Raw genomic sequence first — 68,802 nt, 5'->3', positions numbered from 1 at the left:
GAGGCTATACACAGGGTGTGCCGGTACAGAGTCAATGTGGAGGCTATATACAGGGGTACCGGTACAGAGTCAATGTGGAGGCTATATACAGGGGCTACTGCACAGAGTCAATGTGGAGGCTATATACAGGGTGTACGGTACAGAGTCAATGTGGAGGCTATATACAGGGGGTACGGTACAGAGTCAATGTGGAGGCTATATACAGGGGGCACCGGTACAGAGTCAATGTGGAGGCTATATACAGGGTGGTACGGTACAGAGTCAATGTGGAGGCTATATACAGGGGGTAACGGTACAGAGTCAATATGAGACTATATACAGGTGGTATCGGTACAGAGTCAATGTGAGACTATATACAGGGGTACTGGTACAGAGTCAATGTGGAGGCTATATACATGGGGGTACTGGTACAGAGTCAATGTGGAGGCTATATACAGGGGTACCGGTACAGAGTCAATGTGGAGGCTATATACACAGGGGTACCGGTACAGAGTCAATAATGAGGCTATATACGAGGTATTACGGTACAGAGTCAATGTGGAGGCTATATACAGTGTATGTACCGGTACAGAGTCAATGCTTGACTATATACAGAAACGGTACAGAGTCAATGTGGAGAGCTATATACAGGGTACAGTACAGAGTCAATGTAGAGCTATATACAGTGGGTACGGTACAGAGTCAATATGGAGGCTATATACAGGAGGGGAGAGTCAATGTGGGAGGTACAGGTACTGGAGAGTCAATGTAAGAGGCTATATACAGGGGTTACGGTACAGAGTCAATGTGGAGGCTATACAGGGTGTGCCGGTACAGAGTCAATGTGGAGGCAAATACGAGAGTGCCGGTACAGAGTCAATGTGGAGGCTTATACAGGGTATTCATTTGGAGAGCCAATGTGGAGGCTATATGCAGAAAGGGTGTACCGGTACAGAGTCAATGTGGAGGCTATATACAGAAGTACTGGTACAGAGTCAATGTGGAGAGCTATATACAGAAGTACAGAGTCCAATGTGAGGCTATATACAGGGGGTACCGGTACAGAGTCGTGGGAGACTATATACAGGTGTGCGGTACAGAGTCAATGTGGAGGCAATATACAGGGTTCTCGGCACAGAGTCAATGTGGAGGCTATATAGGGGGTACCGCACAGAGTCAATGTGGAGGCTATATACAGAGGGGGCTATATACAGGGGGCCGGTACAGAGTCAATGTGGAGGCTATATACAGGGGTACCGTACAGAGTCAATGTGATAGGCTATATACAGGGGGGTACCGGCACAGAGTCAATGTGGAGGCACAGAGTCACAGTGAGGGCACGGTACAGAGTCAATGTGGAGGCTATATACAGGGTGTACTGCACAGAGTCAATGTGAGGCTATATACAGGGGGTGCCGGTACAGAGTCAATGAGGCTATATACAGGGGGTACCGGCACAGAGTCAATGTGGAGGCTATACAGGAGGTACCGCACAGAGTCAATGTGGAGGCTATATACAGGGGGTACCGGTACAGAGTCAATGTGGAGGCTATATACAGGGTTTTACGGTACAGAGTCAATGTGGAGGCTATATACAGGGGGTACCGGTACAGAGTCAATGTGGAGGCTATATACAGGGGGTACCGGTACAGAGTCAATGTGGAGGCTATATACAGGGGGTACCGGTACAGAGTCAATGTGGAGGCTATATACAGGGTTTTAAGGTACAGAGTCAATGTGGAGGCTATATACAGGGGGTACCGATACAGAGTCAATGAGGCTATATACAGGGGGTACGGTACAGAGTCAATGTGGAGGCTATATACAGGGGGTACTGGTACAGAGTCAATGTGGAGGCTATATACAGGGTGCCGGTACAGAGTCAATGTGGAGGCTATATACAGGGTGTACCGGTACAGAGTCAATGTGGAGGCTATATACAGGGGTACCGGTACAGAGTCATTGTGGAGGCTATATACAGGGGTACTGGTACAGAGTCAATGTGGAGGCTATATACAGGGGGTAGGTACAGAGTCAATGTGAGAGGCTATATACAGGGGGTACCGGGCAGAGTGGACGCATACAGGGGGTACAGAGTCAATGTGGAGGCTATATACAGGGGGTACTGGTACAGAGTCAATGTGGAGGCTATATACAGGGGGGTACAGAGTCAATGTGGAGGCTATATACAGGGGGTACCGGTACAGAGTCAATGTGGAGGCTATATACAGGGGGTACCGGTACAGAGTCAATGTGGAGGCTATATACAGGGGGTACCGGTACAGAGTCAATGTGGAGGCTATATACAGGGTTTTAAGGTACAGAGTCAATGTGGAGGCTATATACAGGGGGTACCGGTACAGAGTCAATGTGGAGGCTATATACAGGGGGTACCGGTACAGAGTCAATGTGGAGGCTATATACAGGGGTACCGGTACAGAGTCAATGTGGAGGCTATATACAGGGGGTACCGGTACAGAGTCAATGAGGCTATATACAGGAGGTACCGGTACAGAGTCAATGTGGAGGCTATATACAGGGGTACTGGTACAGAGTCAATGTGGAGGCTATATACAGGGGGTACCGGTACAGAGTCAATGTGGAGGCTATATACAGGGGGTACCGGTACAGAGTCAATGTGGAGGCTATATACAGGGGGACTATATACAGGGGTACAGAGTCAATGTGGAGGCTATATACAGGGGGTACTGGTACAGAGTCAATGTGGAGGCTATATACAGGGTGTAAGGTACAGAGTCAATGTGGAGGCTATATACAGGGGTACTGGTACAGAGTCAATGTGGAGGCTATATACAGGGGTACCGGTACAGAGTCAATGTGGAGGCTATATACAGGGGTACCGGTACAGAGTCAATGTGGAGGCTATATACAGGGGTACCGGTACAGAGTCAATGTGGAGGCTATATACAGGGGGTACCGTACAGAGTCAATGTGGAGGCTATATACAGGGGTACCGGTACAGAGTCAATGTGGAGGCTATATACATGGGGGTACCGGTACAGAGTCAATGTGGAGGCTATATACAGGGGGTACTGTGGAGGCTATATACAGAGTCAATGTGGAGGCTATATACAGGGGTACGGTACAGAGTCAATGTGGAGGCTATATACAGGGGTGCCGGTACAGAGTCAATGTGGAGGCTATATACAGGGGGTTGCGGTACAGAGTCAATGTGGAGGCTATATACAGGGGTACCGGTACAGAGTCAATGTGGAGGCTATATACAGGGGTACCGGTACAGAGTCAATGTGGAGGCTATATACAGGGGTACTGGTACAGAGTCAATGTGGAGGCTATACAGGGTTTTAGGTACAGAGTCAATGTGGAGGCTATACAGGGGTACCGGTACAGAGTCAATGTGGAGGCTATATACAGGGGGTACGGTACAGAGTCAATGTGGAGGCTATATACAGGGGTACCGGTACAGAGTCAATGTGGAGGCTATATACAGGGGGTACCGGTACAGAGTCAATGTGGAGGGGTATATACAGAGTCAATGGGTACAGGGGTACCGTACAGAGTCAATGTGGAGGCTATATACAGGGGTACAGACCGGTACAGAGTCAATGTGGAGGCTATATACAGGGGGTACGGTACAGAGTCAATGTGGAGGCTATATACAGGGGTACCGGTACAGAGTCAATGTGGAGGCTATATACAGGGGGTACCGGTACAGAGTCAATGTGGAGACTATATACAGGGGGTACCGGTACAGAGTCAATGTGGAGGCTATATACAGGGGTACCGGTACAGAGTCAATGTAGAGGCTATATACAGGGTGTTAAGGTACAGAGTCAATGTGGAGGCTATATACAGGGTGTGCCGGTACAGAGTCAATGTGGAGGCAATATACAGGGGGTACCGCTACAGAGTCAATGTGGAGGCTATATACAGGGGGTACCGGTACAGAGTCAATGTAGAGGCTATATACAGGGGTACCGGTACAGAGTCAATGTGGAGGCTATATACAGGGGGGTACTGGTACAGAGTCAATGTGGAGGCTATATACAGGGGTACGGTACAGAGTCAATGTGGAGGCTATATACAGGGGGTACCGGTACAGAGTCAATGTGGAGGCTATATACAGGGGTACGCTACAGAGTCAATGTGGAGGCTATATACAGGGGGTACAGAGTCAATGTGGAGGCTATATACAGGGGGTACCGGTACAGAGTCAATGTGGAGGCTATATACAGGGGGTACCGCTACAGAGTCAATGTGGAGGCTATATACAGGGGGTACCGGTACAGAGTCAATGTGGAGGCTATATACAGGGTTTTAAGGTACAGAGTCAATGTGGAGGCTATATACAGGGGGTACCGATACAGAGTCAATGTGGAGGCTATATACAGGGGGTACCGGTACAGAGTCAATGTGGAGGCTATATACAGGGTTTTACCGGTACAGAGTCAATGTGGAGGCTATATACAGGGGGTACCGGTACAGAGTCAATGTGGAGGCTATATACAGGGGGTACCGGTACAGAGTCAATGTGGAGGCTATATACAGGGGTACCGGTACAGAGTCAATGTGGAGGCTATATACAGGGGGTACCTGGTACAGAGTCAATGTGGAGGCTATATACAGGGGTACCCGGTACAGAGTCAATGTGGAGGCTATATACAGGGGGTGCCGGTACAGAGTCAATGTGGAGGCTATATACAGGGGGTACCGGTACAGAGTCAATGTGGAGGCTATATACAGGGGTACCGGTACAGAGTCAATGTGGAGGCTATATACAGGGGGTACTGGTACAGAGTCAATGTGGAGGCTATATACAGGGGGTACCGGTACAGAGTCAATGTGGAGAGCTATATACAGGGTGTGCCGGTACAGAGTCAATGTGGAGGCTATATACAGGGGGTATTGGTACAGAGTCAATGTGGAGGCTATATACAGGGGGTACAGAGTCAATGTGGAGGCTATATACAGGGGTACCGGTACAGAGTCAATGTGGAGGCTATATACAGGGGGTAATTGTGGTACAGAGTCAATGTGGAGGCTATATACAGGGGTACCGGTACAGAGTCAATGTGGAGGCTATATACAGGGGTACCGGTACAGAGTCAATGTGGAGGCTATATACAGGGGGTACCGGTACAGAGTCAATGTGGAGGCTATATACAGGGGGTACCGGTACAGAGTCAATGTGGAGGCTATATACAGGGGTACCGGTACAGAGTCAATGTGGAGGCTATATACAGGGTATTACGGTACAGAGTCAATGTGGAGGCTATATACAGGGGGTACCGGTACAGAGTCAATGTGGAGGCTATATACATGTGGAGGTCTATATACAGGGGTACCGGTACAGAGTCAATGTGGAGGCTATATACAGGGGGTACGGTACAGAGTCAATGTGGAGGCTATATACAGGGTACCGGTACAGAGTCAATGTGGAGGCTATATACAGGGGGTTACGGTACAGAGTCAATGTGGAGGCTATATACAGGGGTACCGGTACAGAGTCAATGTGGAGGCTATATACAGGGGGTACCCGGTACAGAGTCAATGTGGAGGCTATATACAGGGGTTACCGGTACAGAGTCAATGTGGAGGCTATATACAGGGGTACTGGTACAGAGTCAATGTGGAGGCTATATACAGGGGGTACCGGTACAGAGTCAATGTGGAGGCTATATACAGGGGGTACCGGTACAGAGTCAATGTGGAGGCTATATACAGGGGTACCGGTACAGAGTCAATGTGGAGGCTATATACAGGGTATTACGGTACAGAGTCAATGTGGAGGCTATATACAGGGGGTACCGGTACAGAGTCAATGTGGAGGCTATATACAGGGGGTACGGTACAGAGTCAATGTGGAGGCTATATACAGGGGGTACCGGTACAGAGTCAATGTGGAGGCTATATACAGGGGGTACCTGTACAGAGTCAATGTGGAGGCTATATACAGGGGTACCGGTACAGAGTCAATGTGGAGGCTATATACAGGGTGTTACGGTTACAGAGTCAATGTGGAGGCTATATACAGGGGTACCGTACAGAGTCAATGTGGAGGCTATATACAGGGGTACCTGGTACAGAGTCAATGTGGAGGCTATATACAGGGGTTACGGTACAGAGTCAATGTGGAGGCTATATACAGGGGGTACCGGTACAGAGTCAATGTGGAGGCTATATACAGGGGTACCGGTACAGAGTCAATGTGGAGGCTATATACAGGTATTACGGTACAGAGTCAATGTGGAGGCTATATACAGGGGTACTGGTACAGAGTCAATGTGGAGGCTATATACAGGGTACGGTACAGAGTCAATGTGGAGGCTATATACAGGGGGTATACAGGTACGGTACAGAGTCAATGTGGAGGCTATATACAGGGGGTACCGGTACAGAGTCAATGTGGAGGCTATATACAGGGTACCGGTACAGAGTCAATGTGGAGGCTATATACAGGTGTACCGGTACAGAGTCAATGGAGGCTATATACAGGGGTACCGGTACAGAGTCAATGTGGAGGCTATATACAGGGTACCGGTACAGAGTCAATGTGGAGGCTATATACATGGGTACCGGTACAGAGTCAATGTGGAGGCTATATACAGGGGTACTGGTACAGAGTCAATGTGGAGGCTATATACAGGGGGTTACGGTACAGAGTCAATGTGGAGGCTATATACAGGGTACCGGTACAGAGTCAATGTGGAGGCTATATACAGGGTGTACCGGTACAGAGTCAATGTGGAGGCTATATACAGGGTGCCGGTACAGAGTCAATGTGGAGGCTATACAGGGTACGGTACAGAGTCAATGTGGAGGCTATATACAGGGGTACGGTACAGAGTCAATGTGGAGGCTATATACAGGGTACTGGTACAGAGTCAATGTGGAGGCTATATACAGGGGGTTACCGGTACAGAGTCAATGTGGAGGCTATATACAGGGTGTGCCGGTACAGAGTCAATGTGGAGGCAATATACAGGGGTACGGTACAGAGTCAATGTGGAGGCTATATACAGGGGGTACCGGTACAGAGTCAATGTGGAGGCTATATACATGGTATTACGGTACAGAGTCAATGTGGAGGCTATATACAGGGGTACCGGTACAGAGTCAATGTGGAGGCTATATACAGGGTACCGGTACAGAGTCAATGTGGAGGCTATATACAGGGGTATTACGGTACAGAGTCAATGTGGAGGCTATATACAGGGTGTACCGGTACAGAGTCAATGTGGAGGCTATATACAGGGGGGTACCGCTACAGAGTCAATGTGGAGGCTATATACAGGGGTACCGGTACAGAGTCAATGTGGAGGCTATATACAGGGGTGCGGTACAGAGTCATTGTGGAGGCTATATACAGGAGGTACCGGTACAGAGTCAATGTGGAGGCTATATACAGGGTGTTACGGTAAGAGTCAATGTGGAGACTATATACAGGGGTGCCGGTACAGAGTCAATGTGGAGGCTATATACAGGGGGTACTGGTACAGAGTCAATGTGGAGGCTATATACAGGGTGTTACGGTACAGAGTCAATGTGGAGGCTATACACAGGGTACAAGGTGTATTACGGTACAGAGTCAATGTGGAGGCTATAGGGGGGTACCGGTACAGAGTCAATGTGGAGGCTATATACAGGGGTACCAGTACAGAGTCAATGTGGAGGCTATATACAGGGTATTACGGTACAGAGTCAATGTGGAGGCTATATACAGGGGTACCGGTACAGAGTCAATGTGGAGGCTATATACAGGGGTACCGGTACAGAGTCAATGTGGAGGCTATATACAGGGGGTACCGGTACAGAGTCAATGTGGAGGCTATATACAGGGGTACCGGTACAGAGTCAATGTGGAGGCTATATACAGGGGTACCGGTACAGAGTCAATGTGGAGGCTATATACAGGGGGTAAGGTACAGAGTCAATGTGGAGACTATATACAGGGGTACCGGTACAGAGTCAATGTGGAGGCTATATACAGGGGGTCCTGGTTCAGAGTCAATGTAGAGGCAATATACAGGGGGTACCGGTACAGAGTCAATGTGGAGGCTATATACAGGGTGTGCCGGTACAGAGTCAATGTGGAGGCAATATACAGGGGGTACCGGTACAGAGTTAATGTGGAGGCTATATACAGGGTATTACGGTACAGAGTCAATGTGGAGGCTATATACAGGGTGTACCGGTACAGAGTCAATGTGGAGGCTATATACAGGGGGTACTGGTACAGAGTCAATGTAGAGGCTATATACAGGGTGTTACGGTACAGAGTCAATGTGGAGGCTATATACAGGGTGTGCCGGTACAGAGTCAATGTGGAGGCAATATACAGGGGTACCGGTACAGAGTCAATGTGGAGGCTATATACAGGGGTACCGGTACAGAGTCAATGTGGAGGCTATATACATGGGTACTGGTACAGAGTCAATGTGGAGGCTATATACAGGGGTACCGGTACAGAGTCAATGTGGAGGCTATATACAGGGGTACCGGTACAGAGTCAATGTGGAGGCTATATACAGGGGTACCGGTACAGAGTCAATGTGGAGGCTATATACAGGGGTACCGGTACAGAGTCAATGTGGAGGCTATATACAGGGTGTACCGGTACAGAGTCAATGTGGAGGCTATATACAGGGGTACTGGTACAGAGTCAATGTGGAGGCTATATACAGGGGTTACGGTACAGAGTCAATGTGGAGGCTATATACAGGGGGTACCGGTACAGAGTCAATGTGGAGGCTATATACAGGGGTACCGGTACAGAGTCAATGTGGAGGCTATATACAGGGTATTACGGTACAGAGTCAATGTGGAGGCTATATACAGGGTGTACCGGTACAGAGTCAATGTGGAGGCTATATACAGGGGTACCGGTACAGAGTCAATGTGGAGGCTATATACAGGGGGGTACCGGTACAGAGTCAATGTGGAGGCTATATACAGGAGGTACCGGTACAGAGTCAATGTGGAGGCTATATACAGGGTCCGGTTACAGAGTCAATGTAGAGGCTATATACAGGCACGGTACAGAGTCAATGTGGAGGCTATATACAGGGGGTACCGGTACAGAGTCAATGTGGAGGCTATATACAGGGGGTACCGGTACAGAGTCAATGTGGAGGCTATATACAGGGTATTACGGTACAGAGTCAATGTGGAGGCTATATACAGGGGTACCGGTACAGAGTCAATGTGGAGGCTATATACAGGGGTACTGGTACAGAGTCAATGTGGAGGCTATATACAGGGGTACCGATACAGAGTCAATGTGGAGGCTATATACAGGGGGTACCGGTACAGAGTCAATGTGGAGGCTATATACAGGGGGTACCGGTACAGAGTCAATGTGGAGGCTATATACAGGGGGTACCGGTACAGAGTCAATGTGGAGGCTATATACAGGGGTACTGGTACAGAGTCAATGTGGAGGCTATATACAGGGGTTACGGTACAGAGTCAATGTGGAGGCTATATACAGGGTGTACCGGTACAGAGTCAATGTGGAGGCTATATACAGGGGGTACCGGTACAGAGTCAATGTGGAGGCTATATACAGGGGTACCGGTACAGAGTCAATGTGGAGGCTATATACATGGGGTACCGGTACAGAGTCAATGTGGAGGCTATATACAGGAGGTACCGGTACAGAGTCAATGTGGAGGCTATATACAGGGTGTTAAGGTAAAGAGTCAATGTGGAGACTATATACAGGGGGTACCGGTACAGAGTCAATGTGGAGGCTATATACAGGGGGTACTGGTACAGAGTCAATGTAGAGGCTATATACAGGGTGTTACGGTACAGAGTCAATGTGGAGGCTATATACAGGGTGTGCCGGTACAGAGTCAATGTGGAGGCAATATACAGGGGTACCGGTACAGAGTCAATGTGGAGGCTATATACAGGGGGTACCAGTACAGAGTCAATGTGGAGGCTATATACATGGTAGTACGGTACAGAGTCAATGTGGAGGCTATATACAGGGGGTACCGGTACAGAGTCAATGTGGAGGCTATATACAGGGGGTACCGGTACAGAGTCAATGTGGAGGCTATATACAGGGTATTACGGTACAGAGTCAATGTGGAGGCTATATACAGGGTGTACCGGTACAGAGTCAATGTGGAGGCTATATACAGGGGGTACCGGTACAGAGTCAATGTGGAGGCTATATACAGGGGGTACCGGTACAGAGTCAATGTGGAGACTATATACAGGAGGTACCGGTACAGAGTCAATGTGGAGGCTATATACAGGGGGTCCTGGTTCAGAGTCAATGTAGAGGCAATATACAGGGGGTACCGGTACAGAGTCAATGTGGAGGCTATATACAGGGTGTGCCGGTACAGAGTCAATGTGGAGGCAATATACAGGGGGTACCGGTACAGAGTTAATGTGGAGGCTATATACAGGGTATTACGGTACAGAGTCAATGTGGAGGCTATATACAGGGTGTACCGGTACAGAGTCAATGTGGAGGCTATATACAGGGGGTACTGGTACAGAGTCAATGTAGAGGCTATATACAGGGTGTTACGGTACAGAGTCAATGTGGAGGCTATATACAGGGTGTGCCGGTACAGAGTCAATGTGGAGGCAATATACAGGGGGTACCGGTACAGAGTCAATGTGGAGGCTATATACAGGGGGTACCGGTACAGAGTCAATGTGGAGGCTATATACATGGTATTACGGTACAGAGTCAATGTGGAGGCTATATACAGGGGGTACCGGTACAGAGTCAATGTGGAGGCTATATACAGGGGGTACCGGTACAGAGTCAATGTGGAGGCTATATACAGGGGGTACCGGTACAGAGTCAATGTGGAGGCTATATACAGGGGGTACCGGTACAGAGTCAATGTGGAGGCTATATACAGGGGTACCGGTACAGAGTCAATGTGGAGGCTATATACAGGGGGTACCGGTACAGAGTCAATGTGGAGGCTATATACATGGTATTACGGTACAGAGTCAATGTGGAGGCTATATACAGGGGGTACCGGTACAGAGTCAATGTGGAGGCTATATACAGGGGGTACCGGTACAGAGTCAATGTGGAGGCTATATACAGGGTATTACGGTACAGAGTCAATGTGGAGGCTATATACAGGGTGTACCGGTACAGAGTCAATGTGGAGGCTATATACAGGGGTACGGTACAGAGTCAATGTGGAGGCTATATACAGGGGGTACCGGTACAGAGTCAATGTGGAGGCTATATACAGGAGGTACCGGTACAGAGTCAATGTGGAGGCTATATACAGGGGGTCCTGGTTCAGAGTCAATGTAGAGGCAATATACAGGGGGTACCGGTACAGAGTCAATGTGGAGGCTATATACAGGGTGTGCCGGTACAGAGTCAATGTGGAGGCAATATACAGGGGGTACCGGTACAGAGTTAATGTGGAGGCTATATACAGGGTATTACGGTACAGAGTCAATGTGGAGGCTATATACAGGGTGTACCGGTACAGAGTCAATGTGGAGGCTATATACAGGGGGTACTGGTACAGAGTCAATGTGGACGCTATATACAGGGGGTACCGGTACAGAGTCTCTGTGGAGGCTATATACAGGGGGTACCGGTACAGAGTCAATGTGGAGACTATATACAGGGGGTACCGCTACAGAGTCAATGTGGAGGCTATATACAGGGGGTACCGGTACAGAGTCAATGTGGAGGCTATATACAGGGGGTACTGGTACAGAGTCAATGTAGAGGCTATATACAGGGTGTTACGGTACAGAGTCAATGTGGAGGCTATATACAGGGTGTGCCGGTACAGAGTCAATGTGGAGGCAATATACAGGGGGTACCGGTACAGAGTCAATGTGGAGGCTATATACAGGGGTACGGTACAGAGTCAATGTGGAGGCTATATACATGGTATTACGGTACAGAGTCAATGTGGAGGCTATATACAGGGGGTACGGTACAGAGTCAATGTGGAGGCTATATACAGGTGTACCGGTACAGAGTCAATGTGGAGGCTATATACAGGGGTACCGGTACAGAGTCAATGTGGAGGCTATATACAGGGGGTACCGGTACAGAGTCAATGTGGACGCTATATACAGGGGGTACCGGTACAGAGTCAATGTGGAGGCTATATACAGGAGGTACCGGTACAGAGTCAATGTGGAGGCTATATACAGGGGGTACTGGTACAGAGTCAATGTAGAGGCTATATACAGGGGGTTACGGTACAGAGTCAATGTGGAGGCTATATACAGGGTGTGCCGGTACAGAGTCAATGTGGAGGCAATATACAGGGGGTACCGGTACAGAGTCAATGTGGAGGCTATATACAGGGGGTACCGGTACAGAGTCAATGTGGAGGCTATATACGTGGTATTACGGTACAGAGTCAATGTAGAGGCTATATACAGGGGGTACCGGTACAGAGTCAATGTGGAGGCTATATACAGGGGGTACCGGTACAGAGTCAATGTGGAGGCTATATACAGGGTATTACGGTACAGAGTCAATGTAGAGGCTATATACAGGGGGTACCGGTACAGAGTCAATGTGGAGGCTATATATAGGGGGTACCGGTACAGAGTCATTGTGGAGGCTATATACAGGGGGTACCGGTACAGAGTCATTGTGGAGGCTATATACAGGAGGTACCGGTACAGAGTCAATGTGGAGGCTATATACAGGGTGTTAAGGTAAAGAGTCAATGTGGAGACTATATACAGGGGGTACCGGTACAGAGTCAATGTGGAGGCTATATACAGGGTGTGCCGGTACAGAGTCAATGTGGAGGCAATATACAGGGGGTACCGGTACAGAGTCAATGTGGAGGCTATATACAGGGGTACCGGTACAGAGTCAATGTGGAGGCTATATACATGGTATTACGGTACAGAGTCAATGTGGAGGCTATATACAGGGGGTACCGGTACAGAGTCAATGTGGAGGCTATATACAGGGGGTACCGGTACAGAGTCAATGTGGAGGCTATATACAGGGTATTACGGTACAGAGTCAATGTGGAGGCTATATACAGGGTGTACCGGTACAGAGTCAATGTGGAGGCTATATACAGGGGGTACCGGTACAGAGTCAATGTGGAGGCTATATACAGGGGGTACCGGTACAGAGTCAATGTGGAGGCTATATACAGGAGGTACCGGTACAGAGTCAATGTGGAGGCTATATACAGGGGGTACTGGTTCAGAGTCAATGTAGAGGCAATATACAGGGGGTACCGGTACAGAGTCAATGTGGAGGCTATATACAGGGTATTACGGTACAGAGTCAATGTGGAGGCTATATACAGGGTGTATACCGGTACACAGAGTCAATGTGGAGGCTATATACAGGGGTACTGGTACAGAGTCAATGTGGACGCTATATACAGGGGGTACCGGTACAGAGTCTCTGTGGAGGCTATATACAGGGGGGTACCGGTACAGAGTCAATGTGGAGACTATATACAGGGGTACCGCTACAGAGTCAATGTGGAGGCTATATACAGGGGTACCGGTACAGAGTCAATGTGGAGGCTATATACAGGGGGTACTGGTACAGAGTCAATGTAGAGGCTATATACAGGGTGTTACTGTACAGAGTCAATGTGGAGGCTATATACAGGGTGTGCCGGTACAGAGTCAATGTGGAGGCAATATACAGGGGGTACCGGTACAGAGTCAATGTGGAGGCTATATACAGGGGGTACCGGTACAGAGTCAATGTGGAGGCTATATACATGGTATTACGGTACAGAGTCAATGTGGAGGCTATATACAGGGGGTACCGGTACAGAGTCAATGTGGAGGCTATATACAGGGGGTACCGGTACAGAGTCAATGTGGAGGCTAGATACAGGGTGTACCGGTACAGAGTCAATGTGGAGGCTATATACAGGGGGTACTGGTACAGAGTCAATGTGGACGCTATATACAGGGGGTGCCGCTACAGAGTCAATGTGGAGGCTATATACAGGGGGTACAGAGTCAATGTGGAGGCTATATACAGGGGGTACCGGTACAGAGTCAATGTGGAGGCTATATACAGGGTGTTACGGTACAGAGTCAATGTGGAGGCTATATACAGGGTGTGCCGGTACAGAGTCAATGTGGAGGCAATATACAGGGGGTACCGGTACAGAGTCAATGTGGAGGCTATATACAGGGGGTACCGGTACAGAGTCAATGTGGAGGCTATATACATGGTATTACGGTACAGAGTCAATGTGGAGGCTATATACAGGGGGTACCGGTACAGAGTCAATGTGGAGGCTATATACAGGGTATTACGGTACAGAGTCAATGTGGAGGCTATATACAGGGTGTACCGGTACAGAGTCAATGTGGAGGCTATATACAGGGGGTACCGGTACAGAGTCAATGTGGAGGCTATATACAGGGGGTACCGGTACAGAGTCAATGTGGAGGCTATATACAGGAGGTACCGGTACAGAGTCAATGTGGAGGCTATATACAGGGGGTACTGGTAGAGAGTCAATGTAGAGGCTATATACAGGGGGTTACGGTGCAGAGTCAATGTGGAGGCTATATACAGGGTCCAGAGCTTGGAGGGTACTATGCTGATGAACACTGAGCTGTGGACTTAGGGAGGGGTTAGGGAGTAGGGAGAGGTTAGGGAGTAGGGAGAGGTTAGGGAGTAGGGAGAGGTTAGGGAGTAGGGAGGGGTTAGGGAGTAGGGAGAGGTTAGGGTGTAGGGAGAGGTTAGGGAGTAGGGAGAGGTTAGGGACGAGGGAGGGGTTAGGGTGTAGGGAGGGGTTAGGGAGTAGGGAGGGAGTAGGGAGGGGTTAGGGAGTAGGGAGGGGTTAGGGGTAGCAGGAGGGGTTAGGGAGTAGGGAGAGGTTAGGGAGTAGGGAGGGGTTAGGGAGTAGGGAGGGGTTAGGGAGTAGGGAGGGGTTAGGGAGTAGGGAGAGGTTAGGGAGTAGGGAGAGGTTAGGGTGTAGGGAGAGGTTAGGGAGTAGGGAGAGGTTAGGGTGTAGGGAGGAGTTAGGGAGTAGGGAGAGGTTAGGGAGTAGGGAGAGGTTAGGGTGTAGGGAGGAGTTAGGGAGTAGGGAGAGGTTAGGGCGTAGTGAGGGGTTAGGGAGTAGGGAGGGTTAGGGAGGGGTAGGGAGGGGTTGGTGAGTAGGGAGGGGTTAGGGAGTAGGGAGGGGTTAGGGGAGTAGGTAGAGGTTAGGGAGTAGGGAGAGGTTAGGGAGTAGGGAGAGGTTAGGGAGTAGGGAGAGGTTAGGGTATAGGGAGGAGTTAGGGAGTAGGGAGTAGGGAGAGGTTAGGGTGTAGGGAGAGGTTAGTGAGTAGGGAGGGGTTAAGGAGTAGGGAGGGGTTAGGGAGTAGGGAGTAGGGAGAGGTTAGGGAGTAGGGAGAGGTTAGGGTGTAGGGAGGAGTTAGGGAGTAGGGAGAGGTTAGGGAGTAGGGAGGGGTTAGGGTGTAGGGAGGAGATATGGAGTAGGGAGGGGTTAGGGAGTAGGGAGGGGTTAGGGAGAGTTTAGGGAGTAGGGAGGGGTTAGGGAGAGGTTAGGAGAGGTTAGGGTGTAGGGAGGAGTTATGGAGTAGGGAGAGGTTAGGGAGTATGGAGAGTTAGGGAGTAGGGAGAGGTTAGGGAGTATGGAGAGATTAGGGAGTAGGGAGGAGTAGGGAGGGTTAGGGAGTAAGGAAAGGTTAGGGAGTAGGGAGAGATTAGGGAGTAGGGAGGGAGTAGGGAGGGGTTAGGGAGTAGTGAGGGGTTAGGGAGAGGTTAGGGAGTAGGGAGGTGTTAGGGAGTAGGGAGAGGTTAGGGAGTAGGGAGGGGTTAGGGAGTATGGAAAGGGTAGGGAGAGGTTAGGGAGTAGGGAGAGATTAGGGAGTAGGGAGGGAGTAGGGAGGGGTTAGGGAGTAGGGAGAGATTAGGGAGTAGGGAGGGGTTAGGGAGTAGTGAGGGGTTAGGGAGAGGTTAGGGAGTAGGGAGTTGTTAGGGAGTAGGGAGAGGTTAGGGTGTAGGGAGAGGTTAGGGAGTAGGGAGAGTTTAGGGTGTAGGGAGAGGTTAGGGAGAAGGGAGAGGTTAGGGAGTAGGTAGAGGTTAGGGTGTAGGGAGAGGTTAGGGAGTATGGAGAGGTTAGGGTGTAGGGAGGGGTTAGGGAGTAGGGAGAGGTTAGGGAGTGGGGAGAGGTTAGGGAGTAGGGAGGTGTTAGGGAGTAGGGAGAGGTTAGGGTGTAGGGAGAGGTTAGGGAGTAAGGAAAGGGTAGGGAGAGGTTAGGGAGTAGGGAGAGATTATGTAGTAGGGAGGAGGGAGGGGTTAGGGAGTAGTGAGGGGTTAGGGAGTAGTGAGGGGTTAGGGAGAGGTTAGGGAGTAGGGAGGTGTTAGGGAGTAGGGAGAGGTTAGGGTGTAGGGAGAGGTTAGGGAGAAGGGAGAGGTTAGGGAGTAGGGAGAGGTTAGGGAGTAGGGAGAGGTTAGGGATTAGGGAGGGGTTAGGGAGTAGGTAGAGGTTAGGTTGTAGGGAGAGGTTAGGGAGTATGGAGAGGTTAGGGTGTAGGAGGGGTTAGGGAAGAGGGAGGGGTTAGGGAGTATGGAGAGGTTAGGGTGTAGGGAGGGGTTAGGGAGTAGGGAGGGGTTAGGGAGTAGGGAGAGGTTAGGGAGTAGGGAGAGGTTAGAGAGTAGGGAGGGGTTAGGGATAAAGGAGGGGTTAGGAAGGAGGTAGGGATTAGGGTGTAGGGAGGGGTTAGGGAGTACGGAGAGGTCAGGGAGTAGGGAGAGGTTAGGGATGGGTTAGGGAGTAGGGAGGGGTTAGGGTGTAGGGAGAGGTTAGGGAGTATGGAGAGGTTAGGGTGTAGGGAGAGTTTAGGGTGTAGGGAGAGGTTAGGGAGTAGGGAGGAGTTAAAGTGTAGGGAGGGGTTAGGGAGTCGGAAGAGGTTAGGGTGTAGGGAGGGGTTAGGGAGTAGGGAGAGGTTAGGGAGTAGGGAGAGGTTAGGGAGTAGGGAGGGGTTGGTGAGTAGGGAGGGCTTAGGGAGTAGGGAGAGGTTAGGGAGTAGGGAGAGGTTAGGGAGTAGGGAGAGGTTAGGGAGAAGGGAGAGGTTAGGGAGTAGGGAGAGGTTAGGGAGTAGGGAGAGGTTAGGGATTAGGGAGGGGTTAGGGAGTAGGTAGAGGTTAGGTTGTAGGGAGAGGTTAGGGAGTATGGAGAGGTTAGGGTGTAGGGAGGGGTTAGGGAAGAGGGAGGGGTTAGGGAGTATGGAGAGGTTAGGGTGTAGGGAGGGGTTAGGGAGTAGGGAGGGGTTAGGGAGTAGGGAGAGGTTAGGGAGTAGGGAGAGGTTAGAGAGTAGGGAGGGGTTAGGGATAAAGGAGGGGTTAGGAAGGAGGTAGGGATTAGGGTGTAGGGAGGGGTTAGGGAGTACGGAGAGGTCAGGGAGTAGGGAGAGGTTAGGGATGGGTTAGGGAGTAGGGAGGGTTAGGGTGTAGGGAGAGGTTAGGGAGTATGGAGAGGTTAGGGTGTAGGGAGAGTTTAGGGTGTAGGGAGAGGTTAGGGAGTAGGGAGGAGTTAAAGTGTAGGGAGGGGTTAGGGAGTCGGAAGAGGTTAGGGTGTAGGGAGGGGTTAGGGAGTAGGGAGAGGTTAGGGAGTAGGGAGAGGTTAGGGAGTAGGGAGGGGTTGGTGAGTAGGGAGGGCTTAGGGAGTAGGGAGAGGTTAGGGGTAGGAGAGGTTAGGGAGTAGGGAGAGGTTAGGGAGAAGGGAGAGGTTAGGGAGTAGGGAGAGGTTAGGGAGTAGGGAGAGGTTAGGGATTAGGGAGGGGGTTAGGGAGTAGGTAGAGGTTAGGTTGTAGGGAGAGGTTAGGGAGTATGGAGAGGTTAGGGTGTAGGGAGGGGTTAGGGAAGAGGGAGGGGTTAGGGAGTATGGAGAGGTTAGGGTGTAGGGAGGGGTTAGGGAGTAGGGAGGGGTTAGGGAGTAGGGAGAGAGGTTAGGGAGTAGGGAGAGGTTAGAGAGTAGGGAGGGTTAGGGATAAAGGAGGGGTTAGGAAGGAGGTAGGGATTAGGGTGTAGGGAGGGGTTAGGGAGTACGGAGAGGTCAGGGAGTAGGGAGAGGTTAGGGATGGGTTAGGGAGTAGGGAGGGGTTAGGGTGTAGGGAGAGGTTAGGGAGTATGGAGAGGTTAGGGTGTAGGGAGAGTTTAGGGTGTTAGGGAGAGGTTGGGAGTAGGGAGGGTTAAAGTGTAGGGAGGTTAGGGAGTCGGAAGAGGTTAGGGGTGTAGGGAGGGAGGGTTAGGGAGTAGGGAGAGGTTGGGGGTAGGGAGGGGTTAGGGAGTAGGGAGAGGTTAGGGAGTAGGGAGGGTTGGTGAGTAGGGAGGGCTTAGGGAGGTAGGGGAGAGGTTAGGGAGTAGGGAGAGGTTAGGGAGTAGGGAGAGGTTAGGGAGTAGGGAGAGATGGGGAGTAGGGAGGGGTTAGGGAGTAGGGAGAGGTTAGGGAGTAGGGAGAGATGGGGAGTAATACTGTAACCCTGTAACACTGCAATTCTGATCTCAAGGCCATCAGACTGTTAAACAGCCATCACTAACATAGAGAGGCTGCTGCCAACATACAGACTCAACTCTCTGTCTCCAAGGCCATCAGACTGTTCAACAGCCATCACTAGCATAGAGAGGCTGCTGCCAACATACAGACTCAACTCTCTGTCTCCAAGGCCATCAGACTGTTCAACAGCCATCACTAGCATAGAGAGGCTGCTGCCAACATACAGACTCAACTCTCTGTCTCCAAGGCCATCAGACTGTTCAACAGCCATCACTAGCATAGAGAGGCTGCTGCCAACATACAGACTCAACTCTCTGTCTCCAAGGCCATCAGACTGTTCAACAGCCATCACTAGCATAGAGAGGCTGCTGCCAACATACAGACTCAACTCTCTGTCTCCAAGGCCATCAGACTGTTAAACAGCCATCACTAGCATAGAGAGGCTGCTGCCAACATACAGACTCAAATCACTGGCCACTTTTATAGATGGATTTAACAAAGGTAATCACTCGTCACTTTAAATAACATCACTTTAATAATGTTTACATATCCTACATACCTCATATGTGTATACTGTACTCTATACCATCGACTGCATCTTGTCTGTGCCGCACAGCACAACATGTGCTTGTGACCAATACAATTTGAGTTGATTTGCATTTGATTTGACACTGTAACCCTGTAATACTGTCTACCCTGTATCTATACATTCACTCAGACACACACACACACACACACACACACACACACACACACACACACACACACACACAGACACGAACACACCACAACAAACACACACACGCACACCACAACACTCTCCACACCATCAACACACAGCATAGCATCAACAGACACCACAACACACAGTACACCCCTCAAATCCCAATCAAAGCAAGAATGTCCCACCCCTGCCATTGTCCTGGACCCCCCCCCCACTAAACCAAAGTCCACTATCAGCAGTGTGACATGTAAGAGAAAGTGTCCATGGTGCAGAATTTCTTTAAACCCCTTCATTGTGGGGCCATTGTTATGTTGACCTGGTGATACCTCTCCTCTCCCTATTGGCCGTATGTATCAGGTGGTCAGCCTCTCCTCTCCCTATTGGCCATATATATTAGGCAGTCCACATCTTTCCACTCTCACACTGTGGGACAAACGTGGACAACAAACGGTGGACAAAATGTCGCAGTACTCAGGCAAGGTGAGTAGATAGCTATCGAACCTGGAAGCTATACATACAGCTATACATACAGTATACAGCTAAACATACAGTATACAGCTAAACATACAGTATACAGCTATACATACAGTATACAGCTATACATACAGTATACATACAGTATACAGCTATACATACAGTATACAGCTATACATACAGCTATACATACAGTATACAGCTATACATACAGTATACATACAGTATACAGCTATACATACAGTATACAGCTATACATACAGTATACAGCTATACATACAGTATACATACAGTATACAGCTATACATACAGTATACATACAGTATACAGCTATACATACAGCTATACATACAGTATACAGCTATACATACAGTATACAGCTATACATACAGTATACAGCTATACATACAGTATACAGCTATACATACAGTATACAGTATACATACATACAGTATACAGCTATACATACAGCTATACATACAGCTATACATACAGTATACAGCTATACATACAGCTATACATACAGTATACAGCTATACATACAGTATACAGCTATACATACAGTATACAGCTATACATACAGTATACAGCTATACATACAGTATACAGCTATACATACAGTATACAGCTATACATACAGCTATACATACAGTATACAGCTATACATACAGCTATACATACAGTATACAGCTATACATACAGTATACAGCTATACATACAGTATACATACAGTATACAGCTATACATACAGTATACATACAGTATACAGCTATACATACAGTATACAGCTATACATACAGTATACAGCTATACATACAGTATACAGTATACAGCTATACAGTATACAGCTATACATACAGTATACAGCTATACATACAGTATACAGCTATACATACAGTATACATATACATACAGTATACATACTATACATACAGTATACTATACTATACATACTATACATACAGTATACAGCTACATACATACAGTATACAGCTATACATACAGTATACAGCTATACATACAGTATACAGCTATACATACAGTATACAGCTATACATACAGTATACTATACATACAGCTATACATACAGTATACATACAGTATACAACAGCTATACATACAGTATACAGCTATACATACAGTATACAGCTATACATACAGCTATATACAGCTATACATACAGCTATACATACAGTATACAGCTATACATACAGTATACATACTATACATACAGTATACAGCTATACTATACATACAGTATACAGCTATACATATACATACAGTATATACATACAGTATACAGCTATACATACTATACATACAGTATACAGCTATACATACAGTATACAGCTATATACAGTATACAGCTATACATACAGTATACAGCTATACATATATACATACAGCTATACAGTATACAGTATACAGCTATACATACAGCTATACATAGTATACAGCTATACATACATACATACAGTATACAGCTATACATACAGCTATACATACAGTATACATATACAGCTATACATACAGTATACAGCTATACATACAGTATACAGCTATACATACAGTATACAGCTATACATACAGTATACATACAGTATACAGCTATACATACAGTATACAGCTATACATACAGTATACAGCTATACATACTATACATACAGTATACAGCTATACATACAGTATACAGCTACAGTTTACATACAGTATACAGCTATACATACAGTATACAGCTATACATACAGTATACATACAGCTATACATACAGTATACAGCTATACAGTATACAGCTATACATACAGTATACAGCTATACATACAGTATACAGCTATACATACAGCTATACATACAGTATACAGCTATACATACAGTATACAGCTATACAGTACAGCTATATACATACAGTATACAGCTATACATACAGTATACAGCTATACATACAGTATACAGCTATACATACAGTATACATACAGTATACAGCTATACATACAGTATACATACAGTATACAACTATACATACAGTATACAGCTATACACTATACATACAGTATACAGCTATACATACAGTATACATACAAACAACATACATACAGTATACAGCTATACATACAGTATACAGCTATACATACAGTATACAGTATACATACAGTATACAGCTATACATACAGTATACATACAGTATACAGCTATACATACAGTATACAGCTATACATACAGTATACACTAAACATACAGTATACATACAGTATATACTATATACAGCTATACATACAGTATACAGCTATACATACAGTATACAGCTATACATACAGTATACAGCTATACATACAGTACATACAGTATACATACAGTATACAGCTATACATACAGTACAGTATACAGCTATACATACAGTATACAGCTATACATACAGTATACAGCTATACATACAGTATACATACAGTATACAGCTATACATACAGTATACAGCTATACATACAGTATACAGCTATACATACAGTATACATACAGTATACAGCTATACATACAGTACATAACAGCTATACAGTATACAGCAGTATACATACAGTATACATACAGTATACAGCAGTTTACATACAGTATACAGCTATACATACAGTATACAGCTATACATACAGTATATACAGTATACAGCTATACATACAGTATACATACAGTATACATACAGTATACAGCTATACATACAGTATACAGCTATACATACAGTATACAGCTATACATACAGTATACAGCTATACATACAGTATACAGTATACATACAGTATAGATACAGTATACATACAGTATACAACAGCTATACATACAGTATACAGCTATACATACAGTATACAGCTATACATACAGTATACATACAGTATACATACAGTATACAGCTATACATACAGTATACAACTATACATACAGTATACAGCTATACATACAGCTATACATACAGTATACAGTATACATACAGTATACAGCTATACATACAGTTTACATACAGTATACAGCTATACATACAGTTTACATACAGTATACAGCTATACATACAGCTATACATACAGTATACAGCTATACATACAGTATACAGCTATACATACAGTATACAGCTATACATACAGTATACAGCTATACATACAGTATACATACAGTATACAGCTATACATACAGTATACAGCTATACATACAGTATACATACAGTATACAGCTATACATACAGTATACATACAGTATACAGCTATACATACAGTATACAGCTATACATACTATACATACAGTATACAGCTATACATACAGTATACAGCTATACATACAGTATACAGTATACAGCTATACATACAGTATACAGCAGTACATACTATACATACAGTATACAGCTATACATACAGTATACAGTATACAGCTATACATACAGTATACATACAGTATACAGCTATACATACAGTATACATACAGTATACAGCTATACATACAGTATACAGCTATACATACAGTATACATACAGTATACAGCTATACATACAGTATACAGCTATACATACAGTATACAGCTATACATACAGTATACAGCTATACATACAGTATACATACAGTATACAGCTATACATACAGTATACAGCTATACATACAGTATACATACAGTATACAGCTATACATACAGTATACAGTATACAGCTATACATACAGTATACAGCAGTATACAGTATACATACAGTATACAGCTATACATACAGTATACAGCTATACATATACATACAGTATACATACAGTATACAGCTATACATACAGTATACAGTATACATACAGTATACAGCTATACATACAGTATACAGCTATACATACAGTATACAGCTATACATACAGCTATACATACAGTATACAGCTATACATACAGTATACAGCTATACATACAGTATACAGCTATACATACAGTATACAGCTATACATACAGTATACATACAGTATACAGCTATACATACAGTATACAGCTATACATACAGTATACAGCTATACATACAGTATACATACAGTATACAGCTATACATACAGTATACAGCTATACATACAGTATACATACAGTATACAGCTATACATACAGTATACATACACAGTATACATACAGTATACAGCTATACATACAGTATACAGCTATACATACAGTATACATACAGTATACAGTATACAGTATACAGCAGTATACATACAGTATACAGCTATACATACAGCTATACATACAGTATACATGCGGTATACAGCTATACATACAGTATACATACAGTATACATACAGCTATACATACAGTATACAGCTATACATACAGTATACAGCTATACATACAGTATACAGCTATACATACAGTATACAGTATACATACAGTATACAGCTATACATACAGTATACAGCTATACATACAGTATACAGCCATACATACAGTATACATACATACAGTATACATACATACAGCTATACATACAGTATTACATACAGTATACAGCTATACATACAGTATACAGCTATACATACAGTATACATACAGTATACATACAGCTATACATACAGTATACAGCTATACATACAGTATACAGCTATACATATACATACAGTATACAGTATACATACAGTATACAGCTAACATACAGTATACATATACATATACAGCTATACATATACAGTATACACAGTATACAGCTATACATACAGTATACAGCTATACATACAGTATACAGCTATACTATACAGTATACAGCTATACATACAGTATACATACAGTATACAGCTATACATACAGTATATATACATACAGTATACAGCTATACATACAGTATACAGCTATACATACAGTATACAGCTATACATACAGTATACAGCTACATACATACAGTATACAGCTATACATACAGTATACATACTATACATACAGTATACAGTATACAGCTATACATACAGTATACAGCTATACATACAGTATACAGCTATACATACAGTATACAGCTATACATACAGTATATAGCTATACATACAGTATACAGTATACATACAGTATACACAGCTATACAGTATACAGCTATACATACAGTATACAGCTATACATACAGTATACATACATACAGTATACAGTATACATACAGTATACAGCTATACATACAGCTATACATACAGTATACATATACAGTATACAGCTATACATACAGTATACAGCTATACATACAGCTATACATACAGTATACAGCTATACATACAGTATACAGCTAAACATACAGTATACAGCTATACATACATACAGTATACAGCTATACATACAGTATACATATAGTATACAGTATACAGTATACAGCTATACATACAGCTATACATACAGTATACAGCTATACATACAGCTATACAGCTATACATACAGTATACAGCTATACATATACAGCAGTATACACATACAGTATACAGCTATACAGTATACAGTATACATACATACATACAGTATACAGCTATACATACAGCTATACAGCAGCTATATACAGTATACAGTATACAGCTATACAGTATACAGCTATACATACAGCTATACATACAGTATACAGCTATACATACAGTATACATACAGTATACATACAGTATACAGCTATACAGTATACAGCTATACACAAACATACAGTATACAGCTACATACAGTATACAGTATACAGCTATACATACAGTATACAGCTATACATATACAGTATACAGCTACATACAGTATACAGTATACAGCTATACATACAGTATACAGCTACATACAGTATACATATACAGCTATACATACAGTATACAGCTATACATACACAGTATACAGTATACATACAGTATACATACATACAGTATACATACTATACATACAACTATACATACAGTATACAGCTATACATACAGTATACAGCTACATACAGTATACAGCTATACATACAGTATACAGCTATACATACAGTATACAGCTATACATACAGTATACAGCTATACATACAGTATACAGCTATACATACAGTATACAGCTATACATACAGTATACAGCTATACATACAGCTATACATACAGTATACAGCTATACATACAGTATACAGCTATACATACAGTATACATACAGTATACAGCTATACATACATACAGTATACATACAGTATACAGCTATACATACAGTATACAGCTATACATACAGTATACAGCTATACATACAGTATACAGTATACAGCTATACATACAGTATACAGCTATACATACAGTATACAGCTATACATACAGTATACAGCTAAACATACAGTATACAGCTATACATACAGTATACAGCTATACATACAGTATACAGCTATACATATACAGTATACAGCTATACATACAGTATACAGCTATACATACAGTATACAGCTATACATACAGCTATACATACAGTATACAGCTATACATACAGTATACAGCTATACATACAGTATACAGCTATACATACAGCTATACATACAGTATACAGCTATACATACAGTATACATACAGTATACAGCTATACATACAGCTATACATACAGTATACAGCTATACATACAGTATACAGCTATACATACAGTATACAACTATACATACAGTATACAGCTATACATACAGTATACAGCTATACATACAGTATACAGCTATACATACAGTATACAGCTATACATACAGTATACAGTATACATACACTATACATACAGTATACAGCTATACATACAGTATACAGCTATACATACAGTATACAGCAACAATACAGTATACAGCTATACATACAGTATACAGCTATACAGTATACAGCTATACATACAGTATACATACAGCTATACATACAGTATACAGCTATACATACATACAGCTATACATACAGTATACAGTATACATACAGCTATACATACAGTATACAGTATACAGCTATACTATACATACAGCTATATACATACTATACATACAGTATATACATACAGTATACAGCTATACATACAGTATACATACAGTATACAGCTATACATACAGTATACAGCTATACATACAGTATACAGCTATACATACAGTATACATACAGTATACAGCTATACATACAGTATACATACAGTATACAGCTATACATACAGTATACAGCTATACATACAGTATACAGCTATACATACAGCTATACATACAGTATACAGCTATACATACAGTATACAGCTATACATACAGTATACAGCTATACATACAGCTATACATACAGTATACAGCTATACATACAGTATACAGCTATACATACAGTATACAGCTATATATACAGTATACAGCTACATACATACAGCAGTATACAGCTATACATACAGTATACAGCTATACATACAGCTATACATACAGTATACAGCTATACATACAGTATACAGTATACATACAGTATACAGCTATACATACAGCTATACATACAGTATACAGCTATACATACAGTATACAGCTATACATACAGTATACATACAGTATACAGCTATACATACAGTACATACAGTATACAGTATACAGCTATACAAACAGCTATACATATACAGTATACAGCTATACATACAGCTAAACATACAGTATACAGCTACATACAGTATACAGCTATACATACAGTATACAGCTATATACATACATACAGTATATAGCATACATACAGTATACAGCTATACATACAGTATACAGCTATACATACAGTATACAGCTATACATACAGATATATATACAGTATACAGCTATACATACAGTATACAGCTATACATACAGCTATATATACAGTATACAGCTATACATACAGCTATACATACAGTATACAGCTATACATACAGTATACAGCTATACATACAGTATACAGCTATACATACAGTATACAGCTATACATACAGTATACAGCTATACATACAGTTTACAGCTATACATACAGCTATACATACAGTATACAGCCATACATACAGTATACATATAGTATACAGCTATACATACAGTATACAGCTACATACATACAGCTATACATACAGTATACAGCTATACATACAGTATACAGCTATACATACAGCTATACAGCTATACATACAGTATACAGCTATACATACAGTATATACACAGCTATACATACAGTTTACAGCTATACATACAGCAGTATATACATACAGTATACAGCTATATACATACAGTATACAGCTATACATACAGTATACAGCTATATATACAGTATACAGCTATACATACAGTATACAGCTATACATACAGTATACAGCTATACATACAGCCATACATACAGTATACAGCTATACATACAGTATACAGCTATACATACAGTATACAGCTATACATACAGCTATATATACAGTATACAGCTATACATACAGCTATACATACAGTATACAGCTATACATACAGCTATATATACAGTATACAGCTATACATACAGTATACAGCTATACATACAGTATACAGCTATATATACAGTATACAGCTATACATACAGCTATATATACAGTATACAGCTATACATACAGCTATATATACAGTATACAGCTATACATACAGCTATATATACAGTATACAGCTATACATACAGTATACAGCTATACATACAGCCATACATACAGTATACAGCTATACATACAGTATACAGCTATACAAACAGTATACAGCTATACATACAGTATACAGCTATACATACAGTATACAGCTATACATACATTATACAACTATAGTTTGTAGTTTCCCTCATCTCCACAGAGGAGCTCTGTCAGAGTGACCATCGGGTTCTTGGTCAACTCCCTGAACAAGGCCCTTCCTACCCCGATTGCTCAGTTCTGCAGGGAGGCCAGCTCTAGGAAGAGTCTTGGTAGTTCCAAACTTCTTCCATTTAAGAATGATGGAGGCCAATGTGTTCTTGGGGACCTTCCATGCTGTGGAATTTTTTTTGGTACCCTTCCCCAGATCTTTGCCTCGACACAATCCTGTCTCGGGGCTCTACGGACAATTATTTTTTACTTTTTAAATCCATTGCAGTATAAGGCTGTAACGTAACAAAATGTGGAAAAAGTCAAGGGGTCTGAATACTTTCACTGTACATACTGTACATACTGTCAGGTTTGGGCAGGTTACATTCAACATGTATTATGTTACAGTTACAGTAAATCCGAGACACTCAAATTAGTATTATATGTTACGTTTGGTAACATAAGACAGAAGGTTACTTAAGGCAAAAACGAAAAGGAAAAAAACGAAAGGAGGGTATAACGCAAACGTCTAGAGTCCCATCACAAACAATTTTAGCATTATAGATCATTATCAACTTTTACTTTTCCTTTAACAAAAAAAAAAGAATAATAATTTGACATTGACACCTAATCCACAGGAGCCTTGCATATTTTCCTTTTAGATACAATACAGTAAAATCTAATACAATACAATACAAAATGTATTAATCCCAACGGGGCGATTCAGTCTGGGCTGCAGGGTTAAGGGGGTGTAGTGCAATTTTAAAAAAACTGAAAGTCCATGGTAGTCACAGTTGTTAATTAACGTCAGGGCTATACTATCTCTAGAATAGTCTCTATGTCTTCCTTATTAATGGTCCTGTTAACCAGGAAGATGGCCTCGGTTACAAACGAGGCCCGGCTCCTATTGGTGGAGCACTTGAGACAGAGCAGGCGGCGGTCAAAAAAGGGAGCAGTTTGAACTGCGGGTTGAGGACATGGGTGCTGTCCCCCAGGATGTCATGGGCCTTCCTCCTTGGCCTGCTGCTCAACGAATGAAGCCAGACTTCTGAGAGACACCGGTGATCTTACAGGAGCCGTTCACAATGGCTTGAAGGCGGATCCACGAAGAAGAAACCGAACGCTTTTGTATGAAAGAACTGTAAACGGTTTTGTGGACGCTGAATGAAGTCAGTTTTCTGAGGAAGTATTGTTTCTGGTGAGATTTTTCGATGATGGCGTCTGTGTTTTTTTTCCATACCTCAGTGTGTTATAGAAGATGGTACCAAGATATTTATACTCATGCACAATGTCTACCTCCTCACATTGGATGATCACCTAATCCATCCTGAAGTCGACAAGCATTTATTTCATCTTGGAGACATTCAACTCCAGCACCGTACTGTCACACCAGTCAATGAAGTCCTGGAGGGCTGGGACATGGACCTATTCAGACCCTGAGAGGTGTCAGAGGAGGGCTGGGACATGGTCCTACTTAGACCCTGAGAGGTGTCAGAGGAGGGCTGGGACATGGTCCTACTTAGACCCTGAGAGGAGTCAGAGGAGGGCTGGGACATGGTCCTACTCAGACCCTGAGAGGTGTCAGAGGAGGGCTGGGACATGGTCCTACTCAGACCCTGAGAGGAGTCAGAGGAGGGCTGGGACATGGTCAGACCCTGAGAGGTGTCAGAGGAGGGCTGGGACATGGTCAGACCCTGAGAGGTGTCAGAGGAGGGCTGGGACATGGTCAGACCCTGAGAGGAGTCAGAGGAGGGTTGGGACATGGTCAGACCCTGAGAGGTGTCAGAGGAGGGCTGGGACATGGTCCTACTCAGACCCTGAGAGGAGTCAGAGGAGGGTTGGGACATGGTCAGACCCTGAGAGGAGTCAGAGGAGGGCTGGGACATGGTCCTACTCAGACCCTGAGAGGTGTCAGAGGAGGGCTGGGACATGGTCAGACCCTGAGAGGTGTCAGAGGAGGGCTGGGACATGGTCCTACTCAGACCCTGAGAGGAGTCAGAGGAGGGCTGGGACATGGTCCTACTCAGACCCTGAGAGGAGTCAGAGGAGGGCTGGGACATGGTCCTACTCAGACCCTGAGAGGAGTCAGAGGAGGGTTGGAACATGGTCCTACTCAGACCCTGAGAGGAGTCAGAGGAGGGCTGGGACATGGTCCTACTCAGACCCTGAGAGGAGTCAGAGGAGGGCTGGGACATGGTCCTACTCAGACCCTGAGAGGAGTCAGAGGAGGGCTGGGACATGGACCTACTCAGACCCTGAGAGGTGTCAGAGGAGGGCTGGGACATGGTCCTACTCAGACCCTGAGAGGTGTCAGAGGAGGGTTGGAACATGGTCCTACTCAGACCCTGAGAGGAGTCAGAGGAGGGCTGGGACATGGTCAGACCCTGAGAGGAGTCAGAGGAGGGTTGGGTCATGGTCAGACCCTGAGAGCTTTCAGAGGAGGGTTGTGTCATCAGCAAACTTCAGAAGTGGTGCAATAGCCCTCAAAGCCTTGTGGGCATTGAGAGAGCGAGGCTTGTCCTTCTTGGGAACAGGGATAATGGTGGATGTTTTCATTGGCAGTGGGACCAGACCAGGCTCCAGCAAAGACTGGAACAGGTGGATTAGAACCTCACTGAGCTGCTCAGCACAGTACCAGACGTTCCTGCCGTCAGGTACCATCCAGTCCCATCCAGTCCATAGTGGTCTCTGATTGGTGGTCATCAGTTGGTGTGTCATCATAGTGGTCTCTGATTGGTGGTCATCAGTCGGTGTGTCATCATAGTAGTCTCTGATTGGTGGTCATCAGTTGGTGTGTCATCACAGTGGTCTCTGATTGGTGGTCATCAGTTGGTGTGTCATCATAGTGGTCTCTGATTGGTGGTCATCAGTTGGTGTGTCATCATAGTGGTCTCTGATTGGTGGTCATCAGTTGGTGTGTCATCACAGTGGTCTCTGATTGGTGGTCATCAGTTGGTGTGTCATCATAGTGGTCTCTGATTGGTGGTCATCAGTTGGTGTGTCATCACAGTGGTCTCTGATTGGTGGTCATCAGTTGGTGTGTCATCATAGTGGTCTCTGATTGGTGGTCATCAGTTGGTGTGTCATCATAGTGGTCTCTGATTGGTGATCATCAGTTGGTGTGTCATCATAGTGGTCTCTGATTGGTGGTCATCAGTTGGTGTGTCATCACAGTGGTCTCTGATTGGTGGTCATCAGTTGGTGTGTCATCATAGTGGTCTCTGATTGGTGGTCATCAGTTGGTGTGTCATCATAGTGGTCTCTGATTGGTGGTCATCAGTTGGTGTGTCATCACAGTGGTCTCTGATTGGTGGTCATCAGTTGGTGTGTCATCATAGTAGTCTCTGATTGGTGGTCATCGGTTGGTGTGTCATCATAGTGGTCTCTGATTGGTGGTCATCAGTTGGTGTCATCACAGTGGTCTCTGATTGCTGGTCATCAGTTGGTGTGTCATCACAGTGGTCTCTGATTGGTGGTCATCAGTTGGTGTGTCATCATAGTGGTCTCTGATTGGTGGTCATCAGTTGGTGTGTCATCATAGTGGTCTCTGATTGGTGGTCATCAGTTGGTGTGTCATCACAGTGGTCTCTGATTGGTGGTCAACTGTTGGTGTGTCATCATAGTGGTCTCTGATTGGTGGGTCATCAGTTGGTGTGTCATAACAGTGGTCTCTGATTGGTGGTCATCAGTTGGTGTGTCATCATAGTGGTCTCTGATTGGTGGTCATCAGTTGGTGTGTCATCACAGTGGTCTCTGATTGGTGGTCATCAGTTGGTGTGTCATCACAGTGGTCTCTGATTGGTGGTCAGTTGGTGTGTCATCATAGTGGTCTCTGATTGGTGGTCATCAGTTGGTGTGTCATCACAGTGGTCTCTGATTGGTGGTCATCAGTTGGTGTGTCATCACAGTGGTCTCTGATTGGTGGTCATCAGTTGGTGTGTCATCATAGTGGTCTCTGATTGGTGGTCATCAGTTGGTGTGTCATCATAGTGGTCTCTGATTTGTGGTCATCAGTTGGTGTGTCATCATAGTGGTCTCTGATTGGTGGTCATCAGTTGGTGTGTCATCACAGTGGTCTCTGATTGGTGGTCATCAGTTGGTGTGTCATCACAGTGGTCTCTGATTGGTGGTCATCAGTTGGTGTGTCATCATAGTGGTCTCTGATTGGTGGTCATCAGTTGGTGTGTCATCATAGTGGTCTCTGATTGGTGGTCATCAGTTGGTGTGTCATCATAGTGGTCTCTGATTGGTGGTCATCAGTTGGTGTGTCATCATAGTGGTCTCTGATTGGTGGTCATCAGTTGGTGTGTCATCATAGTGGTCTCTGATTGGTGGTCATCAGTTGGTGTGTCATCACAGTGGTCTCTGATTGGTGGTCATCAGTTGGTGTGTCATCACAGTGGTCTCTGATTGGTGGTCATCAGTTGGTGTGTCATCATAGTGGTCTCTGATTGGTGGTCATCAGTTGGTGTGTCATCATAGTGGTCTCTGATTGGTGGTCATCAGTTGGTGTGTCATCATAGTGGTCTCTGATTGGTGGTCATCAGTTGGTGTGTCATCATAGTGGTCTCTGATTGGTGGTCATCAGTTGGTGTGTCATCACAGTGGTCTCTGATTGGTGGTCATCAGTTGGTGTGTCATCACAGTGGTCTCTGATTGGTGGTCATCAGTTGGTGTGTCATCACAGTGGTCTCTGATTGGTGGTCAACTGTTGGTGTGTCATCATAGTGGTCTCTGATTGGTGGTCATCAGTTGGTGTGTCATCACAGTGGTCTCTGATTGGTGGTCATCAGTTGGTGTGTCATCATAGTGGTCTCTGATTGGTGGTCATCAGTTGGTGTGTCATCATAGTGGTCTCTGATTGGTGGTCATCAGTTGGTGTGTCATCACAGTGGTCTCTGATTGGTGGTCATCAGTTGGTGTGTCATCACAGTGGTCTCTGATTGGTGGTCATCAGTTGGTGTGTCATCATAGTGGTCTCTGATTGGTGGTCATCAGTTGGTGTGTCATCATAGTGGTCTCTGATTGGTGGTCATCAGTTGGTGTGTCATCATAGTGGTCTCTGATTGGTGGTCATCAGTTGGTGTGTCATCATAGTGGTCTCTGATTGGTGGTCATCAGTTGGTGTGTCATCATAGTGGTATCTGATTGGTGGTCATCAGTTGGTGTGTCATCACAGTGGTCTCTGATTGGTGGTCATCAGTTGGTGTGTCATCATAGTGGTCTCTGATTGGTGGTCATCAGTTGGTGTGTCATCACAGTGGTCTCTGATTGGTGGTCATCAGTTGGTGTGTCATCACAGTGGTCTCTGATTGGTGGTCATCAGTTGGTGTGTCATCACAGTGGTCTCTGATTGGTGGTCAACTGTTGGTGTGTCATCATAGTGGTCTCTGATTGGTGGTCATCAGTTGGTGTGTCATCACAGTGGTCTCTGATTGGTGGTCATCAGTTGGTGTGTCATCATAGTGGTCTCTGATTGGTGGTCATCAGTTGGTGTGTCATCATAGTGGTCTCTGATTGGTGGTCATCAGTTTGTGTCATCATAGTGGTCTCTGATTGGTGGTCATCAGTTGGTGTGTCATCACAGTGGTCTCTGATTGGTGGTCATCAGTTGGTGTGTCATCATAGTGGTCTCTGATTGGTGGTCATCAGTTGGTGTGTCATCATAGTGGTCTCTGATTGGTGATCATCAGTTGGTGTGTCATCATAGTGGTCTCTGATTGGTGGTCATCAGTTGGTGTGTCATCACAGTGGTCTCTGATTGGTGGTCATCAGTTGGTGTGTCATCATAGTGGTCTCTGATTGGTGGTCATCAGTTGGTGTGTCATCATAGTGGTCTCTGATTGGTGGTCATCAGTTGGTGTGTCATCACAGTGGTCTCTGATTGGTGGTCATCAGTTGGTGTGTCATCATAGTAGTCTCTGATTGGTGGTCATCGGTTGGTGTGTCATCATAGTGGTCTCTGATTGGTGGTCATCAGTTGGTGTGTCATCACAGTGGTCTCTGATTGGTGGTCATCAGTTGGTGTGTCATCACAGTGGTCTCTGATTGGTGGTCATCAGTTGGTGTGTCATCATAGTGGTCTCTGATTGGTGGTCATCAGTTGGTGTGTCATCATAGTGGTCTCTGATTGGTGGTCATCAGTTGGTGTGTCATCACAGTGGTCTCTGATTGGTGGTCAACTGTTGGTGTGTCATCATAGTGGTCTCTGATTGGTGGTCATCAGTTGGTGTGTCATAACAGTGGTCTCTGATTGGTGGTCATCAGTTGGTGTGTCATCATAGTGGTCTCTGATTGGTGGTCATCAGTTGGTGTGTCATCACAGTGGTCTCTGATTGGTGGTCATCAGTTGGTGTGTCATCACAGTGGTCTCTGATTGGTGGTCATCAGTTGGTGTGTCATCATAGTGGTCTCTGATTGGTGGTCATCAGTTGGTGTGTCATCACAGTGGTCTCTGATTGGTGGTCATCAGTTGGTGTGTCATCACAGTGGTCTCTGATTGGTGGTCATCAGTTGGTGTGTCATCATAGTGGTCTCTGATTGGTGGTCATCAGTTGGTGTGTCATCATAGTGGTCTCTGATTGGTGGTCATCAGTTGGTGTGTCATCACAGTGGTCTCTGATTGGTGGTCATCAGTTGGTGTGTCATCACAGTGGTCTCTGATTGGTGGTCATCAGTTGGTGTGTCATCATAGTGGTCTCTGATTGGTGGTCATCAGTTGGTGTGTCATCATAGTGGTCTCTGATTGGTGGTCATCAGTTGGTGTGTCATCATAGTGGTCTCTGATTGGTGGTCATCAGTTGGTGTGTCATCATAGTGGTCTCTGATTGGTGGTCATCAGTTGGTGTGTCATCATAGTGGTCTCTGATTGGTGGTCATCAGTTGGTGTGTCATCACAGTGGTCTCTGATTGGTGGTCATCAGTTGGTGTGTCATCATAGTGGTCTCTGATTGGTGGTCATCAGTTGGTGTGTCATCACAGTGGTCTCTGATTGGTGGTCATCAGTTGGTGTGTCATCACAGTGGTCTCTGATTGGTGGTCATCAGTTGGTGTGTCATCACAGTGGTCTCTGATTGGTGGTCAACTGTTGGTGTGTCATCATAGTGGTCTCTGATTGGTGGTCATCAGTAGGTGTGTCATCACAGTGGTCTCTGATTGGTGGTCATCAGTTGGTGTGTCATCATAGTGGTCTCTGATTTGTGGTCATCAGTTGGTGTGTCATCATAGTGGTCTCTGATTGGTGGTCATCAGTTGGTGTGTCATTACAGTGGTCTCTGATTAGTGGTCATCAGTTGGTGTGTCATCATAGTGGTCTCTGATTGGTGGTCATCAGTTGGTGTGTCATCATAGTGGTCTCTGATTGGTGGTCATCATTTGGTGTGTCATTACAGTGGTCTCTGATTGGTGGTCATCATTTGGTGTGTCATTACAGTGGTCTCTGATTGGTGGTCATCATTTGGTGTGTCATTACAGTGGTCTCTGATTGGTGGTCATCATTTGGTGTGTCATTACAGTGGTCTCTGATTGATGGTCATCATTTGGTGTGTCATTACAGTGGTTTCTGATTGGTAGCCAGACTCGCTCAGGCGGAACAAACTTAAACTTGTGCCTTTTTCCAACGCTTAATAGAATTTCATTGAGAAAACAGTCAAAATGGAGAAAAACATTCGTAAATTTAAAAATAATCCAAGAAGTAATCATCTAGTTTTTTCAAAAGTATCGATAATCTGATTACAATATTTTTTGCTGGTAACGTAACTAATTACAATTACAATTTGTTTGTAGTCAGTTACTCCCCAACACTGTTGACTCTTAACCCACAGGAACATATTCATGTTACTCTTTTCACACTACTGAGCCCAAACAAGCCAAGCCAAACAAGTTGTAGGGCTGGGAAATCATTACTGGGCTGGCCTGCTTACATATCCCCAATAGTTGCTGGACCCGGTCTGGCCTGCTTACATATCCCCAATAGTTGCTGGAACTTGTCTGGCCTGCTTACATATCCCCAATAGTTGCTGGACCCGGTCTGGCCTGCTTACATATCCCCAATAGTTGCTGGACCCGGTCTGGCCTGCTTACATATCCCCAATAGTTGCTGGAACTTGTCTGTCCTGCTTACATATCCCCAATAGTTGCTGGACCCGGTCTGGCCTGCTTACATATCCCCAACAGTTGCTGGACCCGGTCTGGCCTGCTTACATATCCCCAATAGTTGCTGGAACCTGTCTGGCCTGCTTACATATCCCCAATAGTTGCTGGACCCGGTCTGGCCTGCTTACATATCCACAATAGTTGCTGGACCCGGGCTGGCCTGCTTACGTATCCCCAATAGTTGCTGGACCCGGGCTGGCCTGCTTACATACCAACAATAGTTGCTGGACCCGGTCTGGCCTGCTTACGTATCCCCAATAGTTGCTGGACCCGGGCTGGCCTGCTTACATACCAGCAATAGTTGCTGGACCCGGTCTGGCCTGCTTACGTATCCCCAATAGTTGCTGGACCCGGTCTGGCCTGCTTACGTATCCACAATAGTTGCTGGCACTGGGCTGGCCTGCTTACATACCAACAATAGTTGCTGGAACTGGGCTGAAAAATATACTACCTGAGCTAGCACAGTAGTTGTCAGAGTCTAGGTGATGTGGGTAAGGCGGAGTCAGGCGCAGGCCACAAAAGATGAGTAATATCCTCCATTCTGTAGGTCAGACTCTATTTCTACCTCACCAAACTGTCCCGTGTTCTATCCTCTGTGTCTGTATTCTACCCAGATCTGTTTCTACGAGGGGAAATGCTTCACGGGCAGGAAGCTGGAGATCTGCGGTGACTGTGATAACTTCCAGGACCGCGGATTCATGAACCGCGTCAACTCCATCCGCGTGGAGAGCGGGGCCTTCGTCTGCTTCGACCACCCCGACTTCAAGGGCCAGCAGTACATGCTGGAGCACGGAGATTACCCCGAGTTCCAGAGGTGGAACGCCCACAATGATCACATGGGCTCCTGCAGACCTATCAGGATGGTGAGGATTAAACGCTAACACTCGCGGTAAACCGATGCTGTGGAAACTGATGCCGCGGTAACGGACGCCGCGGTAACCTACGCCACCACGGCAACCTGTGGCTTTGTGAATACTGTAGGTTTACGGTGCTCATATAGTAATTTTGCAATAAGCTTTGTATTTGCATAGTAACAGAGTTAGGTGGTTACTTCTTAACAGCGTTGTAAGAGCTACTTGACGTGAAGGGTTAAAGTCAGAAGAGGACTAAAGCAGTAGGACAGTTTACGCCCCTCAACCCGCTTTAAAAAGACTGGCACTAGATACGTGATGTAACCCGGTCCAAGTACAGCTGGAAAGTGTGACTGATGTGTCAAGCCAGCACAGAATATTCAGGTGAATTGGCCACTCTAAAGTGTATCTTGGGCACACGCAGACAGACTGACTGACTGGTACATTACAATGTGAGATAGAGGAGACAGACAGATAGACTGACTGACTGTTGAGATGAGGGTTGTTGGAACTTCACCTAAACTTGAAGTCACAGTGATGTAATTTCTGATTTTTCCTCCCCCTCTCCTCCTCCTCTATCTCCTTTTCATCCTTCTCTCCCCATTTCCTCCTTATCCTCCTTCTTCTCCTCCACTCCACCCTCCTCCCCATGTCCTCCCCCTCCCCCTCCTCCTCCTCCTCCTCCTCCTCCTCCACGTTCTCCTTCTCTCCCCATTTCCTCCTTTTCATCCCCTCCTCCTCTCCCCATCTTCTCCTCCTCCACCCCACCCTCCTCCCCATCTTCTCCTCCTCATCCTCTTCCTCCTCTACTTCCTCCTTCTCCTCCCCATCTCCTCCCCCTTTCCTCCTCCTCCTTCTCCTCTTCATCCTCTTCCTACTCCTCCTCTTCATCCTCCTGCTCCTCCTCTTCATCCTCCTCCTCTTCTTCATCATCCTCCTCTTCATCATCATTGTCCTTTTCCTCCTTCTCCTCTTGCTCCTCCTTCTCATCCTCCTCTTCCTACTCCTCCTCCTCTTCCTCCTCCTCCTCCTCTCCTCTTCCAGCATGGAGAACACTACAGGATGGAGTTGTTTGAGGGAGCTGACTTTGCTGACCAGTGTGTTGAGGTGTGTGATGACGTGCCCTTCCTGCAGGGACGCGGTCTGACCAAGAACTGCATCAACTCTCTGAAGGTCTACGGAGACGGAGCGTACGTATCTACTGAATCAACTGCTGTTGACATTTCAATTCAATTCAATTCAATTCAATTCAATTCAATTCAAGTCAACTCCATTCAATTCATCAATGTATCTCTAGAGCTCCTGTGAATTGTAGTTAGCTGTTTATAAGCACATCCATAAACATTTTATAAGCATACAGTAAACACTTTATACAGTAAATTATCTACAGTAAACACTTTATACAGTAAATGATCTACGGTAAACACTTTATACAGTAAATTATCTACAGTAAACACTTTATACAGTAAAGTATCTACGGTAAACACTTTATACAGTAAATTATCTACGGTAAACACTTTATACAGTAAATTATCTACAGTAAACACTTTATACAGTAAATTATCTACAGTAAACACTTTATACAGTAAATTATCTACGGTAAACACTTTATACAGTAAAGTATCTACGGTAAACACTTTATACAGTAAATTATCTACAGTAAACACTTTATACAGTAAATTATCTACAGTAAACACTTTATACAGTAAATTATCTACAGTAAACACTTTATACAGTAAATTATCTACAGTAAACACTTTATACAGTAAATTATCTACAGTAAACACTTTATACAGTAAATTATCTACAGTAAATACTTTATACAGTAAATTATCTACGGTAAACACTTTATAGAGTAAATGATCTACGGTACACACTTTATACAGTAAATTAGCTACAGTAAACACTTTATACAGTAAAGTATCTACAGTAAACACTTTATACAGTAAATTATCTACAGTAAACACTTTATACAGTAAATTAGCTAAAGTAAACACTTTATACAGTAAATTAGCTAAAGTAAACACTTTATACAGTAAATTATCTACGGTAAACACGTTATACAGTAAATTATCTACAGTAAACACTTTATACAGTAAAGTATCTACAGTAAACACTTTATACAGTAAATTATCTACGGTAAACACTTTATACAGTAAATTAGCTACAGTAAACACTTTATACAGTAAATTATCTACGGTAAACACTTTATACAGTAAATTATCTACAGTAAACACTTTATACAGTAAATTATCTACAGTAAACACTTTATACGGTAAATTAGCTACGGTAACTACATTATACAGTAATCCCTAACATACAGTGTGACTGGAAATTGTAAAGACTTTTATTTACTGTATATTCTCTTCTCTCCTCCCTCTCATCTTCTCTATCCTGCTTTCCTTTCCTTCTCTTCTCACCACTCCCTCTTCTCAACTCTCCTACTCCTCCTCCCTCCTCTCTCCCCCTCCTCCTCCCCTCCTCCTCCCCTCCTCCTCCTCTCTCCCCCTCCTCCTCCCTTCTCTCTCCCCTCCTCCTCCTCCTCCCCCTCCTCCTCTCCTCCTCCTCCTCCTACCTTCTCCCTCTCCTCCTCCTCCTCCTCATCCCCTCTTCTCTCCTCCCTCTCATCTTATCCATCCTGCTTTCCTTCTCTTCTCACCACTCCCTCTTCTCAACTCTCCTACTCCTCCTCCCTCCACTCTCCCCCTCCCCCTCCTCCTCCCTTCTCCACTCCCCCCTCCTCCTCCTCTCTCCCCCTCCTCCTGCCCTCTCCTCTCCTCCTCCCCCTCCTCCTCCCTTCCCCTCTCCTCCTCCTTCACCTCCTCTCTCCCCCTCCTCCTCCCTTCTCCTCTCCTCCTCCTCCTCCTCCCTTCCCCTCTCCTCCTCCTCCTCCTCCTCCTCTCTCCCCCTCTTCTCTCCCCCTCCTCCTCCTCCTCCTCTCTCCCCCTCCTCCTCCCTTCTCCTCTCCTCATCCTCCTCCTCCCCCTCTTCTCTCCCCCTCCTTCTCCTCCTCCTCCCCCTCTTCTCTCCCCCTCCTTCTCCTCTCCCTCCATAGCTGGGTGCTTTATGAGGAACCTAACTTCCGCGGCCGTATGTACATCGTGGAGAGAGGAGACTACTCTAGTCACGTGGAGTGGCAGGCCCAGAACCCCAACATCCAGTCCATCCGCAGGGTGGTCAACTACTTCTAAACCACGACCTCTTGACCTCTGACCTTAGTCCGAGGGGTCAAACCTGGGATGTCAAACAGTAAAGGGGCACAACTTTACGGAAAACGTTCAGATGACATAGTTCTATTCGTGCCATTTGCATCTGTAACATTCTGACCGTGTCACCTCACTGAATGTGATGACATCCCAGGTTAGAGAATACATACATAAATCATACATACATGGATTACCAGGCGGAGGTGTAGTCAACAACGTTTACATCACAGGGCACAGAACTGTTTCTTTTATCTTCTAATCCAGTTGTTATAAAATTATATAAAAAAGACAGAACGAGAAAAAGATTTGCGTGTTTATTTTTCTACTGAAAACACAATCATCGTCTTCCGTGTTATTTCCATTTTTTACATGATGATACAAAGATCCTTATTTTCTATTATATACATATGTATATATATATATATATATCTTTATATTTAATCAACACACTCCATTCTTACTGGGCCATTTTCCCAGACAGAAATGAAGTCTAGTCGTGGACTAAAACACACTTCTATGGTGGTATAAAGTCCTGGACGAGGCTTAGTCTTAGTATGTGTTGGGGAAACCGGCCCTTATCCTTTGCTGATCGTGGATCTACAGAAAACATATAACAGACAGATATATTATGACATGTTAGCACCACTATACTAGATCGACCTATCATAGCACCACTATACTAGATCGACCTATCATAGCACCACCATCCTAGATCGACCTATCATAGCACCACTATACTATATCGACCTATCATAGCACCACCATCCTAGATCGACCTATCATAGCACCACTATACTAGATCGACCTATCATAGCACCACTATACTAGATCGACCTATCATAGCACCACCATACTAGATCGACCTATCATAGCACCACTATCCTAGATCGACCTATCATAGCACCACTATACTAGATCGACCTATCATAGCACCACTATACTAGATCGACCTATCATAGCACCACTATACTAGATCGACCTATCATAGCACCACTATACTAGATCGACCTATCATAGCACCACAATACTAGATCGACCTATGCTGAATACAACAGGTGTAGTAGATCTCACAGTGAAATGCTGAATACAACAGGTGTAGTAGACCTTACAGTGAAATGCTGAATACAACAGGTGTAGTAGACCTCACAGTGAAATGCTGAATACAACAGGTGTAGGTAGACCTCACAGTGAAATGCTGAATACAACAGGTGTAGTAGACCTCACAGTGAAATGCTGAATACAACAGGTGTAGTAGACCTTACAGTGAAATGCTGAATACAACAGGTGTAGTAGACCTTACAGTGAAATGCTGAATACAACAGGTGTAGTAGACCTTACAGTGAAATGCTGAATACAACAGGTGTAGTAGACCTCACAGTGAAATGCTGAATACAACAGGTGTAGGTAGACCTTACAGTGAAATGCTGAATACAACAGGTGTAGTAGACCATACAGTGAAATGCTGAATACAACAGGTGTAGTAGACCTTACAGTGAAATGCTGAATACAACAGGTGTAGGTAGACTTTACAGTGAAATGCTTCCTTACAAGCACCTAACCAACAATGCAGTACAAACAAGAATAATAAATAAAAGTAACAAGTAATTAAAGAGTAGCAGTAAAATAACAATAGCAAGACTATATACAGGGGAGTACCGGTACAGAGTCAATGTGCGGGGGCACCGGTTAGTCTAGGTAATTGAGGTAATATGTACAAGTAGGAGTTATTAAAGTGACTATGCATAGATGATAACAACAGAGAGTAGCAGTGGTGTAAAATAGGTGGGGGGTCAATGCACATAGTTTGTGTAGCCATTTGATTAGATGTTCAGGAGTCTTATGGCTTGGGGGTAGAAGCTGTTTAGAAGCCTCTTGGACCTAGACTTGGCGCTCCGATACCGCTTGCCATGTGGTAGCAGAGAGAACAGTCAATGACTAGGGTGGCTGGAGTTTTTGACCATTTTTAGGGCCTTCCTCTGACACCACCTGGTATAGAGGTCCTGGATGGCAGGAAGCTTTGTCCCGGTGATGTACTGGGCCGTACGCACTACCCTCTGTAGTGCCTTGCGGTTGGAGGTTGAGCAGTTGCCATACCAGGCAGTGATGCAACCAGCATGCTCTTGATGGTGCAGCCCCGTCGATGAGAATGGGGGCGTGCTAGGTCCTCCTTTTTCTGTAGTCCACAATCATGTCCTTTGTCTTGATCACGTTGAGGGAGAGGTTGTTATTCTGGCACCAGACGGCCAGGTCTCTGACCTCCTCCCTATAGGCTGTCTCGTCACTGTTGTGTCATTGGCAAACTTAATGATGGTGTTGGAGTCGTGCCTAACCATGCAGTCATGAGTGAACAGGGAATACAGGAGGGGACAGAGCACGTACCCCTGAGGGGCCCCTGTGTTGAGGATCAGCGTGGCAGATGTGTTGTTACCTACCCTTACCACCTGGGGATGGCCTGTCAGGAAGTCCAGGATCCAGTTGCAGAGGGAGGTGTTTAGTCCCCGGATCCTTAGCTTACTGATGAGCTTTGAGGGCACTATGGCGTTGAACACTGAGCTGTAGTCAATGAACAGCATTCTCACATATGTGTTCCTTTTGTCCAGGTGTGAAAGGGCAGTGTGGAGTGCAATAGAGATTGCATCATCTGTGGATCTGTTAGGGCGGTATGCAAATTGGAGTGGGTCTAGGGTTTCTGGGATGATGGTGTTTATGTGAGCCATGACCAGCCTTTCAAAGCACTTCATGGCTACAGACATGAGTGCTACGGGTCGGTAGTCATTAAGGCAGGTTACCTTAGTGTCCTTGGGCACAGGGACTATGGGTGTCTGCTTAAAACATGGTATGGTATGACAGACTCAGACAGGGAGATGTTGAAAAAGTCAGTGAAGACACTTGCCAGTTGGTTAGCGCGTGCTGGGAGTACACGTCCTGGTAATCCATCTGGCCCTGCAGCCTTATAAATATTGACCTGTTTAGAGGACCTGTCACATCGGCTGCAGAGAGCGTGGTCACACAGTCTACCGGAACAGCTGGTGCTCTCATTCATGTTTCAGTGTTATTTGCCTCTAAGCGATCATAGAAGTAGTTTAGCTCGTCTGGTAGGCTCGTGTCACTGGGCAGATCTCGGTTGTGCTTCCCTTTGTAGTCTGTAATGGCCCTGCCACATCCAATGAGCATCAGAGGCCGTGTAGTATGATTTGATCTTTGTCCAGTATTGACACTTTGCCTGTTTGATGGTTCGTCGGTGGGCATAGCGGGATTTCTCATAAGCCTCCGGGTTAGAGTCCCACTCCTTGAAAGCTGGAGCTTGAAGGCAAGCTTTAGCCCGGAAGCCAGCCACACCAATGTGTCGGAGGAAACACTGTGCCCCTGGCAACCTTGGTTAGCGCGCACTGCGCCCGGCCCGCCACAGGAGTCGCTGGTGCGCGATGAGACAAGGATATCCCTACCGGCCAACCCCTCCCTAACCCGGGAGACGCTAGGCCAATTAGGCCAATTGTGCGTCGCCCCACGGACCTCCCGGTCGCAGCCGGTTACGACAGAGCCTGGGCGTGAACCCAGAGTCTCTGGTGGCACAGCTGGCGCTGCAGTACAGCGCCCTTAACTACTGCGACACCCGGGAGGCCCAATTGTGAGGAAAACTAAGTCAGGTGAACGGAAGGGCTTGAGTTCCTGTATGTTGTTATGATCACACCACATCTCGTTAATCATAAGGCACACCCCCGCCCTTCTTCTTACCAGAAAGATGAAACAAAGAACGTTACAGTGTCAAAGTTTTATATTCCACAAAACACAGAGAATTTTACCTATACATTTACCTATACATTGAATATAGGAGAAGTTCCGCCATCACGTGACTTTATGGACAATGGTCTGCATGACAATAGTAACACAAACACACTTAAACGGTTAATAATCAGTATCACACACACACACACACACACACACACACACACACACACACACACACACACACACACACACACACACACACACACACACACACACACACACACACACACACACACACACACACACAAAAACACACACACACACACACACACACACACACACACACACACACACACACACACACACACACACAGCCAGTTGTCTCTTATTCAGTGGTTTCTACCTTAGACCAGCTCAACCAGCCATCTCACCTTGTCTCTTCTTCAGTGGTTTCTACCTTAGACCAGCTCCACCAGCCAGTTGTCTCTTCTTCAGTGGTTTCTACCTTAGACCAGCTCAACCAGCCAGCTCACGTTGTCTCTTCTTCAGTGGTTTCTACCTTACGCCAGCTCAAACAGCCAGTTGTCTCTTCTTCAGTGGTTTCTACCTTAGACCAGCTCCACCAGCCAGTTGTCTCTTCTTCAGTGGTTTCTACCTTAGACCAGCTCAACCAGCCAGCTCACGTTGTCTCTTCTTCAGTGGTTTCTACCTTAGACCAGCTCAACCAGCCAGTTGTCTCTTCTTCAGTGGTTTCTACCTTAGACCAGCTCCACCAGCCAGTTGTCTCTTCTTCAGTGGTTTCTACCTTAGACCAGCTCCACCAGCCATCTCACGTTGTCTCTTCTTCAGTGGTTTCTACCTTAGACCAGCTCAACCAGCCAGTTGTCTCTTCTTCAGTGGTTTCTACCTTAGACCAGCTCAACCAGCCAGTTGTCTCTTCTTCAGTGGTTTCTACCTTAGACCAGCTCTACCAGCCATCTCACGTTGTCTCTTCTTCAGTGGTTTCTACCTTAGACCAGCTCAACCAGCCAGTTGCCTCTACTTCAGTGGTTTCTACCTTAGACCAGCTCCACCAGCCATCTCACGTTGTCTCTTCTTCAGTGGTTTCTACCTTAGACCAGCTCAACCAGCCAGTTGTCTCTTCTTCAGTGGTTTCTACCTTAGACCAGCTCTACCAGCCATCTCACGTTGTCTCTTCTTCAGTGGTTTCTACCTTAGACCAGCTCTACCAGCCAGTTGTCTCTTCTTCAGTGGTTTCTACCTTAGACCAGCTCCACCAGCCAGTTGTCTCTTCTTCAGTGGTTTCTACCTTAGACCAGCTCCACCAGCCAGTTGTCTCTTCTTCAGTGGTTTCTACCTTAGACCAGCTCAACCAGCCAGCTCACGTTGTCAATATGGTGTGTGTTACAGAATCAATACGGTGTGTGTTACAGAATCAATATGGTGTGTGTGTGTGTGTGACAGAATCAATATGGTGTGTTTGTGTGTGTGACAGAATCAATATGGTGTGTTTGTGTGTGTGTGACAGAATCAATATGGTGTGTGTTACAGAATATATATGGTGTGTGTGACAGAATCAAGATGGTGTGTGTGTGTTACAGAATCTATATGGTGTGTGTGTGTGACAGAATCAAGACGGTGTGTGTGTGTGTTACAGAATCTATATGGTGTGTGTGTGTGACAGAATCAATACAGTGTGTGTGTGTGTTACAGAATCAATATGGCGTGTGTGTGTGACAGAATCAATACAGTGTGTGTGTGTTACAGAATCTATATGGTGTGTGTGTGTGACAGAACCTCCCCTCCCCTCCCACCTCTCCTCCCCTCCCCTCTCCTCCTACCCCTCTCCTCCACTCTGCACTCCTTCTCCACCCCTCTCCTCCTAACCTCCCCTCCACCTCTCCTTCTACCCCTCTCCTCCTAACCTCCCCTCCACCTCTCCTTCTACCCCCCCTCCTCCTCCTCCAACCTCCCCTCCACCTCTCCTCCTAACCTCCCCTCCACCTCTCCTTCTACCCCTCTCCTCCTAACCTCCCTCCACCTCTCCTTCTACCCCTCTCCTCCTAACCTCCCCTCCACCTCTCCTTCTACCCCTCTCCTCCTAATCTCCCCTCCACCTCTCCTTCTACCGCTCTCCTCCTAACCTCCCCTCGACCTCTCCTTCTACCCCTCTCCTCCTAACCTCCCCTCCACCTCTCCTTCTACCCCTCTCCTCCTAACCTCCTCCAACTCTCCTTCTACCCCTCTCCTCCTAACCTCCCCTCCACCTCTCCTTCTACCCCTCTCCTCCTAACCTCTCCTCCACCTCTCCTTCTACCCCTCTCCTCCTAACCTCCCCTCCACGTCTCCTTCTACCCCTCTCCTCCTAACCTCCCCTCCAACTCTCCTTCTACCCCTCTCCTCCTAACCTCCCCTCCACCTCTCCTTCTACCCCTCTCCTCCTAACCTCCCCTCCACCTCTCCTTCTACCCCTCTCCTCCTAACCTCCCTCCACGTCTCCTTCTACCCCTCTCCTCCTAACCTCCCCTCCACCTCTCCTTCTACCCCTCTCCTCCTAACCTCCCCTCCACCCCTCCTTCTACCCCTATCCTCCTAACCTCCCCTCCACCTCTCCTTCTACCCCTCTCCTCCTAACCTCCCCTCCACCTCTCCTTCTACCCCTCTCCTCCTAACCTCCCCTCCACCTCTCCTTCTACCCCTCTCCTCCTAACCTCCATCTCTCCTTCTACCCCCTCCTCCTAACCTCCCCTCTCCTTAACCTCCTCTCCTAACCTCCCCTCCACCTCTCCTTCCACCCCTCTCCTCCTAACCTCCCCTCCACCTCTCCTTCTACCCCTCTCCTCCTAACCTCCCCTCCACCTCTCCTTCCACCCCTCTCCTCCTAACCTCCCCTCCACCTCTCCTTCTACCCCTCTCCTCCTAACCTCTCCTCCACCTCTCCTTCTACCCCTCTCCTCCTAACCTCCCCTCCACCTCTCCTTCTACCCCTCTCCTCCCACTCTCCCCTCCACCTCTCCTTCTACCCCTCTCCTCCTAACCTCCCCTCCATCTCTCCTTCTACCCCTCTCCTCCTAACCTCCCCTCCATCTCTCCTTCTACCCCTCTCCTCCTAACCTCCCCTCCACCTCTCCTTCTACCCCTCTCCTCCTAACCTCCCCTCCATCTCTCCTTCTACCCCTCTCCTCCTAGTCTCCCCTCCACCTCTCCTTCTACCCCTCTCCTCCTAACCTCCCCTCCACCTCTCCTTCTACCCCTCTCCTCCTAACCTCCCCTCCACCTCTCCTTCTACCCCTCTCCTCCTAACCTCCCTCCACCTCTCCTTCTACCCCTCTCCTCCTAACCTCCCCTCCATCTCTCCTTCTACCCCTCTCCTCCTAACCTCCCCTCCACCCCTCCTTCTACCGCTCTCCTCCTAACCTCCCCTCCACCCCTCCTTCTACCGCTCTCCTCCTAACCTCTGCACGTATAAACGCAGCCCTAGAGACATCATAAACCCTCTCCACCTCTCCTTCTACCCCTCTCCTCCTAACCTCCCCTCCATCTCTCTTTCTACCCCTCTGCTCCTAACCTCCCCTCCACCTCTCCTTCTACCCCTCTCCTCCTAACCTCCCCTCCACCTCTCCTTCTACCCCTCTCCTCCTAACCTCCTCTCCACCTCTCCTTCTACCCCTCTCCTCCTAAACTCCCCTCCACCTCTCCTTCTACCCCTCTCCTCCTAACCTCCTCTCCACCTCTCCTTCCACCCCTCTCCTCCTAACCTCCCCCTCTCCTTCTACCCCTCTCCTCCTAACCTCCCTCCACCTCTCCTTCCACCCCTCTCCTCCTAACCTCCCCTCCACCTCTCCTTCTACCCCTCTCCTCCTTACCTCCCCTCCACCTCTCCTTCTACCCCTCTCCTCCTAACCTCCCTCCACCTCTCCTTCTACCCCTCTCCTCCTAACCTCTCCTCCACCTCTCCTTCTACCCCTCTCCTCCTAACCTCCCTCCACCTCTCCTTCTACCCCTCTCCTCCTACTCTCCCCTCCACCTCTCCTTCTACCCCTCTCCTCCTAACCTCCCCTCCATCTCTCCTTCTACCACTCTCCTCCTAACCTCCCCTCCACCTCTCCTTGCACCCCTCTCCTCCTAACCTCCCTCCACCTCTCCTTCTACCCCTCTCCTCCTAACCTCCCCTCCACCCCTCCTTCTACCGCTGTCCTCCTAACCTCCCCTCCACCTCTCCTTCTACCCCTCTCCTCCTAACCTCCCCTCCACCCCTCCTTCTACCCCTCTCCTCCTAACCTCCCCTCCACCCCTCCTTCTACCGCTCTCCTCCTAACCTCTGCACGTATAAACGCAGCCCTAGAGACATCATAAAGCCTCTCCACCTCTCCTTCTACCCCTCTCCTCCTAACCTCCCCTCCATCTCTCTTTCTACCCCTCTCCTCCTAACCTCCCCTCCACCTTCCTTCTACCCCTCTCCTCCTAAACTCCCCTCCACCTCTCCTTCTACCCCTCTCCTCCTAACCTCCCCTCCACCTCTCCTTCTACCCCTCTCCTCCTAACCTCCCTCCACCTCTCATTCTACCCCTCTCCTCCTAACCTCCCCTCCACCTCTCCTTCTACCCCTCTCCTCCTAACCTCCCTCCACCTCTCCTTCCTACCCCTCTCCTCCTAACCTCCTCTCCACCTCTCCTTCTACCCCTCTCCTCCTAACCTCCCCTCCACCTCTCCTTCTACCCCTCTCCTCCTAAACTTCCCTCCACCTCTCCTTCTCCCCTCTCCTCCTAACCTCCTCTCCACCTCTCCTTCCACCCCTCTCCTCCTAACCTCCCCCTCTCCTTCCACCCCTCTCCTCCTAACCTCCCCTCCACCTCTCCTTCCACCCCTCTCCTCCTAACCTCCCCTCCTTCACCCCTCTCCTCCTAACCTCCCCTCCACCTCTCCTTCTACCCCTCTCCTCCTAACCTCCCCTCCACCTCTCCTTCTACCCCTCTCCTCCTAACCTCCACCCTCCCACCCCTCTCCTCCTAACCTCCTCCTCCACCCCTCTCTCCTCCACCCCTCTCCTCCTAACCTCCCCTCCACCTCTCCTTTACCCCTCTCCTCCTAACCTCTCCTCTCCACCTCTCCTTCCACCCCTCTCCTCCTAACCTCCCCTCCACCTCTCCTTCTACCCCTCTCCTCCTAACCTCCCTCCACCTCTCCTTCCACCCCTCTCCTCCTAACCTCCCCTCCACCTCTCCTTCTACCCCCTCCTAACCTCCCTCCACCTCTCCTCCTCTCCACCTCCCTACCCCTCTCCTCCTAACCTCCCCCTCCACCCCTCCTTCTACCCCTCTCCTCCTAACCTCCCCTCCACCTCTCCTTCTACCCTCTCCTCCTAACCTCCCCTCCACCTCTCCTTAACCAGCCCCCTCCTAACCTCCCTCCACCTCTCCTTCTACCCCTCTCCTCCTAACCTCCTCTCCACCTCTCCTTCTACCCCTCTCCTCCTCCTAACCTCCTTCCCCTCCACCTCTCCTTCTACCCCTCTCCTCCTAACCTCCCTCCACCTCTCCTTCTACCCCTCTCCTCCTAACCTCCCTCCACCTCTCCTTCTACCCCTCTCCTCCTAACCTCCCCTCCACCTCTCCTTCTACCCCTCTCCTCCTAACCTCCTCTCTCCACCTCTCCTTCCACCCCTCTCCTCCTAACCTACCCCCTCCACCTCTCCTTCACCCCTCTCCTCCTAACCTCCCTCCACCTCTCCTTCCTACCCCTCTCCTCCTAACCTCCCCTCCACCTCTCCTTCTACCCCTCTCCCCTAACCCCCTCCACCTCTCCTTCTACCCCTCTCCTCCTAACCTCCCCTCCACCTCTCCTTCTACCCCTCTCCTCCTAACCTCCCTCTCCTTCACCCTCTCCTCCTAACCTTCTCCACCTCCCTTCTACCCCTCCTAACCTCCCCTCCACCCCCCCTCCTTCTCCACCTCCTTCTACCCCTCTCCTCCTAACCTCCACCCTCCACCCCTCCTCCTTCCTCCACTCTCCTTCTACCCTCTCCTCCTAACCTCCCCTCCACCTCTCCTTCTACCCCTCTCCTCCTAACCTCCACCTCTCCACCTCTCTCCTCCTAACCTCCCTCCACCCCTCCTTCTACCCCTCCTCCTAACCTCCCTCCACCTCTCCTTCTACCCCTCTCCTCCTAACCTCCCCTCCACCTCTCCTTCTACCCCTCTCCTCCTAACCTCCCTCCACCCTCCTAGAGACTCCTCCTAACCTCCTCTCCACCTCTCCTCCACCTCTCCACCCTCTCCTTCTACCCCCCTCTCCTCCTAACCTCCCCACCCCTCCACCTCTCCTTCTACCCCTCTCCTCCTAACCTCCCTCCCCTCTTCACCCCCTCTCCTCCTAACCCCCACCCTCCTCCTCCTCCTAACCTCCCTCCACCTCTCCTTCTACCCCTCTCCTCCTAACCTCCCTCCACCCTCCTCTACCCCTCTCCTCCTAACTCTCCCCTCCACCTCTCCTTCCACCCCTCTCCTCCTAACCTCCCCTCCACCTCTCCTTCTACCCCTCTCCTCCCTAACCTCCTCTCCACCTACCCCTCCTTCTACCCCTCTCCTCCTAACCTCTCCTAACCTCCCTCCACCTCTCCTTCTACCCCTCTCCTCTAACCTCCTCCAACCTCCTCTCTCCACCCTCCCCTCCACCTCTCCTTCTACCCCTCTCCTCCTAACCTCCACCCCCCCTCCTAACCTCTCCTTCCCTACCCCTCTCCTCCTAACCTCCCCTCCACCTCTCCTTCTCCACCCCTCTCCTCCTAACCTCCCTCCACCTCTCCTTCTCCACTCCCCCTCTCCTCCTAACCTCCCCTCCACCTCTCCTTCTACCCCTCTCCTCCTAACCTCCCCTCCACCTCTCCTTCTACCCCCTCCTCCTAACCTCCCTTCTACCCTCTCCTCCTAACCTCCTCCACCTCTCCACCTTCTACCCCTCTCCTCCTAACCTCCACCCCCCTCCACCTCTCCTTCTACCCCTCTCCTCCTAACCTCCCTCCACCTCTCCTTCTACCCCTCTCCTCCTAACCTCCCTCCACCTCTCCTTCTACCCCTCTCCTCCTAACCTCCCCTCCACCTCTCCTTCTACCCCTCTCCTCCTAACCTCCCCTCCACCTCTCCTTCTCCACCCCTTCCTCCTAACCTCCCCTCCACCTCTACCCCTCTCCTCCTAACCTCCCCTCCACCTCTCCTTCTACCCCTCTCCTCCTAACCTCCTCTCCACCTCTCCTTCCACCCCTCTCCTCCTAACCTCCCCTCCACCTCTCCTTCTACCCTCTCCTCCTAACCTCCCCTCCACCTCTCCTTCACCCCTCTCCTCCTAACCTCCCTCCTCCACCTCTCCTTCCACCCCTCTCCTCCTAACCTCCCCTCCACCTCTCCTTCTCCACCCCTCTACCCCTCTCCTCCTAACCTCCCCTCCACCTCTCCTTCTACCCCTCTCCTCCTAACCTCCCTCCACCTCTCCTTCTACCCCCTCCTCCTAACCTCCCCTCCACCTCTCCTTCTACCCCTCTCCTCCTAAACTCCCCTCCACCTCTCCTTCTACCCCTCTCCTCCTAACCTCCTCTCCACCTCTCCTTCCACACCTCTCCTCCTAACCTCCCTCTCTCCTTCTACCCCTCTCATCCTAACCTCCCCTCCACCTCTCCTTCCACCCCTCTCCTCCTACTCTCCCCTCCACCTCTCCTTCTACCCCTCTCCTCCTAACCTCCCCTCCACCTCTCCTTCTACCCTCTCCTCCATACTCCCCTCCACCTCTCCTTCTACCCCTCTCCTCCTAACCTCCCCTCCACCTCTCCTCCTAACCTCCCCTCCAACTCTCCTTCTACCCTCTCCTCCTAACCTCCCTCCACCTCTCCTTCCACCCCTCTCCTCCTAACCTCCCCTCTCCTTCCACCCCTCTCCTCCTAACCTCCCCTCCACCTCTCCTTCCACCCCTCTCCTCCTAACCTCCCCTCCACATCTCCTTCTACCCCTCTCCTCCTAACCTCCCCTCCACCTCTCCTTCTACCCCTCTCCTCCTAACCTCCCCTCCACCTCTCCTTCTACCCCTCTCCTCCTAACCTCTCCTCCACCTCTCCTTCTACCCCTCTCCTCCTAACCTCCTCTCCACCTCTCCTTCCACCCCTCTCCTCCTAACCTCCCCCTCTCCTTCTACCCCTCTCCTCCTAACCTCCCTCCACCTCTCCTTCCACCCCCTCTCCTCCTAACCTCCCCTCCACCTCTCCTTCTACCCCTCTCCTCCTAACCTCCCCTCCACCTCTCCTTCTACCCCTCTCCTCCTAACCTCCCCTCCACCTCTCCTTCTACCCCTCTCCTCCTAACCTCCTCTCCACCTCTCCTTCTACCCCTCTCCTCCTAACCTCCCCTCCACCTCTCCTTCTACCCCTCTCCTCCTAACCTCCCCTCCACCTCTCCTTCTACCCCTCTCCTCCTAAACTTCCCTCCACCTCTCCTTCTACCCCTCTCCTCCTAACCTCCTCTCCACCTCTCCTTCCACCCCTCTCCTCCTAACCTCCCCTCTCCTTCCACCCCTCTCCTCCTAACCTCCCCTCCATCTCTCCTTTCACCCCTCTCCTCCTAACCTCCCCTCCACCTCTCCTTCTACCCCTCTGCTCCTAACCCCCTCCACCTCTCCTTCTACCCCCTCTCCTCCTAACCTCACCTCCACCTCTCCTTCTACCCCTCTCCTCCTAACCTCCTCTCCACCTCTCCTTCTACCCCTCTCCTCCTAACCTCCCCTCCACCTCTCCTTCTACCCCTCTCCTCCTAACCTCCCTCCACCCTCCTTCTACCGCTCTCCTCCTAACCTCCCTCTACCTCTCCTTCTACCCCTCTCCTCCTAACCTCCCCTCCACCCCTCCTTCTACCCCTCTCCTCCTAACCTCCCCTCCACCCCTCCTTCTACCGCTCTCCTCCTAACCTCTGCACGTATAAACGCAGCCCTAGAGACATCATAAAGTCTCTCTACCTCTCCACCTCTCCTTCTACCCCTCTCCTCCTAACCTCCCCTCCATCTCTCCTTCTACCCCTCTCCTCCTAACCTCCCCTCCACCTCTCCTTCTACCCCTCTGCTCCTAACCTCCCCTCCACCTCTCCTTCTACCCCTCTCCTCCTAACCTCCCCTCCACCTCTCCTTCTACCCCTCTCCTCCTAACCTCCTCTCCACCTCTCCTTCTACCCCTCTCCTCCTAAACTCCCTCCACCTCTCCTTCTACCCCTCTCCTCCTAACCTCCTCTCCACCTCTCCTTCCACCCCTCTCCTCCTAACCTCCCCTCTCCTTCCACCCCTCTCCTCCTAACCTCCCCTCCACCTCTCCTTCTACCCCTCTCCTCCTAACCTCCTCTCCACCTCTCCTTCTACCCCCTCTCCTCCTAACCTCCCCTCCACCTCTCCTTCTACCCCTCTCCTCCTAACCTCCCCTCCACCTCTCCTTCTACCCCTCTCCTCCTAACCTCCCCTCCACCTCTCCTTCTACCCCTCTCCTCCTAACCTCCCCTCCACCTCTCCTTCTACCCCTCTCCTCCTAACCTCCCTCCACCTCTCCTTCTACCCCTCTGCTCCTAACCTCCCCTCCACCTCTCCTTCTACCCCTCTCCTCCTAACCTCCCCTCCACCTCTCCTTCTACCCCTCTCCTCCTAACCTCCTCTCCACCTCTCCTTCTACCCCTCTCCTCCTAACCTCCCCTCCACCTCTCCTTCTACCCCTCTCCTCCTAAACTCCCCTCCACCTCTCCTTCTACCCCTCTCCTCCTAACCTCCTCTCCACCTCTCCTTCCACCCCTCTCCTCCTCCCCTCCACCTCTCCTTCTACCCCTCTCCTCCTAACCTCCCCTCCACCTCTCCTTCCACCCCTCTCCTCCTAACCTCCCTCCACCTCTCCTTCTACCCCTCTCCTCCTAACCTCCCCTCCACCTCTCCTTCTACCCCTCTCCTCCTAACCTCCTCTCCACCTCTCCTTCTACCCCTCTCCTCCTAACCTCCCCTCCACCTCTCCTTCTACCCCTCTCCTCCTAAACTCCCCTCCACCTCTCCTTCTACCCCTCTCCTCCTAACCTCCTCTCCACCTCTCCTTCCACACCTCTCCTCCTAACCTCCCTCTCTCCTTCTACCCCTCTCATCCTAACCTCCCCTCCACCTCTCCTTCCACCCCTCTCCTCCTACTCTCCCCTCCACCTCTCCTTCTACCCCTCTCCTCCTAACCTCCCCTCCACCTCTCCTTCTACCCCTCTCCTCCATACTCCCCTCCACCTCTCCTTCTACCCCTCTCCTCCTAACCTCCCTCCACCTCTCCTCCTAACCTCCCCTCCAACTCTCCTTCTACCCCTCTCCTCCTAACCTCCCCTCCACCTCTCCTTCTACCCCTCTCCTCCTAACCTCCCCTCCACCTCTCCTTCTACCCCTCTCCTCCTAACCTCTGCACGTATAAACGCAGCCCTAGAGACATCATAAAGCTAATCCTGCCGAGACACTGTGTGTTGTTTTTTATTTGGTATTTTACCCCCCTCTTCATCACTGCAACTCCCCGACGGGCTCGGGTGGCGAAGGCCAAGTCAGGCGTCCGGCATGGCCCGCCAAACCGCGCTTCTTCACACACTCCCCGCCCCTACGCTGCACCCACTACCCATGAGGGTACATGCCGCGCCCACTAGAATGACATCACTACAAGCATTACATCACTACACGCATTACATCACTACACGCACACTAGCTAGTACACACGCTACAGATGTCGGATCTTTATTTGACCTTGTTCGTCGCAGGAGGAAAATAATCCTGCAGGAGGAAGATTTGAATATCTGAAGAAATATTTATAATGGCCACCAGGGGGCAGCAGGATGCGGTGTTTGTATGCCAGGTGCAGGTTTACAGCATGTCTCTCCATTCAGATGTGGATTGTTATAAATTGACAGATTTGTAAGGGGTAGATTTATTTTTTGTTTGGAAAAATCAGTTTCTTTAGATTAATTGTTTTATTATATGTAGAAATAGGCAAGTAAATAGGCAGAATAAATGATTGGTTACCTCAGTGCCTGTGTAATCCAGCCACTGACCCCAGCAAACATATGCTATAGTCGGCACGGGTTGGAATCTGGCCCACTGCCCTTAATTCCGCGTGGTTACGGGGTTAATTCTGCGTAGTTACGGGGTTAATTCCACGTGGTTACGGGGTTAATTCCACATGGTTAGGGGTTTAATTCTGTATGGTTACAGGGTTAATTCCACGTGGTTACGGGGTTAATTCCACATGGTTAGGGGTTTAATTCTGTGTGGTTACAGGGTTAATTATCCATGGTTACAGGGTTGAAACAGAAACTTCTCAAAGGTTAACAGTTTAGGGATTAATTATGAGTGGTTAAAGAGAGACTGACCATAGCTAGCTTAGCGGACATTAGCAAACTAGCGGACATTAGAAAACTAGCGGACATTAGAAAACTAGCGGACATTAGCAAACTAGCGGACATTAGAAAACTAGCTACCAACCAGCTAGCTAGCTGGCTAATGTTAGCCTACCTTAATAGAATTCGGATTTGGCTTGGAAACATAACATTTCAAAAGAAGGCAAATAATTAGTAGGAAAAACTTTTGTAATGATTATGATGTCGCCAGATTGGTTTTTAGATGCAGTATAACTTAAGCCATCTAACTAAGTTAGCATTCCTAGTTATTTTTAAACAAACTCTGCTAGCTAGTAACAGTAATAACAACATTAACATCTTTCTAATGTAAATTTAACGACATGGTAATATGTCAAAGTTGTTTCATACTAATTATTTGCCTACTTTAGTAATTGTAAGGACCTACGCTGGAGTAGAGGAGCAGGTAAGAGAGTAAACATTTAAATAAGGAACAGACATGGAACAAGACAAGAACAGCGTCAGCACACCGGTAACACAACGGCGTACGACAATTAATCATGATGCGAAGGGAACAGACATATATAGAGGAAGTAATGACACAGGTGATTGAGTCCAGGTGAGACCAATAATTGCTGATGCGAGTGACGGGGAAGGCAGGTGTGCGTAATGATGGTGGCAGGAGTGCGTAATGCTGGGGAACCTGGCGCCTTCGAGCGCTAGGGAGGGGGAGCGGGAGCAGGCCTGACAGTAATGTCATCTTATTTCCGGCAACCAATGTCTATGACACAAACACATTTTGGGGTGCAGCTATGGTCGTACTAGTTAACTCATGGCTTAGTTTTGTTCTCCAGATCCCCATCAAATTCCGACCGCATTTACTTCGAGTCATTCGTCACTGCCATGTATATCCCACCCCAAAAGCCGACACCACAACGTCTCTCAAGGAACTACACTGGACTTTGTGCAAATTGGAAATTCAAATCAAATCAAATTCCAATCAAATCAAAATGTATTTGTCACATACACATGGTTAGCAGATGTTAGTGCGAGTGTAGCGAAATGCTTGTGCCTCTAGTTCCGACAATGCAGTAATAACCAACAAGTAATCTAACTAACAATTCCAAAACTACTGTCTTATACACAGTGTAAGGGGATAAAGAATATGTACATAAGGATATATGAATGAGTGATGGTACAGAGCAGCATAGGCAAGATACAGTAGATGGTATCGAGTACAGTATATACATATGAGATGGGTATGTAAACAAAGTGGCATAGTTAAAGTGGCTAGTGATACATGTATTACATAAGGATGCAGTCGATGATATAGAGTACAGTATATACGTATGCATATGAGATGAATAATGTAGGGTAAGTAACATATAAGGTAGCATTGTTTAAAGTGGCTAGTGATATATTTACATCATTTCCCATCAATTCCCATTATTAAAGTGGCTGGAGTTGAGTCAGTGTCAATGTGTTGGCAGCAGCCACTCAATGTTAGTGGTGGCTGTTTAACAGTCTGATGGCCTTGAGATAGAAGCTGTTTTTCAGTCTCTCGGTCCCAGCTTTGATGCACCTGTACTGACCTCGCCTTCTGGATGATAGCGGGGTGAACAGGCAGTGGCTCGGGTGGTTGATGTCCTTGATGATCTTTATGGCCTTCCTGTAACATCGGGTGGTGTAGGTGTCCTGGAGGGCAGGTAGTTTGCCCCCGGTGATGCGTTGTGCAGACCTCACTACCCTCTGGAGAGCCTTAAGGTTGAGGGCGGAGCAGTTGCCGTACCAGGTGGTGATACAACCCGACAGGATGCTCTCGATTGTGCATCTGTAGAAGTTTGTGAGTGCTTTTGGTCGAATTTCTTCAGCCTCCTGAGGTTGAAGAGGCGCTGCTGCGCCTTCTTCACGATGCTGTCTGTGTGAGTGGACCAATTCAGTTTGTCTGTGATGTGTATGCCGAGGAACTTAAAACTTGCTACCCTCTCCACTACTGTTCCATCGATGTGGATAGGGGGGTGTTCCCTCTGCTGTTTCCTGAAGTCCACAATCATCTCCTTAGTTTTGTTGACGTTGAGTGTGAGGTTATTTTCCTGACACCACACTCCGAGGGCTCTCACCTCCTCCCTGTAGGCCGTCTCGTCGTTGTTGGTAATCAAGCCTACCACTGTTGTGTCGTCCGCAAACTTGATGATTGAGTTGGAGGCGTGCGTGGCCACGCAGTCGTGGGTGAACAGGGAGTACAGGAGAGGGCTCAGAACGCACCCTTGTGGGGCCCCAGTGTTGAGGATCAGCGGGGAGGAGATGTTGTTGCCTACCCTCACCACCTGGGGGTGGCCCGTCAGGAAGTCCAGTACCCAGTTGCACAGGGCGGGGTCGAGACCTAGGGTCTCGAGCTTGATGATGAGCTTGGAGGGTACTATGGTGTTGAATGCCGAGCTGTAGTCGATGAACAGCATTCTCACATAGGTATTCCTCTTGTCCAGATGGGTTAGGGCAGTGTGCAGTGTGGTTGAGATTGCATCGTCTGTGGACCTATTTTGGCGGTAAGCAAATTGGAGTGGGTCTAGGGTGTCAGGTAGGGTGGAGGTGATATGGTCCTTGACTAGTCTCTCAAAGCACTTCATGATGACGGAAGTGAGTGCTACAGGGCGGTAGTCGTTTAGCCCAGTTACCTTAGCTTTCTTGGGAACAGGAACAATGGTGGCCCTCTTGAAGCATGTGGGAACAGCAGACTGGTATAGGGATTGATTGAATATGTCCGTAAACACACCGGCCAGCTGGTCTGCGCATGCTCTGAGGGCGCGGCTGGGGATGCCGTCTGGGCCTGCAGCCTTGCGAGGGTTAACACGTTTAAATGTCTTCACCTCGGCTGCAGTGAAGGAGAGACCGCATGTTTCCGTTGCAGGCCGTGTCAGTGGCACTGTATTGTCCTCAAATCGGGCAAAAAAGTTATTTAGTCTGCCTGGGAGCAAGACATCCTGGTCCGTGACTGGGCTGGATTTCTTCCTGTAGTCCGTGATTGACTGTAGACCCTGCCACATGCCTCTTGTGTCTGAGCCGTTGAATTGAGATTCTACTTTGTCTCTGTACTGACGCTTAGCTTGTTTGATAGCCTTGCGGAGGGAATAGCTGCACTGTTTGTATTCGGTCATGTTACCAGACACCTTGCCCTGATTAAAAGCAGTGGTTCGCGCTTTCAGTTTCACGCGAATGCTGCCATCAATCCACGGTTTCTGGTTAGGGAATGTTTTAATCGTTGCTATGGGAACGACATCTTCAACGCACGTTCTAATGAACTCGAATCAGCGTATTCGTCAATATTGTTATCTGACGCAATACGAAACATATCCCAGTCCACGTGATGGAAGCAGTCTTGGAGTGTGGAGTCAGCTTGGTCGGACCAGCGTTGGACAGACCTCAGCGTGGGAGCCTCTTGTTTTAGTTTCTGTCTGTAGGCAGGGATCAACAAAATGGAGTCGTGGTCAGCTTTTCCCGAAGGGGGGCGGGGCAGGGCCTTATATGCGTCGCGGAAGTTAGAGTAACAATGATCCAAGGTTTTTCCACCCCTGGTTGCGCAATCGATATGCTGATAAAATTTAGGGAGTCTTGTTTTCAGATTAGCCTTGTTAAAATCCCCAGCTACAATGAATGCAGCCTCCGGATAAATGGTTTCCAGTTTGCAAAGAGTTAAATAAAGTTTGTTCAGGGCCATCGATGTGTCTCCTTGGGGGGGGATATATACGGCTGTGATTATAATCGAAGAGAATTCTCTTGGTAGATAATGCGGTCTACATTTGATTGTGAGGAATTCTAAATCAGGTGAACAGAAGGATTTGAGTTCCTGTATGTTTCTTTCATCACACCATGTCTCGTTAACCATAAGGCATACGCCCCCGCCCCTCTTTTTACCAGAAAGATGTTTGTTTCTGTCGGCGCGATGCGTGGAGAAACCCGTTGGCTGCACCGCCTCGGATAGCGTCTCTCCAGTAAGCCATGTTTCCGTGAAGCAGAGAACGTTGCAGTCTCTGATGTCCCTCTGGAATGCTACCCTTGATCGGATTTCATCAACCTTGTTGTCAAGAGACTGGACATTGGCAAGAAGAATGCTAGGGAGTGGTGCACGGTGTGCCCGTCTCCGGAGTCTGACCAGAAGACCGCCTCGTTTCCCTCTTTTTCGGAAGGGATCCATTCCGTTGTCCTGTTTGTAAGGCAGAACACAGGATCCGCGTCGCGGAAAACATATTCTTGGTCGTACTGATGGTGAGTTGACGCTGATCTTATATTCAGTAGTTCTTCTCGACTGTATGTAATGAAACCTAAGATGACCTGGGGTACTAATGTAAGAAATAACATGTAAAAAAAACAAACTGCATAGTTTCCTAGGAACGCGAAGCGAGGCGGCCATCTCTGTCGGCGCCGGAAGTATGAAGCCAGGTCCCACATTTATTGTAGCTGGGGACTTTAATAAAGGAAATCTTCTACCGATATTCTATCAACACATCTGCTGTGCTACACACATAAAATGGAACCCTGGATAATGGAACCCTGGATAATTGCTACTCTCCCTTCCCCTCCCCCGCCCTCCCTTCTGCAAATCAGATCACGCCTCCATTTTGCCCCTCGAAGCACCCGTGGAAATGAAGGTCACGTATGTAACCACGGTTATGTGAGCTATTTGGATCATTCCAATATATTGGTATACCCGTACCAGATTTAGTCGGTGCTAGAGGGACCTGGCCAGTGCGGGACCAAGACGCAGGGGCCGTCAATGTGGAAGGAGGGTCCCGGCACAGTCCCCGGAAGGGGAGGCAACACCCAGGACCACTGAACCAACTACAGAGGGAGGTGCTACATTTACCTGATAGTACATAGCAAAGGTGCAAGAGGAAGCCCAGCTGGCCACAGCACAGATATCAGCAAACTCCTCTCAGTAGAGCCCAGGACGCAGCCACCACAGATTCCAGCACTGGCCTGCCAGCCAGGCGGTATGCTGTCGTAATCATTTCCACGATCCAGTGAGAGAGCCTCTGCTTTGATAGCCCAGCCCCCAGGACTCTCTCTCACAATAGCAGACAAAGAGCTGGTCTGTTCTCACTGACTGTGTCCACTCCACATAGGCACAGCATGCGACATAAACAGCATTGTTGGTTTAGGGCTTGTAACTAAGCATTTCACAGTGAGGTCTACACCTGTTGTATTTCAGAGCTTGTGACAAATAAAATTACACTTGATTTGAATTGCACGCTCCTTCAACACAGACATATGTGGCATTGTGTTTGTGTGATAAATCTGCACCTTTTAGAGTTGCCTTTTATTGTCCACAGCACAAGGTGCACCTGTGTAATGATCATGCTGTTTAATCAGCTTCTTGAAATGCCACACCTGTCAGGTGGATGGATTATCTTGGCAAAGGAGAAATGCTCACTAACAGGGATGAAATACAAATGTATGCACACAATTTGAGAGAAGTAAGGTTTGCTTGCTTATGGAACATTTCTGGGATCTTTTATTTCAAACTCATGAAACATGGAACCAACACTTTTAAATTACGTTTATATTTTTGTTCAGTGCAGTTACCATAGCAACAAAAATACAGACATACCTAGTTTGAACATTATAGCTGCATAGGCCTACATGGAGCATTTGACAAAAAATGGCACATTAATTAACAGTCGTGTAATAGGCTACATACATACAGTACACTATGTGTGTGGTTCAGTAAAATGCGTTATCTGTGATTACAGACAGTGTTACTAAAGTGACATAAACACTCACAAAGCCGTTATTAGAAGATAGGGTAGTAAGCTAATACAGGACTAGTAAAGGCCCAGTACTTTTGTGAATGATTTTTTATTTAATTAATAATATATTTTTACATTTCAGATTTTTTTTAAATGTTACGCTGTATAACTCAGTAATGATCACTGAATATGCCACATAACACTTTATTTACAGGGATTTTAAAATAGCAACAACACCAGGCAGTCGCGGTTCACGGTGTTCACAGTGTAAAATAAAAATAAAAACATTTCAGCAAATAGTTGAAGACGGAGAAGCACAGTAGAATAAACGCGACGTTAGAAGAAGCGTTTTGTCCCTCAGTCTGCCAGTGAACAAGTCGTTTTCAAAGTCACATGATTGAAGCTGGACGAGTAAACGGAGAGTTGTGACCGCAGAGCTTCACTCTCAGCGTTGCTCAACAAAAACCCCTCTGATAAACACACACACGAACAAAGCTTATTCTCCTCCCGAAAAAAACCACAGACTTTTCTCTCTCTTTTTTTGCGGGGGTGGATTTTAATGAAGGATAAAAAAAAACATTTCTTGAGAATTTTGGATGCAATACCATTGAAGTACAAGCCAGGTGAGTTTATGTTGTTGTTTTTTGATAAGAAAGGCTACAGGCCAGGGCACCATTCGAGTTAGCTTTTAACGTCAGTCGCAATTTATGAATTGCTTTTTTTTTGGGATCATTTTGGTTTAGAGTTTTATAATTTACTTTTAATTCCACAAAATAAATTGGCGTTGAGCTGCTTCTTTTTTTAATGTAAAATGTAGTCTATGTCGGGTGTCGTTTTGTTTTACAGTCGCCTTATGAAAAACAAATGCATTCAGTTGTAAGAACAATGTAACGTGGGTTTACGAACTGCGCTGTAATTACCGGGGGGGTTGGGGAGAAACCGATGTAATCTGATTACAAAGAACTACCTGTATTCTGTTGCGTTACCAGCTAAATCATTGTAATCAGATTTCTAATACTTTTTTTTTTTTTTAACTAGATAATTACACGTTGGATGACTTTTCAATTCAGAAAGGATGTTTGCTGGAAGATTTTTTTTATTTATATATATATATATATATATATATATATTGTAAGAACAAACTTAAAACATGCCCCTTATTTTCAATGCTGAATTGAATGTCATTAATCAGAAAACTTCATAATTGTCATAATGTGTGTATATATATATATATATTATGACACCTTAAGTTTTCTGATTAATGACATTCAATTCGGCATTGAAAATAAGAGGTATGTTTTAAGTTGAGCGAATGTGACCTATGACCTCAAGACTACTATGATGACGCACCAAATGAGTTTGATGGATCCTTTTTGTCTTCTTCTAATGTATTTTATTAAAGGGGAGAGTAACTGAAAATAATCAGATTACATTTACTGAGTTTGGGGTAATTACAAATTACGATTTTGGACAGGTAACTTGTAACAGATTTATGTTTAGAAATGTACCTACCCAACCCTGGTATTTGGCTACGTTTTTATCTTCATGTTATTAATACAAGCTAGCCTAGTGGTTAGAGCGTTGGACTAGTAACCAGAAGGTTGCAAGTTCAAATCCCCGTGCTGACAAGGTACAAATCTGTCATTCTGCCCCTGAACAGGCAGTTAACTCACTGTTCCTAGGCCATCATTGAAAATAAGAATGTGTTCTTAATTAACTGACTTGCCTAGTTAAATAAAGGTAAAAAAATAAATAAAATACAAGCTATAAATGTATTTACACACAAAACAAACATGTTATATGACAGGAAAAGAAAGTTAAATAACTATTTTCTAAATGTAGTAAAACAAAACAAATAAAAGGACACAGCCTCTGTTTTTTCAGAGCCCCAAACCGGGACCGGTCTGGACCACCCACATGGGGTGTAACACAGCCCAGTGGCCTGTAGAGTATTCTAGGTAGTTTCACCGGTGGCAGTGACCCGCTGGGATGTTACGGAAGAGCAGTGACACTGGAGGAGGAAGAGGAGGAGGAGAGAGTAATACTAAACAGACCAAACAGCATCGCTCCAGCTCCACCCAGGGCCTGTCTCGCATCTCCAACCCCAACACAGGGTCACCGTCGACTGGGTGGACAAAGACCTGGGACATGGGCCGGAGCTCCAGGCCTCCTCTGGGGAGTGTGGGGCTGGGGTTCACCGTGGCAGGAGCGCCTGGGGCGGATGCGGACTACGTCATGCACCTGTTGGACGACGTGCGGAGGTTTGCAGACGTGCTGCTCAGCCTTAAAGAAACCTGCCACTCTAAAGGTGAGTCAGTGCCAAAATGGCCCCCTATTCCCTACTTAGTGCACAACTTTGAACCAAATGGCAACCTATAGGTGAGACCAGAAAGGAAGTTATAGACCTCAGTACTAGTACTTAGTGTGTGGCAGGGTGGGTGATTGGTTGGTTGGTTGTCATGGTTTTTAGGCTACCTCGTGCCAAGGTTTCACAGAATAAGTCATGTTTTGTGTTTTCTGTCAGTCTGTATAACAAAAGTTATAACAAAAAGCTTGTTCCAGCCAGGCTAGCTAACCAGTTGAGTGTCAGCTCTTGGGAGAGGGTTGACTACCTCGGCACAACGTTAGCTTAGCGCTCCCATCTATCCCCCTTGTCCTGTCCGCTGGGTCAGTGATCAGGTCCAAAACGTCACATCGCGATAAATATATACATAATGATACATACAACAATAAATGAGTTACTTGTCATTAGTGCAGGGCTCTAGACAAGCTATTTCATCTAATATCTAGACAAGCTATTTCATCTAATATCCAGGGAATGATTGATTGATATTTTGATGTGCAACCTGTCAAAATATGATCCATAATGATCAGATTTAATTTGCCAACTTCTTTGTATATTGGCCTAGGCTATATTATTCACCACCTGAGGGAGGAGGAACTTCAAAACAGGGCTCCAGAGTGACGCAGCGGTCACTCACACACACACACACACACACCACTGCATCTCAGTGCTAGAGGCGTCACTACAGACCCTGGTTCAGAGGTCTAAGGGCACTGCATCTCAGTGCTAGAGGCGTCACTACAGACCCTGGTTCAGAGGTCTAAGACACTGCATCTCAGTGCTAGAGGCTTCACTACAGACCCTGGTTCAGTGGTCTAAGACACTGCATCTCAGTGCTAGAGGTGTCACTAGAGACCCTGGTTCAGCGGTCTAAGACACTGCATCTCAGTGCTAGAGGCGTCACTACAGACCCTGGTTCAGAGGTCTAAGGCACTGCATCTCAGTGCTAGAGGCGTCACTACAGACCCTGGTTCAGCGGTCTAAGGCACTGCATCTCAGTGCTAGAGGCGTCACTACAGACCCTGGTTCAGCGGTCTAAGGCTGCATCAGTGCTAGAGATGTCACTACAGACCCTGGTTCAGAGGTCTAAGGGCACAGCATCTCAGTGCTAGAGGCGTCACTACAGACCCTGGTTCAGAGGTCTAAGACACTGCATCTCAGTGCATCACTACAGACCCTGGTTCAGAGGTCTAAGGCACTGCATCTCAGTGCTAGAGGCTTCACTACAGACCCTGGTTCAGTGGTCTAAGACACTGCATCTCAGTGCTAGAGGTGTCACTAGAGACCCTGGTTCAGAGGTCTAAAGTCTCTGCATCTCAGTGCTAGAGGCGTCACTACAGACCCTGGTTCAGAGGTCTAAAGCTGCATCTCAGTGCTAGAGGCTTCACTACAGACCCTGGTTTGATTTCAGGCTGTATCACAACTGGCTGTGATTGGGAGTCCCATAGGGCGGTGCACAATTGTCCCAGCATCGTCTGGGGGGTTAGGGTTTGGCCGGGGTAGGCCGGTGTAGGCCGTCATTGTAAATAAGAATTTGTTCTTAACTGACTGATGTCCAAAACAAAATTTTAGTCTCATCTGACCAGAGTACCTTCCGTATGTTTGGGGAGTCTCCCACATTCCTTTTGGTAAACGCCAAACGTGTTTGCTTATTTTTTTCTTTAAGCAATGGCTTTTTCTGGCCACTCTTCCGTAAAGCCCAGCTGTGTGGAGTGTACGACTTAAAGTGGTCCTATGGACAGATACTCCAGTCTCCGCTGTGGAGCTTTGCAGCACCTTCAGGGTTATCTTTGGTCTCTTTGTTGCCTCTCTGATTAATGCCCTCCTTGCCTGGTCTGTGAGTGTTGGTTGGCGGCCCTCTCTTGGCAGGTTTGTTGTGGTGCCATATTCTTTCTATTTTTTAATAATGGATTTAATGGTGCTCGGAGCGATGTTCAAAGTTTCTAATATTTTTTAAAATAATAAAAATCTCTATGTTAACCAAGGGATTTTCTAATGTCACATCAGTAGTGTAGAGAGAGAAAAGGGGGGGAGAGGTATTTATGACTGTCATAAACCTACCCCCCAGGCCAACGTCATGACAGTTGTAATGAAACAAAAGAGGAAAAACGCCAAGGGGGGTGAATACTTTTGCAAGACGCTGTATCATATCGTCAGTCAGTCCTAAACAGTGGGTGAGACACTCAGACATGAACTCACCTACTGTCTGGTGCCAATATCCCTAGACCCACAACAGATTACTATAGAACTAGGCTTCTACTCATTTCTCTTCTTTTTAAAATTTATTAAACATTTTTTTTACCCCTTTTTCTCCCCAATTTCATGGTATCCAATTGTTGTAGTAGCTACTATCTTGTCTCATCGCTACAACTCCCGTACGTGCTCGGGAGAGACGAAGGTTGAAAGTCATGCGTCCTACGATACACAACCAAACCAAGCCGTACTGCTTCTTAACACAGCGCGCATCCAACCCTGAAGCCAGCCGCACCAATGTGTCGGAGGAAACACTGTGCACCTGGCAACCTTGGTTAGCGCGCACTGCGCCCGGCCCGCCACAGGAGTCGCTGGTGCGCGATGAGACAAGGACATGGACATCCCCACCGACTAAGCCCTCCCTAACCCGGACGACGCTAGGCCAATTGTGCGTCGCCCCACGGACCTCCCGGTCGCGGCCGGTTACGACAGTCATTTCTCTTCTTACCAAGCCATAGGGCTTGTCCCAAATGGAACACTATTCTCTCCATAGTGGTTTTGATCCCAATGGAGTCTGGTCAAAACTAGTGCACTATATTGGGTGCAATTTGGGACGCACTGCTGATTTATTCCACACAGGGACAAGGAAACATCCCCTTCCAGTTGTTTCTGCCCACTGGGTAGCTGTCAACAACCCTGTTAGAATTCAGGGCTGATCATAGTGAAGGATGGAGTAGCCTACCCTTTGTCTAAGTACTAGCCCATCACCTGATTGGCACAAATGAGGCCAGTCATTGAACTTAATTAATCGTCACTTGTTGCTCTGTACAGCGAGATTGTTTTACTTTTCTTTAATTTAAAAAACAAAACAAAGCCATTTATTTGACTTGTCGACTGAAGTGGGACGGGACATTTTCATCAGTATCTCTTGACCTGCTGCAGTTTCCTGTATTACACAACCCCAGTTTAGAGACACAAACGGTCGTTGCAGTATCTCTTGACCGCGACTGCTGCAGTCTCCTGTATTACACAACCCCAGTTTAGAGACACAAACGTGACAGATGCCTCCATCTAATGACATTACTGACTACGTTATTGCTGTCTCGTATGTGGGTGTCAGTAAACACTAAAACAATGCCATGTGTTCTCTACAGTGGGGTGTCCCGAGGGTCAAAATGGAACAGGTCATAGTTCGGATTTAACTTACAGATTCTACATGGCTGTTATGTAAAATAGAATCTATTGTGGTAAAATTACAAACGGACAAAACTCCAAGCTAACACCTTTTTTCTAATCTAGTCAAAAAATACAAACTTATAATTCACTCCAAAGCACGTCATGTCTGGAACTTGTAAACACGACCTTCTTACTGAGAGAAATGCACGTTGAACGACCTCTCCAACTTGGAAACTCGGGTATGACCCCGATCTTTCCCACATGCTGAACTCGTGACGTCACTCACCACTGAAAAATAGCAACAAACATGGCCGCGATTTCAAATGTCAATAGTGAGAATGGTTCTTGTGTTCCTTACCGAGCACATGAACGCTCGGGAAAAGTCGTTTCTCTGAAGTAAACAAGCCGTTCCTCTGAGCCCCTCCCCCTCTGGACACGTGACCTAACAGGCTGATGGTGACCACACATCCTACAGTGTTGTCAGTGGGGAACAATGGCTTCTTCTTCTATGACCTTGAATGATGCAGCTGCCAGTGTTATTGGTGGGATCTTTATTGTTTCAGATCTCTTTCCTATGTTTTAATTGATGTCAATACTCTACTCTGTTTCTCTTTCTCATCTCCCCCCCCCCCCCCAGAAAGCCAGGACGGCTATGACAACTACGTAATGAAGTTATCGACTCTATTCTGTTAAAAGATCTTACTTGACACATTGACTCTTTTTTTCCTCCTCTTCCAGAGTCCCGTGATGCTCTCCCTCAGCGGGTACAGGAGAGGTTGGGAGAGCTGCTGCGAGTTCTCAAGTCTGTCAGCGGTAAACACCACACCCTCAACTCTGTAGACATCCTCAGGGCCGCTGGCACCGTCATCGCTAAGGTCAAAGGTTAGTATCCTCATATTTTCATTTAATTATATATAGATAGATAGGACAGGAAAGGTAGGAGAGAGTTCAAGTCAAAGGGCACTGGGTCGGATTTATATTTGTTATATATATATCACAGGAGGTTGGTTCTACCTTAATTTGGGAGGACACGCTCGTGGTTATGGCTGGATATATAGTATAGTAATATAGTAATATAGTGGAATGGTATCAAACACAATCTTTCCAGGTGTTTGATACCTTTCCCTTCACTCTGTTCCAGCCATTGTTATGAGCCGTCCTCCTCTGAGCAGCTCCTCCCCTGGTGTACATGCTGTGATCTGCGGCTCTAACCGTCAGACCACACTGGCCACCTCATCCACACGTCCGATTCGTTCTTTTGGATGATATGACTTGGTTTTCTCCAATTCTGCACTGTTGAACGTTCAGGAAAGAAGATCTTTAGGTCTACATATAATGTTTATTCCCTATGGGCCCTGGTCTAAAGTAGTGCACTACTGCCCTATAGACCCTGGTCTAAAGTAGTGCACTACTACCCCTATAGACCCTGATATGCAGCCTACAAACTTCTAGAACATTCTTGTGCTGAAGCCAAGAGAAGAATCTCTCCCTCGGCGGAATGAACACATCTTGGTTTGTAGAAAGTAGAAACTAAGAATTCCTTTTGTCAGCGTGGCACTGTGTAGACAATACTCATTCATTCTCACATCGACAACTTTTCAGAAACAGTTAAAAGTCCTAGGTGCCAACTCCCAACTCTTAACAGATGTG

General features: G+C 47.0%; 2 protein-coding genes across 2 annotated transcripts in view; both read left to right on the top strand.

Moving 5' to 3' along the window:
* The first annotated feature begins 19,577 nt into the window (after nucleotides 1-19,577).
* LOC115122591 (gamma-crystallin N-B-like) lies at nucleotides 19,578-40,890 on the top strand. Its single transcript, XM_065005967.1, has 4 exons — nucleotides 19,578-19,641; nucleotides 37,143-37,391; nucleotides 38,424-38,569; nucleotides 40,435-40,890. Exons 1-4 carry the CDS (start codon nucleotides 19,621-19,623, stop codon nucleotides 40,568-40,570), a joined length of 552 nt encoding a protein of 183 aa, XP_064862039.1. The 5' UTR covers nucleotides 19,578-19,620; the 3' UTR covers nucleotides 40,571-40,890.
* Nucleotides 40,891-61,878: 20,988 nt separating this feature from the next.
* Nucleotides 61,879-68,802, top strand: part of LOC115122590 (rho GTPase-activating protein 29-like) — an 86,321-nt gene continuing 79,397 nt past the window's right edge. The window contains 3 exon segments of the mRNA XM_065005966.1: nucleotides 61,879-62,062; nucleotides 63,324-63,747; nucleotides 67,891-68,034. Coding sequence (XP_064862038.1) covers nucleotides 63,429-63,747; nucleotides 67,891-68,034 — 463 coding nt within the window. The 5' untranslated portion in view covers nucleotides 61,879-62,062; nucleotides 63,324-63,428.

The sequence above is a fragment of the Oncorhynchus nerka genome, linkage group LG20 (genome assembly GCF_034236695.1).
Source record: "Oncorhynchus nerka isolate Pitt River linkage group LG20, Oner_Uvic_2.0, whole genome shotgun sequence".
Taxonomy (NCBI): Eukaryota; Metazoa; Chordata; class Actinopteri; order Salmoniformes; family Salmonidae; genus Oncorhynchus; species Oncorhynchus nerka.
This window is presented reverse-complemented; position numbering and strand designations above follow the sequence as displayed.

Bases quoted from the DNA above. Each gene is read 5' to 3' on its own strand.
- LOC115122591 (XM_065005967.1), top strand. From the start codon at position 19,621: ATGTCGCAGTACTCAGGCAAG. The intron at 19,642-37,142 runs GTGAGTAGATAG...TATTCTACCCAG, and splicing joins TGTCGCAGTACTCAGGCAAG to ATCTGTTTCTACGAGGGGAA. The intron at 38,570-40,434 runs GTACGTATCTAC...CTCCCTCCATAG, and splicing joins AAGGTCTACGGAGACGGAGC to CTGGGTGCTTTATGAGGAAC.